The 53,980-nt window shown below is 47.8% G+C and overlaps 1 long non-coding RNA gene across 1 annotated transcript; it reads left to right on the top strand.

Moving 5' to 3' along the window:
* The first annotated feature begins 1,128 nt into the window (after nucleotides 1–1,128).
* LOC146789722 (uncharacterized) lies at nucleotides 1,129–39,203 on the top strand. Its single transcript, XR_014969853.1, has 3 exons — nucleotides 1,129–1,175; nucleotides 30,705–30,900; nucleotides 39,067–39,203. It is a non-coding gene; the product is annotated as an uncharacterized LOC146789722 (long non-coding RNA).
* The last annotated feature ends 14,777 nt before the right edge of the window (nucleotides 39,204–53,980 follow it).

The raw sequence follows: 53,980 nt of genomic DNA on the forward strand, positions 1-53,980 counted from the left end.
GGTTAAAACTACAAGCTCTTAATATGTCACTACATTAACACTAAGCATAAATTCGGAAAATGCCAGAAAAACTCAATAGCAGGAGCATAAACCATGGCTTTACGCATTCTGACAGTTCTTCCTTCTACATAAAAAATATATCAAAAGCAGTTGGAAATGTACTCCTTTACAATTAGGTCTACGTATAACATACACTTCCAGGTTTTTTTTTTTTATTCACAAAGGATTCTAGGGGAGACCTTAGTGGTGACTTATATGTAAACATAAGGTAGTTTGATACTTTGGAAGTACCTGTAAATCCAAAATCGAATTTGCATATAAATTTAAGATAAAGGCTTTAAGATGACAGCAGGCACCACAGTAAAGCACACTTAAGTGCATTAAGTCTACTGGAACTCTAAACCTACATGCCCTATTATATACTAGGGACTTACAGCTAGGCTGTCGGCACCAATTATTATTACACCTAATTAGCATATCCTTTTAATCACAGCAATGGCCTTGGGACTGGTAAGCAAGGCCCAGGGCGCAGTCAGTCCGTTACCACGGGTAGCAAGCAAAAACATAGGGGCGATCGGGGCAAAAAGGATGACTTTCTCACACACTGCATTCCATGCAAATAAGTAACACTTGGCATTGTGGAGATGCATGATGTGTGCCCTCTCCATCCATATTACAGATGCGGCCATACAAGTTTATGCTGTAATTTAAAAGTACCCAGAGTGTACAATAGGCAGGCGCAAATGACTTTTGTGCCCCTAGGGCACATCCATAATCAGGCAGTTGGTGTCAGTGGGCTACAACGGGTTCAAGTCAGGACAGGCTTTAGTTTGATGAAAATACATTGTAATTGAAAAATCATGTGTTGAAGTTCAAATTCCAAAACAAACGTGCCCCTTCCTATTTCCCCACAGTATTTCTGTATTCATATTTCTGTAGACTCCTTCGTTCCCTTCAAATTATTTTCTCTTTTTTTCTTTTTATTTCTTGCTACTCTTTGATTTCTTCCACAGGTTCAAGGGTGAACCCAACGAGGCACTAAAATTTTTCAACAAGGCACGAAAAGACAGTGACTGGGGGGAACGTGCCATTTACAATATGGTTCAGATCTGCCTCAACCCAGACAATGAAATTGTGGGCGGTGAAGTGTTTGAAGAACTCGATGAAAACAAAAGGTACATTTTGCTCTCACCATTAAGAATTATGGTTTTGATATACTTTAAAAATTGAATTTTTGTTTATTCTTGCTGTAATGTATTCACATAATCATGGGCAAAGAACGATGAACTTTCTAATAGTACATTCTCTATTAATTTTTTAAAGCACTATTACTATGCAATTAAAGTTCTGTTTCCAAGTTAGTTAATACATTTTCTAATTTTGGACAGCTCATTGCTCTGGGCCATATGGAATCAAATTATTGATTCTAGTGACAATTCCATAGTCTTAAATAAAGTTGCCTTGCCAGTTATGCCTTTCTGCTTGCTTCCACTTGAGAGAACTTGGACAAAAACTCCAGTTGCCATCCCAACCACCTTTCTCCCCTCTTAGGTCTGCCTCACCCTCACACACTACCCACGCTGAATTCTGCCTTCCATCCAACATCAACAGGGATTTTCTCAATAGATAACTTTACAGTGATTCACAGCAAAATTGTATTTGTCCATTCATGGCTTCTGTAACTTGTTAACATTTACCATCACTGGACCCGAGTGAAACAAGCATTTGCAATGCAATCGGTCTCGCCTTTGGGACCTTATATGTATTTAGCATGCAGCACATTAGCCTGGGTGCTGAAACATCTACTGTTCTTTAACATGGAGGGAAAGTAAGCACCAAACTGTGCGACACACTAGGTTTGGGAACACATGGAGAGAAATATTGCCTTTCAGCGGTAAAAATTGTATATTCCAAAGCTCTGTTTATGATTTAAAATCAGGGCCTTCGTGGTCATATCACTGAAAATACAAGATTTGAAAAAATATTGTCTACGGGTGCTCGTGGAAGACAATTTCTGTGGACTGGAATCTTGGGAATGCTAAAGTTATTCTGGTACTTTACTGAACTCTGCTCGTCGTTTTCTATCAAAGTTAAATAGAGGTAGTTGCCATAAAAATAAAAACAAGCATTGGCATAGCCAATAGGTCTCGCCTTTGGGATCTTATAAGTGTTTTGTTATCTAGCACAATATCCTTGGTGCAACAACATCAACTGTTGCATGGCTAAACACTTATAAGGTCCCAAAGGGAGACCTATTGGCTGTGCCAATGCTTGTTTAAAGTGTGGCGCTATGACTCAACAAGAGACAAAATAAGCCATTAGATTTAGCAGAGTAGTTCGGCATAACTTCAGAAGTGTACGCTAATGACTACTTGAAAAATGCTTTCTTGAAGGAGTACTTTTTAATTGCCTTTGCCCACAAATGAGAGAAGGCCACTACCAAATAAAATAGCTACTCTTTCACAGTACTGAAATTTGTTCCACTGCCTCTTGTTCTGCTGAATATTTTATCAGCTATTACAAACAAAATAAGCATGCCATGCTGGGAGAGGAGTGTGCAAATGCACGTGCAGATAAAAGGTTTAACAGGTGGAATTGTTTTCTCCACCTCCTCGAGTAAGCGGTTTGAAGTTTCTGCACACAATCAATCAATCGTGCACACAGTCAAATAACAAAATGAGAACACAGACTTTCTCGGATTGTTTTATCTTCACCACCGTGGTTAACACAAAAGATTACATTTTTACGAGAGTCAGATATTACACCCTGCTGGAAACATAGGGTCTAGTTGTAGGTCAAGAAAAACAGAAAATCTTGCTGAATGGAGAAAAGTTGGAAGCCAGTTTCATATCTACAGCTTGTGTAAACATTGAGACGTCATATCAACATATAAGGAGGTCTTTGCAGTAAAAACAATCAAAGGCAGCACCTTGATACGAAGTAAAGGTTTCTCATTACCCACATTTTTAAAGGTGTACACACTGTTTCTCAAACGTTGCAATCCATCACACTAAACCAGGATCGTCACCGAAACCAGAAGAACAGTCACCCAGGCCTTCGTCACCAGCCGACTGGACTACGGGAACGCCCTCTACGCTGGAACAACAACCAAACTCCAAAACCGTCTCCAGCGCATACAAAACGCCTCTGCGCGACTCATCCTCAACATCCCTCGCCGCAGCCACATCTCAACGCACCTAAGAAATCTCCACTGGCTCCCCGTCAACAAGAGGATCACGTTCAGACTGCTCACCCACGCACACAAAGCACTCCACAACATGGGACCGAAATACCTCAACAGCAGTCTCACGTTCTACACCCCCATCCGCCAGCTCCGCTCCACCAGCCACGCCCTCGCCATCGTCCCACGGATCCGCAGAGCCACCTCCGGAGGAAGATCCTTCTCCTACCTGGCAGCAAAGACCTGGAACTCCCTCTCCTCCCACCTTCGACTGACACAGGACCATCTCAGCTTCAGGAAGCACCTCAAGACCTGGCTCTTCGAGCAGTAGCGGCACCCCCAACCCCCCCCCCCCCCCGCCCCTTGAGACCCTAACGGGTGAGTAGCGCGCTCTATAAATATCTTGATTGATTGACTAAGGTCCGAGGTTCACTCGGAGACCTCAAAACAACCCTAAAGTTGGTAGTGGCATTAGCAACAACTTGGTGCCGGTGGACTTCTGGTATCAATGCTCCATCTACCTGCTAAGAAGCCATATTGGTAGGGATGGGGTACACTTTGCGTGGTAGCCTTCGCAGTGATCTACCTAGAACTCTTATGCATGCCAGAGCACACCGCTTTTCCAAGTATTCTTTCATTTTCTGAAAAGAACGTAAAAGATCTCGTCTTTAGAATAATTGACAGTTCACAGCCAGTAGGTTAGACTTCCGTAGTCAAGCTCAGTAGGGCAAGTTGGTAAAATAAACTGAAAACATTAAGAAAGTAATTCTATTTTATCACATACGTCCCCTTCTGAAAATTAATTCCTTGAGTGAAGGCACACCCACTGTTTGTGGTCCAAAGGAAAAAAAAAATCTTTGACACCACTTTAACCCCTTCGGTGCTCATGACGGAACGGTTCCGTCATGAGCCACGGTTGAGCTGTGCTCATGACGGAACCGTTCCGTCATGACCACGCCCGCGCAAGATTCCGTCAGCACAGCGGCGGAATTTGCGCAGCATGGAAGGGGTTAACAAAGTGGGTTTTTTATCCGTATTGATGCATCCCTAACGACAGCAATGCCACCAGTCGCACAAGCATTGCATAAAAAGATTGCTTATGTTTTAAGCCATACATTAGTTCTGCATAATCTTGTATTGAGGTTAGAAGCAGCCCTATATTATCCAAATGCAGGGCTTTAAGTGGGATAAAAAAAAAAACTCGAGGGTCTTTCAAAGGGGTGTGGCCGATGTAATTAAGAGCGTGGGTTAAATGCAGGTAAGCTGAAAATCTATGCTTCGCTTAGTGTGCCACCCCACTGGTATTTTGTTACTTCTGTCGTTTAATCCAGATATATAATTCAGCAAACATTACACTTACAACAAGCCAGTACTATTTGCTTTGTCATTGGCTGTTAGTTGCATAAGATAAATAAGCAACAACCATTCCTTCGTAGAATATCATACTGAAAATGCTTCAGTTCTGAAATGGTGGCACTGTGAAAGAACTATAACAAGTCTCTTTGAAGTTACATTAAAAGGCAGTGAAGGGTGGCACGGCTGATTTAAGATCTATTTTTTTCATGGTGAGGGCAAAAAGGGAGAGCCCGATAGGGACCCGTCTCGGCACCTGCTTTTAAGAACTGCCGGTGTTGAGCACCGGCAAGACCAGGCCCACTCAAAGCCCTGTCCAAGTGCAATATCCCACAGTTAAAGCATGTGAGGCTGTGACGTCAGACGCTGCCACTAGCCTCTCTGGAGAGAAATTGAATGAAATAAAATGTTTTTTCGGTGCGCAATGGAGTTTTCTTCCTGTAACAGCGTCTAGTTCATTCCTACGGTTTCAGAGTTTAGTATACTAATGCAAACAGGACTGGCTGGATGGCTGACCGTGTATCTCAACAAATGGCCTCCTCGGCGCCACAGAACAGGAAATGCATCTTAAAAAGGCAGGTACAGCTGGAGAAAGAAAGCCGCTGGCTCAGCCATGTAGAAATACGCCTGCTGTCACTTCTAGCCCCTGAAAGGGGTCAATGCAGTGGATACCCCTCGACATAAAACTCCTGCGCTTTCACATTTTACTTACACATCCGCCTATTTATTGTTAGACACGCAAAGTCACAGTTGACTGTGCACATCCGCACCACTGGTCCTTTTGGAAAGGAGGTTATCAATCCTGAACAGCCGAACTGCAAGCTTCTTAAGAATCTTTGTAATGCAAGACTGGGGTCCGTTCTACAGACATGTTCACATGATGAACCTTTAGGAAAACTCACACGCTTTGCCTTGTAGCCAAAACTCTTGATTACGTTGTCTGTACTGACTGGTGATCAAAGGATGATTACTCTAAAATGTGCTTCGGGTGATAGTGTAAAAAAAAAACAAGCGTGCGCGCCTCGCGCTGAAAGTAAAAAAAAAAAGAGGAGGAGGCAGCAGGGGGAGGGGAGAGAGGAGGGGTCCTGTGCCTGTTTCCCTTGCGAGAGCGAGCAGGAACCATCTGTTAATTACAAACAGATGGTTTCAAAGCTCGCTCCCGCAAGGGAATCGCCAAACGTGCACGCGTTGCAATTGAAAGCAATGCAAAGCGTGCACGTTTTTGGCAGAAAAAGGGAATCGATTTCTAAATGTCTCTTCCTAAGCAGCGTATGTGTGCTGCGTTGGCGAGACCTAAAAAGGTCCTTCAGCAGAAATCAATTCTGGTATTTTACTGACCTCTACTGGTCATTTTCTATCAAGACAGTTAAATAGATGCAGTTGAACAGAAAAAAGTCCATAAGAGGAAGCAGACAAGTCCTAGGGCTGATCTCCAGAGCCCACAAAATGTATATACGTATATATTAAAGTATATACAGGAGGTCTCGAATGCTAGACCTAAAAGGGCAAGATGGAAAAGTCAGGAGTTTATCCTTGCAACTTTTAATCCTAAGGGAGAACAACTTTTGTGTTTTACAAAACTACGATAGTAGAAGTTTTCAAAGTACTTGCATCTGTAACGTTTATGCATGCAGAACTTCAACCCGGTCTAAAATTCTGCATGCATTAATGTGAAACAAATGTGCGTTAGAACTTCTAAATGTATTCTTGTTTCTCTATGTGCAACGACATTTTCGTGATGAAGTAACTTCTTGCCCTCGACCCCCATTAAGTTAATTATTTTGGAGAGGTTTCCTTCCTGCTCCTACTATTAATCCTGCCCTACACAGAAGTAAATTTGCAGACTTTTCGAGACTGGGATTCTATTTGCAAAGAGTATGTGAATACTCAAACTTACAAGTTTTTTAGTGTTCAGGTAGACCTTCTAGATCGCTAACAAATCTATATTTGTGAATGCAGATAATTCAATTTAGGGCAGAATTTCCGGATTTGCAAATTCATCTTGTGAGGCCAAAATTCTACCAATCTTGAATTATAAATCAGATTAGGATATTGTCTTTGTAAATACATTCGGAATTGCACCTAATTTTATAGTAGGTGCGCATTTAACTTTTGAATTTGGTCCATCCTGTTCAGTGCGAACTTCGCCATCGACCTGTACAGGAAACGATGTTTATTTCAAGTCTCTCTTCAGATGAAAAAATGTGGTTGAACATAGCTGTTCAAATAGGTATTCTTGGCTATCAACTTAAAACATGTGCAGAAACACTCGTGCTTGGAGTGACAGCAAGGTTTTGGTGTGAGTTTCTCAAAAAATATATTAGGTTGGAAAATGGGGACATGTTGTAATTTTCAGATGCCTTTCTTTGTCACTCAATAGTCATTCCTCCTTCCAGGTTTGTGAATCAAATGCCCAGGGGGTAGCTGTTCAATTTGTAATATTTAAGGGATGTTCAACTCAATTATAGTTATTTGTGCAGTTTATGAAAACATTACAAATTCAGCATATAAACAATTATAAAATATGCAACAGTCTTAAAATTGTCTGTCATTTGAATTTTTTGTATTTTTAGTTGAGGCTACTGCTCTAAATATAAGGTTTTGCCTGTGATTTGAAAGTGTTGAATCCAAATATCTAAAGTGTGTGGAGTTTTCAATTGAAAAAAGGCACCTTCCATTTAAATAGTTTTGGGTGCCTTTTCTCGGGTAAAGTATAGTTCACAGAATGAGGAGGATGTTTCACGTTGGTTTATTTATTTTGCATGAGTATGTGCTGCATGTCGGAACAACCATTGGCAAAGGCAAAAGGCCTGGGCTTAATGTGATAATTTAGAGACATGTAGAAATGAATATGTGAAAGAAACACATTAGTTATAGATGCCTTACCTTAGAATTACCCCCAGGTGTCAGACTGGATGCGTAAAGTTTTTTCGTCAGCTGTACCTCTGCGTGTCAGAAGGTGGCATTGGTCAGCTCCACGTTCGTCGTTGGCGTCGTGGTCACTGGGATGACGTCGCGGTAGCTACTTAAACGCTGCCCTCGTGCGCTGATGTTTTTCCACGCCAGCCAGCGCAGATCCAGAGAGAGAGGTACCTCCAGTCACTTTTTGACTGACTTTTATACGACTATTGTCGACGTCTTTTTTTAATTTTTTATTTTTTTTATTTGAGTCTACGACTCCTGGTGCACGAGGGATGCCTGCTTTCAAGGCCTGCGGATCTTGTCCTCGACTGATGTCGGTTACGGATCCGCACTGCGTGTGCCTCTTTTGCCTGGAGCGCGACCACGACCCCAAGTCGTGCTCCAACTGCCGGTTGATGGCGCCAAAGACTTTGCAGGAGCAGTCACGAAAGCTGCTTGAGCGCCGGCGGTCGGCTCTGCAGTGTTTGAGGTCCCAGTCGCGGGAGAGGTCGAGTGACTGGTCACGGTCCATCACCACTCATCCAAGTCTTTGAAGTCTTCGCACTCGGATCGGGTTAGTCGAAGCACAAAAAGAAGTCGAAGAAGCATAGTCGCTCTTTGACTTCTCCCTATCGGTCGGCTGATGAAACGAGGGATGCGGGCTTCCCTCCCTTTCCAGGACCCGGTGCGACTCCCGCCCAACTTCGTACGTTCTACAAAGCAATGCATGCCATCTTTGTGCGACCCAAACCCGCCGGTGCGCCTTCGGTCCCTGCGGACTTGGTTGGGTGGGGGCCTGGGCCTTCTCTGCTGTCTGCTCCGGCCACAGCACCGCAAGCCCCCCTTGGATCCATGCCGGTTGACCTCATTACACCTCCGTCGGCGCCGCTTCCTCCGGCACCGCAACTGATGCCGGTCATGTCCCCGGCCGGCGTCGACCCCGGCCTCCATCCCGAAGTGGGCCCGGAGCCGGACCGGCGTCATCCAACGCCGGATCTGGCGCCGAGAGGCGTTTTTGTGCCCCTGTTCACTCCTGGGGTCCCTTTTTGGCCAGATTGGCAACCTGAGGAGGACTGGGAGGGGCCAGGTGACCCTCTAACTGATCGGATGGGATCTGAGCAGGACTGGGGAGAGGAACTGGGGGATGTCAGTGGTCTTGACACATCTCCTGACCTTGGCATGTTGTCTCCTCCTACCGTGGCTACGGAGGAGGGAGCGTTGTACGCAGTGGTGTTGCTGAGAGCGGCCGAGGACCTCGAGCTTCCTATGGTGGCGGTCAGGACTAACCTCCTGAGGTGCCTCAGCCAGTAGCGAGCTCTTTGGAGCCCCTGCTGCTGTTTAATGAGGCTCTTCCCAAAGTCCTTTTGGGCACGTGGTCCAGGGCCAACACTGGGGCTCCCATGGATAGGATGATTGCGCAACGCCACCGCCCTGCTCCGGGCGACCCCACTTTCCTCTCCCAACACCTCACCCCGGAGAGCTTGGTGGTCCAAGCCTCCACTTCCAAGAGCGCATTCCCTACAGCTCCACCAGAAAGGGAATCAAAGAAGCTGGACCATCTTGGGAAGAACATATTCTTTTCCGCCAGCTTGGTACTGCGGTCGGTAAACACAGCATGTCTATTGGGCTGTTATTCCCAGTCTGTGTGGGATACGGTTGCATCCCGCACAGAGCCACAGGCCACAGCAAGTTTTCCAACCTTCGCGCAGCCGGGGACGTGGGAACCAACGCTGTGGTTCAGGGGGCCAGCGGGTGGGCCAGTTCACCAACCCCCCCTCTGCAGTAGCCTCCAAACCCTCCTAGTCCGACCTTTCAGGCCCATCAAACGCCAGTGGGCGGCAGGATTTGCCATCACCCCCACCACTGGCGCACCATCACGTCGGACAGGTAGGTTTTGCAAATAGTCCGAAGGGGCTACTCCCTTCCATTCGAGGCTACCCCTGCAGCTATGCCCCCTCAATACCACCGCTTGTTGGAGGATCACCTGACACTACTCCAGCAGGAAGTTTTTGCTCTCTTGGCCAAGGGAGCCATCGAGCGCGTTCTTGCCGAAGAAGTAGGTCATGGTTGCTATTCCCACTACTTTCTGGTACCTAAGAAGGACAAGGGCCTGTGTCCAATCTTGGATCTCGGAAGGAGAAGTTCAAGATGTTGATGCTCGCTCAGGTCTTGTCTGCCCTCAGCCCTGGAGACTGGATGGTAGTGTTGGACTTGCAGGACGCTTATTTTCACATCCCCGTCCTGCCGGCCCACTGGTGTTACCTGCGGTTCACGGTAGGCCACGAGCATTTTGAGTTTACCGTGTTCCCCTTTGGCCTTACCAACGCCCCTTGGGTTTTCACGAAAGTGATGGCGGTGGTCGCAGCTAATATGCGCGGATCAGGGATTCCAGTCTTCCCCCTATCTCGACGACTGGCTGTTGAAGTCGGGCTCGCCCCAGGCAGTAGTCTCCCACCTCCAGACTACGGCCGACCTCCATCTGCTGGGGTTCTCCATCAATGTGCCAAAGTCACATCTGATGCCCTCTCAGAAGCTTCTCTTCATCGGAGCGGTTCTGGACAGGACGCAGTTTCGGGTTTATCCTCCTGAGCAGCGAGTCTGGGATACTCGGGCTGTGATTCCGATCTTTCAGCCTCTATCCTGGGTTTCGGTCTGAATGACCCTTAGGCTGCTGGGCCTCATGGCCTCCTGCATCCTGCTGGTCGATCATGCCAGGTGGCATATGCTGGCTCTGCAGTGGGACCTGAAGCTTCAGTGGGTGCAGCATCAGGGGAATCTGTCCGATTGCATCCAGATCTTGGAGGGCACTGCTCGACAGTTGCAGTGGTGGCTCATGAACCAGGATTGGGTCAACGGCAGATCCCTCTCCCTTCCCCAACCAGACCACACGGTGGTGACAGACGTGTCCCTTCTGGGATGCGGCGGCCACATGGGAGAGGCGGAGAGCAGAGGCCTCTGGTCTCCGGCGGAGTCCAGGCTCCACATCAACCTTCTGGAGCTTCGGGAGATTCATCTTGCACTCAAGGCATTCCTTCCCTCTGTCCGGGGAAGAGTAGTGCAGGTGTTCACGGACAACACCACCACCATGTGGTACTGCATCAAACTGGGTTGGTGGGGTCGTGGACCCTGTGCAGGAGGCCCTCTGCCTCTGGACATGGCTGGAACATCAGTGCATATCCCTGGTGGTTCAACACCTGGCAGGTTCCCTGTACGCCAGGGCGGACAAAATCAGCCACAGGTGCATTATGGATCGCAAATGGCGTCTTCACTCGGAGGTGGTGCAAGGTCTCTCTCAACAGTGGGGAGAGCCTTGGTTAGATCTTTTCGCCACCGAAGAGAATGCGCAATATCAACAATTCTGTGCGTTGGAATTTCCAAGGAGGCGCACTCTAGGCGATGCTTTTCGTCGCGAGTGGAGTTGTGGTCTGTTGTACGCCTTTCCGCCAATACCACTTCTGCCCAGAGGTCTGAAGCAGATCAGGCGCGATCGGGCCCAAATCATTCTTGTGGCTCCGGATTGGGCACGAAGAGTCTTGTATCCCGAGCTGCTCAACATGGCCATCGATCCTCTGATCCGACTGCCTCTTCAGGAGGATCTTCTGTCGCAGCAGCAGGGGATGGTCCTCCACACAAACCTGTCCAGCCTCCATCTCCATGCATGGAGATTGAGCAGTGGCAGTTGACGTCTTTTGACCTGCCTCCCGAAGTTTGCAATGTAATCTTGCCAGGCAGGCGTCCCTCCACTAAGACGGTATATGCCTGCTGGTGGAACAAGTTTGTGGCATGGTGCACAGCAAAGGCTGTGGATCCCCTTTCTGCCCCTCTTTCTGAAGTTCTCTAGTTACTTATTTCTTTAGCCCAGCAGGGCTCCGCTCTGGGCACTATCAAAGGCTATCTTTTGGCCATCTCTGCCTTCCTTCGGCTTTCCGATCAGCCTTCTCTTTTCAAGTCCCCGGTTGTTAATTGATTCTTTAAAGGCATAACTCATCTCTTTCCTCCTATTCCCTTCATTATGCCTCAGTGGGACTTGAATCTTGTTTTAACCTATTTAATGTGCGCTCACTTTGAGCTCCTTTTAGACTCTTAACTCTTAAGACTGCATTCTTGGTGGCCATCACTTCTGCCAGAAGGGTGAGTGAGCGAGCGAGCTCCAGGCTCTTTCCTCCAAACCCCCTTTCATGTCTGTCCATCCGGACAAGGTGGTTCACAGGACCCGTCCATCCTTCCTTCCTAAGGTTGTCACTGCCTTTCACATCGGGCAGATCACCACTTTGCTCACATTCTTTCAGCCTCCGCATCCTTCGAAAGAGGAAAAGAAGCTCCACCGTCTGGACCCAAAACGTATGGTTTCTTTCTATCTGGATCGCACAAAACCGTTCCGGGTGGATAACCAACTCTTTGTTAGTTACGTGGGTGCCAAGGAAGGTCGGGCCGTACACGAGCACCATTTCTAGATGGGTTGATTTGTGTATTAAAGCATGCTATTCTCTGGCTAAAAAGGAGCCTCCAGTGGGGCTACACGCCCATTCAACCAGGGCGACGGCATCCACTACTGCCTTGGGAAGGGGAGTTCTTCTACATGACATCTGTCAGGCAGCTACGTGGGCATCACTGCACACGTTTACAAAACACTACTGTCTGGACAGCCAAGTCCGGAGAGACTGCTTCTTTGGCCGTACTGTTCTCCAGACCCTCCACCGGGGTTGGTATTGCTGGGGTATCTATTCTAAGGTAAGGTATCTATAACTAACGTGTTTCTTTCAGATGAACAAGTTACTTGCCTTCGGTAACGATATATCTGTAAGAAACATTAGTTAGTTATAGATTCCTTCCCGCCCATCCTCCCCATTCTGCGAACTGATTTCTAGCGTTAAGGATACCCTTTCAGGGCCCTAGTTTTGTGCACCAGTGATCAGTGTCTTGCATGGCTCTGCTTTTCTGGCTCAGAAAGTAGTGTACAGAACTGAAGATAGCGCGTGAGGGCGGCATCTAAGTACCTACTGCAAAGTCATTTTGGCGACCACGACGTCAACGACTAACGTGGAGCCGACCGACGCCACCTTCCGACGCTCAGAGGTACTGCTGACAAAAACTTTCCGGATCCAGTTAGACGCCTGAGGGTAATTCTAAGGTAAGGAATCTATAACTAACTAATGTTTCTTACAGATCTATTGTTACCAAAGTTAAGTAACTTGTTCTTTCATGCAATAGCACATTAATGCTTGGTAGTGCTTCTGGTGGTGTGGTATTGATGGTGGTTTATGTGGTTGTATTGGTAACCATATTGTTATTGTAGAACTTGGTAATTGATGTGGTGATGGTATTGGTGGTGGTATTGGTGATCATATTAGTATTGGTTGTTGAGATGGTGGTGGTGGTAGTATTGGTCGTTGTATTGCTGGTTGTGGTGCCTTGTGGTGAATGTATTGGTGATGGAAAGATATACTAAACTGGCAGTAGAAAGAGATGAGAGAGAAATACTCACATTACCTGATGTACAATGTGATTGACAATGTCTTACCGCTGACGCATCTGACTGACAGGGCCGACCTAAAGCCGGCTCTACATATTTGGTAAGCAGTAGGTCTTGCAGGCAGCCTCACTGTCAGTCTTTTTACTCTGTCTCTAAGTTCGCCTATTCAGAATGGTTGTAACAAATTAAGATTTAACCTTTGATTTCATATGGTTACAGGACATTCAGCAATAAAATAGTGTAAGCAAATTCATACAACCAGGTGTATGCCGAACACCTTGTTAAATGGATTGAAATGATTTCCAATATTTGGCTCAACAGACAATTTCTAGCTCTCAAATCCAGAGAACGAAAACATTTTCAAAGCTCATAATGAAGAAGGAATAATAGGTGCCTGGCGATCTTAAATATATAAACGTTAAATAATTGTAAGAAACTTTATAGAGATTGCTAACAACCTTACAGATCCTTTCAAGCAGGATGAAAACCGATATCGGCCTCTGTAAATTGGCCTTTCTCTTCCTTCCGCTTCAAGTTAGTTCTGTTGCTGGTTTCTTTGGTCATCTGTAGGAACATGGATGCCAGAATTGCTGCTTAAATAGCAGTCATCTTTAATTAGTGAATTTATCTGCTGCTGCGATTGCTGTAGCCAGGGGTATGTAGCAGTCTAAGCAGCAAAGTACTGCTGAAAGGGAACCGTACTGGTGAATGGGAACCTAGTACCACGGCAAAGTATCGTTTACGACTGGCAACGAGCCCCCGCCTCTCTGGATTTTGGAGTCACAGTTCCGCTTCCGGTCAAACCTCCGGCGCCAGAGAGCAAACTGGCAAGCAGCGGTTTAAGAGGAGCAATCTCCTGAACGGGGCTGAGCCGCCAGAGCTTGTTGATGCGGCGGGAGCCGTAGGAGACTCATAGGAGATCTTCAGGACATGGGACGCGGCTGGGCTAACGCGGCGGGAGCTGTGCTGCGCCGTGAATATTTGTGGACGCGGCAGGGACCGCGAGAGATCTCCTGAACGCGGCCGCGTCGCGAGATTCCGGGTGTGGCAGTAGCCGCAAGCACTACCCTCAAGACACGGTAGGAGCCGCCAGTGATCTTCCTTTCTATTGTGGTGGGTGCCTGGAGCCGGCAGTTCCAGCCAGTGGCTCCGGGTCTCTTCTTGTCGTGCTGTGTCTTCCGCCTGTGTAATTGCCCAAGGAAGACGGGAGACAAGACAGACTGACTAGGGTGCCGCTCGAAGGCCTGGACTTGGTCACTGAACACTTGGGCATTTCTTTTTCATCAACCCTCACGCTGTGAAGGACGCTACGTTGTATTCTGTGCCGTGACAAAGGGGAAAGATCGTCATTTGAAAACCGGATAATCACGTACTTGGGACTGCGAGGACCAGGGTGCTGTGCGCGTTGCACATCAGCTGCACCTGGCCCTCTTCCCGACTCCTCCCCTACTTCTGCCTCCTTCTTCCATATTAATAAAGCCCCGCCCACACGCGTTAGCGGGACGCGTGTGGGCCACAGACCGGGCAAAGGGCGGGCCGTCTACGGCCGTCCAAGGCCGATAGAGGCTGGGCTGGGCCACCCCTCTTGCTTGTCGTGTTGTCGTTACTGGCTGCGTTAGTGAAAGGTGATTGATATTTACCCTGTTTCATTTATGTATACGAGGGCCGGATATATCTTAGTAACTTTTGACACATCTTTTTTCATTGCATACTAGCAGTTGTCAACAATCACTTTGTTTGTGTACATTTTGCTTCCGTCGTCTGTCATATTACAAAGCACTATGGCCACACGTCCCACTAAACCTAGGCAGTCCCTGGTGGGGGGCTCGGTTAGGGGGACACTCGACCATTTCATTACTAGGGCCGCCACCGTCTTAGAAAAAGAGATGCCATTACAGAACGCCGTTTATCATTGGACCTTATCCACCAGAAGCGTTCGTCCTTGGGCCATATACAACAGGTTCCCTCACCCCCGATTACGAACATAGGCCCCGATCCCATGGACGTTATGGACAGTTCATTGCAGCCACTTGACATAATGGACATATCGGCCACTTCAAAGGTTATTAATACACGCTCCCTTAATCCCCAATCACCAACGGATAATTCTTCTGGGGACCTAACCCCAATTCAATCCGTTAAGATAGTTAAGAGTAATGCTGCAAAAAATAGACCCTCTCCTCCTAAGCCCGTAGCAAAAACAACTGTCGCGCCAAAAAAAAAAAGGAGGAAAGACCATCACCCTGAGTCCTCTAATTCTACGTTACAACTAACACCTAATTTTATTTGTGCAAGGTCTTCAAAAGTTCAGACCCAGCTTCCTATATCACCTTCTTCTAATGTACTCGCCGACATAGAGCACTTGATAAAATCCTTACTTTCCCCTCTAGTAGAGAGAGTTAAAAACATAGCACAACAGTTAACATCCCTCGAAACATCACATGCCTCACTCACCGCAATAAATAGTGAACTGAATACTTACTTATCTAAAAATCTCACTTTGGCTACCATGCTTCCTCCATCCATTCAAACAGCTAATCAGCCTAATCCATTGAATCGCACGGAGAACATACCTGTTCCTACGCCTATAGTAGAGAAAAAATCTAGCGCTAAAAGGGCCCTAAGAGGAGATCAATTCTCCTATCCTGCAGAGCCCCTGGGTAACAACGCTAAGCAGCAGCCCCTCCCGAACTATAGACCGGAAAAGACTTCCCATATCTACTTGCCCCCCGAAGCAGCTCCCTATGTAGTGACACTTACTGGTGTCCCAGAGCTTGCACCGGGTAAAATGGAGAGATACCAGGAACTTAAAAATAAAGTAGTACACTGGTTAAGCCAAAATAGACCACTTCCCTCCGAAATCAATGGTGAAATACTGCATGTGAGAAGACTGAAATGGATGGGTCCTAGACCCAAGGATATTCAGGGATCGCAGAGTCTTACCCCACATAGTGGACTGGTACACCCTGGGTAGGGGCGCGGGTATATCAACGTGCGATCTAAGTTACTTCTACCCCCGCTCCCTCTTGTCAAATCCCCAAAAACCTTATTCACTATCAAGGACAAACACTGAGGCCCACCACTTCACTCTCCCCACTTCTAACAGATTTGCCACATTCTCTGGCTTGGATGATCAAGATTGACCTCACTCTGTAATCACGGTGGATTATTCCCCAAATGTGAACATCCCGCTAATTATCCCAGATTCTGACAATCTTAATTCCAAGCACATTAGAACACTGCATGTTTTGCCCGAGGCTTTTAATTTTCCTCCAACCCATGTAGAACGAAACTCTTCTACAATAGAAACTATGGGAGACACACACGTAGAACAACTTAGTCGGTTATTAGAACCTATAACCACAGAAGTCGTCACTGGAATAGAGTCTGGTGATGCTTGTAATGCGAGTTTAGTCTCCTGGAATATAGCAGGTTTGGCTGATAAAATATGTGACTCTGCCTGGTTGGCATTTGTTAAGAAATACGCAGTTATATGCCTCCAAGAGACATGGATGGAAGATAATAATGCCTTCATTGAGGGCTACCAAAGCTTTCTTAGGCCAGCAGCCCCCTCAATTAGTGGAAGAGCAAAGGGGGGCCTGGCTATTTTTATTAATCTGGCACTTTCCTGCCAAATAAGTAACCGGTATCATGTTAATCGGAATATCCAAGTGCTCGATTTGAAGAGAGGCAAACATGCTCGGACTTTAATTAATTTTTACAATGCTATAAACAGCCAAGGGGAATGTAATATACTGCTTCTGAAAGAGATGCTGAGAGAGGGAGCAGGTACACTGTCACGTAAATTACTGATTGCAGGTGATTTTAATGTACACCCATGTGGTAACCCAGGAGTTACTCCCATGGGATCTTTGGGGTGTAATAGTGTGAATGGTTTTCATTTTGACCACTCCAGGCGTGGAACTTGTCTCAACGACCTGTTGAATGAAAATAACCTATCTGTAGCTATGTCCATGGTGCCTGAGTCCAAGGTCTTTGATGCCCCAACATTTAAAGGCTCAGGTCAGGGGTCTTTTATAGATCATATATTATTATCTGCTGACCTTGCCAATCAGGCCTCCAGATTCACCATTCAAACGATCATTTATAGTGACCATAATCCCTTAACCATCAGATTGGGTGGGGGAGTATTTGAACAGCGAATGAACTGTGAAGGCCGGGGAATTTTAAAATGTATAAATGGTAAACGTCGATTGAAATGGTATTTGGTAAATCATGAAAACCTGTATACTGAAATCAATGTCATGTGGTGAGGAACTTGCGGCTTGTGTGTCACCATCTACGTCCCCAGAGCAAACTTTAGCCATTTTTGAGGTTGTGGTGTTATCAGTAGGATCTATGTTAATAGTTCCAGTGAAGGGACAAGTTAGAAACAATCCTAAATGGTTTGATCACACATGCTCAAAGGCAAGCAGAGACCTGAGAAAGGCGCTAAAAACCAAACCCAGAGATTCAGACCAAATTAAAAACCTGCGACTGATTTACAAGAAATCACTTGCTAAACGGAAAAAAGAAATTAAGGCCTGTACCTGGGAGTCTCTGCTTGATCCATCAGTCCTGGGCAATAGCGGCAAATTCTGGGAAATTATTAATAAACCCCTGTTTGACAATCCCAGTGACATTGCACTTGGTACTAACATCCCAGAGGAGGACTGGGTCACTCACTTTAGTGCAATCTTTAAAAGCAATGAGCAACAGGCAGAAAATGACTTAACTCCTACGGAGAATCTTTTGTGCTTTTCAGTTAATGAAGTAGAAAAGGGCATTCAAGGGCTAACTAGTAACAAGGCTCCAGGCCCGGATGGCTTGCCTCCGGACCTTTTTAAATCTTGTATCTCATTATGGGCCCCCGTCCTTACTGCTGTAGTAAATGCAGCTGCGGCCTTTGGATGTCCAAAGTCGTGGGGGCTATCGACTATAGTGCCCGTGTTTAAAAAGGGCGATCGTAGTAGCCCGTTATGCTACAGGCCAATATCTTTAATTAATTCTGTAGCCAAAGTGGTAGGGGGTGTAATCTTGAACAGGTTAACTGCATGGGCAAATGAGAACAATGTTATATCCCCAATACAATACGGCTTCAGACCTGGCCACTCGACAGTAACTCAGTGTCTGAACCTATATCTGATTATAGGTAAATACACCTTGGCCCGGCAGGGAACCATCCACATGGCTTTTATGGACTTATCGTCCGCATTTGATTGTGTGGACAGAGGCAAACTATGGGACACCATGTTAAAGATGGGCGTTGAGCAGAATTTGATTAACTTTCTGGCTGACCTGCACTCCGATACAAGAGCTAACGTTCGATACACCCAAGACCTGAAAGTGACGGGGGATATCAGAATTAACCGGGGTGTTCGACAGGGGTGTATCCTGGCTCCATTCCTCTTCAACTTGTATATTAACGAGTTGGAGGAATACTTGCTAAGAACTGGAGCGGATTTCCCCTATGTAGGCCGAAAAGGCGTGCCAGTTCTACTCTACGCGGACGACGCTGTCCTTATTTCAAGGACAGCAATCGGCCTTCAGACACTTTTAAACTCCTTCTTTGATTTCATGGAGTCTCGAAGCCTAAGTATTAACAACTCTAAGTCCTATGTTATGAAGACAGGCCTAGGGTCTCGAAAATCTAATCTTTTTAACATAAATGGGGAAAAAATTCCAACCACCAAAACCTTTTATCTCGGGGTCCTTCTTGATCATCAATTATCTTGGGGCCCCGCTGTTCTTAGGAAGATGGGTGAGGTAATCCGCGTTAACGCAGCCATACTTGGCTTCGCGAGAAAAATGGGCAATAGTCCGGTGGCTGCCTTGCTTAAATTATACCAGGCCAAGAGCGTCGCCGTTGCCTGCTACGGAAGCGAGCTCTGGGGCTACAGCCAGACGCGGGACCTGGAGGTTGCAGAAAATAACTTCCTGAAGAAGATACTGAGGCTGCCAAGGGGAACCGGAAACTTCTCGGTACACGAGGAGCTAGGTGTGCCCTACCTTAGTGATAGAATAGCAGCAAATCCCCTATTGTGTTAGATGAACTGTTGGCTAAATAATGACATACCTCTCACCCATGATATACTAAAAGAAGCTTTAACATGGGATGGTAGGTTCAAGGTCCCGTGGCTGAAGTATATTAACGATCGTCTCATTGAAATAGGATGGCCTGATCTGTTTTTAACCCCAAATTTTATTACTAAATCAGATGTCACTTTTGTGAAAAATACATTCATGACAACTAGGTATTTTGCCCGGGAGGAGGTTGAGCTCCAGAAAGACAGTGTTAAGAAACATGTTCTACTTAAAACCTGTCTACAAATGGAACCATATCTATCATGGCCTACGACTGGCTACGAACGTTACCTATTAACAAGGTTCCGTTTTGATCTGTTTCATCTCTTACTGGCGGTACCGAGTGGGGCCCATCGAGGTCAAGTGTTGCCAGCTTGCGGCTGCGACGGGAAGTCTCCGCAAGATCTGGCACACTTTTTATTTATTTGTCCTTATTACATAGTACCTCGGAGGCTATATCTAATACCATGCCTGAAAGAACTGAAATTTTCACAGATCAAACCAGCACTTTACTACCTTCAAGTCCTGGAATGTGACTGCACCTTATTTGTATGCAGTTTTCTGAAATTAGCAATTACTTTCAGGAAAAGTATGGAGGGATAATTATGCTGCTATTGCCGTCAGGTATTTTTAACTTTTTTACCTTGTTATAATTATTTATATTCTTAACATGTTTACTCTGCCTGTTACTCTTGTTTTACATTGTTTATGTAAATTTTTGTATTACAAATGAAATGGATGGTTTGATTTTAACTGTATGTTTATGAATTGCGCTTTTATGATTGTAAGGTTTACAATCGAATAAAGTCATTTGTACTGTACTGCATCCTCCTTTCATTCCCTAATTTTAACAAAACGTATTATTGCATCTGGTAAATATTCATATTCTGTAGCATTTCTTTTTTTATAAGTACTGTTCACCAAACTTTACAGATGTCAGACAGTAGACCACTCATCAGAGTAAGGGTGCACGCTGTGAGCTTAGTATTATTTACACACTACGAGGGTGGTGAAGTGGTGAAAATTATGAGTTGTGTGGAGTTTGTCGGACCTGGTAATTACCCTGTAATTTTTCACAGTTTCATATTGGTAAGTCAAAATGGGGGAAAACACTCAGTTATACAAATTTCAGTGCACTAAGCACTGAAGGCTGCATGTCATTCCCCATTGCGAAGGACTTAATTGGTAATATGAGATGTTTCTTGCACCCGATAAATACCTAACAGCAGTATTATATCACTGCTGTTGCAGCAGGTCCTTCCACCCTTGTGAGTTAAACTAGTATTCTTCAGCACCCGAAATACCATCAAACCTGTGTTGCAACAGTTTTTTTCCTGTGAGAAAAGCCCTATGACTACTGTATGTTTTGCATTTGTGTACCTAAATAATCATCAATGCAAATATTAGGAACAAATATTTTGGTTATGGTTTAACTAAACACCTGTGAATTTGCCAGCGATGGTAATGGTTACTACTTGTCCTGCACCCAAATGCCATGCTGCTTTGTGTTAGTTTTACTTTCAGTTCTGTTTATATCCATAACCAAAACTGGACAAACCCAGAGGGTTTTTAGACGATGACCATGAAGCTGTTTTTTTTGTGTTGAAATGTTTTTGTTTCAAAATAGCATGGTTAGCTTAAAAACATTGGAGCATGGTCACAACCGTGAGTTTGACCATTCAGAAACTGCTCTCTGAACTTTCCCCACCGTGGAAATGGTCAGAGATGTACTCCAGTCATAGATAGCAGATACCAGAGTGGGCAAGGGAACAGACAGACCCAGACTTTGTGGGGAATTGGGGAAAGGGTTTCTCCCGGGGAAAAATATTTTTCCAGTGGAGGAAAGTAAAATATTAGAAATGAAAAATAATGCCTTTTCAGGAGGGTGCTGTATTTCCGCAATACAGAGATGTACTAGGCTTACAATTGTGGCTTTTTTTGCGTGGAGAAGGTGGGGTTGATGGGTGGCGAGGTGTGCGCAAGAGGTGCTAAAGCAAAGATCAAGCACCGCTCGCTGCATTGATGTTTCCCTTTTTCTTATTCTCTCCTTTTGTCTCCCATAAGAATGTATGTCTTCTCTACTTTATCCTATATTCCTAAACAAGGATATCGCACCTTTCCCTCTCCTGCACAATAATGCTTAGGTGAGTCATTAAAGCATCCGGCTTGTACATGGTGCCTAGCTGTAAACATCTATGTTATGAATATTTTCACTTTTTACAGAAACGTGTGTGTAAGATTAGGTTATTACCAAGTATGGAGAACTTTCCAAGTCATAGACTTAGTGCTAAAATAGGAACATTGGCATCTCAAGAAAAGGGCAAACACAAGGAGATGATGGACGGAGCGCTGAAACTTTTCAGACAGTCACAGATCTGGGTTGAATCCATCGTTCTTTAGCTCACTTCGCCACCCCAGTTCAGAACCAGCCATATGCAAATCAGTCTTGACCCTGTGCTTCATGGGAACAGTCCAGCACGAACTGCCAAGCCAGGTCTTCCCTGGACTGGAAACAAGCATTCTGTGACTGGTTTCGGGGTAATACCCCATATCAGCCAGGCTATCTTGAATCCAGTGGCAAAGTGAGCCAGGGACCCATGTCTGGGCATACTCTGCCAACTTAGGGCAAACAAAGAAAACACAAGGAGATGATAGACGGAGCGCCGAAACTTTTCAGACACTTAACCCCAGTCACAGATCTGGGTTGAATCCATCATCGATCTTAAGCTCACTTCGCCATCCCTGCAAGACATGCTGTATTCAGGTATGGCATTGAAGCTCCGCCCATATTTTTCATTGACTTGCATCATTTTCCTTTGTAAATGTTGGCTTCGGATTTGTTAATAAGCGTATTAGTCCCTCCTAAGTACCTCCCAGTCTTCTGCTGTTACCTACCATGAGGACCTGCCCTTTTACATGTGTCCTAACTTGGGAGCTTTCATTAGCAGGTCGGAGAAATATTTACTTAATTAATGTACACAGGACTCCTGGGACTTCAGCAATGGCCGCTGCTTCCTGTTAAACAGACTTGGCATTTGCTTGTTTACTTTGAATTGGTCTGCACCATTTGTTCCAGATTCCCCAGTTTCAATTTATTTTCGTAGGAGTTTAATTTTATTTATTTAGAATGGGATTTTTTTTGTAGTGCTGACAGACTCAAACCTGTTCCCCAGGCACAAGGTTGGCAGCTCTGTAAATAAGCTGCGCCACATCGGTAGCTTCCAAATCAAATGTGGCTGCTTCTTTGTATTAGCAGCGCACCGTGCCGCTTTCACTTTGACAAAGGATTCCGCCCCACGCAGCACTCACGCGACGCCGGAACTTGTTTTGAGATGGTGGCGATTGTGGTGTTCTTGTTGTGGCAACGCCTGATTTGCGGCCTGGTGGTACGAAGACACAAATCACAGACACTCACACTGGTAGCCTAGTATGGGCCGGAAGTCCCGTGCGACCTCCGTCCGTTTATTTATGCTCTCTGGCCACGCCTGGCCAGAGAGTGTTGCAAAGTAAGGGTGCTCTTCCAGGCAATGGGGCAGTGGAGTGGGATAACAACTAGACTGCTACATCTCATCCCAAATCAGTGTTCACAACGGTTTTAACAATGAATCAAAATGCAAAGTCTGCCAGTCTCTGGTTCGGCCTAGGGTTGGGCCTTAGGCTGTACCGGCATTGTGTACTTCGCTGACTTCTCACCGGGCTGGCTGCCAGTGGTGTTCCTATGGTATTGTGGTGTTCGTCATCCTCTGCTGGAGTGACAGTTCCGGGAACTGGGCATTGGGTGCTGTCAGGTCGTGGGGACGTGCCGCCCCTACCGTGCCTTAATCCTCTAGTTCACCGGGGTATTCCAGATCAGCATCGTCCGGCTGTACTCCTTTAAACCAAGAAATGTTCCGGGTGATGGTATCTCCTCCTTTCTTGGCAGTAATGGCTGTCCCGTTGATCTTTAGTATTGTCCACAGCCCAGGCTCATATGCTGTGTGGAATTTCTCCCCGCTGCGGCGGTGACGCACTAGGACGGTGCATTCAGGTGCTAGAACTCTTGGTCGTGCTCTTCTCCGGCTGCTAACTTTGTCGTTGTTGGCTCTCCGTCGAATTTGTGTCTCGACAGGGTTATATGGCTCAGGTGCCCAGTTATCAGCCACTGGGATGGTTTATCTCCGAGGACCGGCTAACATTAGGGCCCACGGTGACCTTTGTGTAGTGCAGTGTGGGGTACTGCAATATTCCCTAAAAAATCTGTGAAGCACCATTTTAGGGTCAGATTGCTCAGCTATTGATAATACGAAGAATTTTATTTAGTGTCAGCATAAACCGTTCTGCTTCGCCATTGGCCTGAGGCCATTGTGGGGTGATGCGGTGATGTTTGATTCCCAGGTGTGTTAGCAGTTCTCTAAACTCCCCCCCCCCCCCCCCCCCCCTTTGGAACAGAGTTCCATTATCAGTCTTCACAACCTGAGGTAGGCCGAAAAGAGCGAACGCTTTTTCGAGGACGGTTAGATGGTTGAAAGATGTGGACGGTATGACCTCTACAATAGGATACTTCGTGTAGCTGTCGACTAGAACAGCGGTGACCCTTCCGTCTGGAAAGCTCCCGAAATCTAGGCTCACCCATGACCACGGGGCTGGCGCTTCCGTTATCACCGGGGCTGGTACTTCTAGGTTGCTGGTAAGCTGGCAGGCCCGGCAATTTCTCACAACGGTGTCTACCGCTGCTTCTCAGCCTCAGAACCACACTTTTTCTCGCATTCGTGACTTCATTCTCATGGTACCTTGATGGCCCTCGTGTGCTAGGACTGTTGCTTGTTCCTGGAGACCTACAGGGATGACGATCCGGGACCCCCGTAACGCAACGCCGCTGTCAGCTGTGCTTAGTTCGTCGTGGACTCACCACATCTTCCCCAGCTGGATACGGTCTGGTTCGTTCCATCCAGCGATACCCTGGAGGAAACCCTCCCAGGATCCACTGCGTATGGCTGAGAGTACCTTTTGAAGGACTGCGTCGTTGTCTGTTTTCCGTCTTTATTTCCTCTACCGTGAGAGCTCGTGGACAGGCCCATTGAGACAGCATGCAAACATATTCTTCGGTACGTTGGTCTTGTCGGGTATCCCCCGGGAACCGGTCTAACGGGTGCCGAGACAGGAAGTCCGCAGGGTTCTTGGCTCCAGGTCTGTACTCTATGTCCATTTGGTAGTGTTGTAGTTGTATTGCCCATCTTTCGATCCTGGGCAGTGGATGTGGAACTGTGCCTCTGAATAGCGGAAGTAGTGGTTGGTGGTCTGTTACAACTTTGAAAGAATGTCCGCAGATGTATAGATGAAAATGGTTACAGGCCCCCTTGAAGGCTAGTGCCTCTTGTTCAATTTGGGAGTAACGAGCTTCGGTTGGTGTTAGCGCTTTGCTTGCGAAGGCCAAAGGAACAAAATTCCCTGGCTCCACTTCTTGAGCAAGGAGGGCCCCTAGCCCCACAGGGCTGGCGTCCACTACTACTTCCGTGCGTCGTGCCGTGTTAAAGTAGGCCATGGTGATTTTGCTCAACAGGGTCGACTTGACTTTTTAGAATGCTTCTTCCTCTTCTCTCCCCCATTCCCACCCTGCGTCCTTCTTGGTGAGGGCTCTCAACGGTTCAGCTACTGTGGCTAGGTTTGGTATGAACCGTCCACAGTATGTGGCCATGGCCAGAAAGCTCCAAACTTCTGATGCTGTGTTAGGTGCTGGTGCTTGCTGAATGGTTTGCGACTTCCTGGTGTCTACCTGTACTCCATCTCTGCTGAACACGTGGCCAAAGAATTCAATGGACCTTTGGAAGAATTGGCATTTGTCCCGGTGGAGTGTTTCACCATGGTCCACTAAACGTTGCAGAGTGGCTCTAAGCTGACGATGGTGTTCTTCGAGTGTTGCTAGGTGAATAAGTATATCGTCACTGACGTTGACTCCCAGAAGCCCTGATGGCATCTCCTGGGCGGCATTTTGAAAGATTTCTGCTGCCGAAGATATGCCGAAATGTAATCTTTTATAGCGGCGTAGCCCAGGTGAGTCAAGAAGGTTGTAATGTACCTACTTTCCTCCGCCAGTTTCAGCTGGTGGTATCTTGCATTGAGTTCGAGTTTAGAAAACCAGCGGGATCTGTTTAAATCCGCCAGTATGTCGTCAACCGTTGGGGTAAGGTGTCTCTCCCGCTTTATTGCTTGATTTGGCATGCGCATGTCCATGCAGAGACGTATCTTCCCAGGCTGTTTCGGTTTCTCGGCTATGACCATGGGCGACACCCATGGCGTCTGCCCCGTGACCTTTTCGATCACTTCCTGCTGCTCTAGATTTCGCAGTTCTTGCTCGACAAGTGGCCTGAGATGAAAAGGTATAAGACGGTGTTGCAGGGCAATTGGCTTTACTGCTTTGTCAATGCGCGTCTTCACGGGGTCTCGTTTCATACATCCGAGGCCTTTGAAGAGCTGTGGGAATAGCTCGAGTATATCGTCCACCTGTAGGGTCTTGACCGCGTTGGCAAATGTCACTAGCCCCAGATCTTCTGCTGTGTGACTGCTCACTAAGATGTCTGCTTCTTGGTCTATGACGTGGAATGTCGTGGTGACCTCGTGAGTGTCCGACTTGACTTGCACCATCATCTTCCCTTTGAGGGGTAGTGGCTTCTGACTTCCATACGTCAGGATTTTTACGTTCGATGGGATTAATGTCGGTCTCGGCTTTAGCTGTTTATACTTCTGGCAACCCATCACATTTACAGGCGGCCCTGTGTCAATTAGAGCCGTTACTGGTGTTCCTGTAATTTCGATGGCGCACGTCGGTTGGGGCCTCCATCTTCTCTTCAGGTCACTTGCAAAGGATATCATGTAAGCTTCTGCTTCGTCTTCTGTGGACGAGTCCTCTAGGTATTGCCTCCGACTAGCTGGGATTCTCGCCCCTTTAGGCTTGTCCGCTTCCTCGAGTGACAGTTGTCGTACTGACTTGGACGGTGGACGTCTTCCTCGAGCTCCTCTGCTTCGGGCTCCTCCTCTACAGACGCTTGCATAGTGATTGGGGATACCGCATTTAGAGCACGTCCAACCTTGAGCAGGGCATTCTTCGGGTGGATGTTCTCCGTTACCGCAGTAGCCACAACGTGACCCACGTGGGTTTCTGTTCACCCATTGTCCTCGGGTGCCTCTGACTGGGGTTCGTATTGCATCTGCTCGTTCAGTCTTTGTTACTGGCTTTTCTGCTTGCTGGGCAAGCGCGGCGTCCATCACGGTAGCTCTGGCATCAGACAGTTCGTGCGACCTTGCTAGGATAAGGATGTCTTCCAGGGTGATTCCTGGTTGTCGCAGTATAAGGGTCCGCAATGTTTGTTGTGGCACCCTTGGATCGCTTGGGCTCATACTTCCTTGTTCTGGTCGTTGTCTGGGCATGTACTGGCCAATTCTCGCAGCCAAGCGTGAAAAGCATCCATGGTCTCGCCCTCTCTCTGATGTGCTTCACGGAATTTGAAACGCTCGTAATCCGGGTTAAGTTGTTGGTCAAAATGGGCATTTAACGCCCGGACAGCTATATCGTAGTCAGTGGGAGCGTCGGTATCTGGAAGGTGTGCAAACAGTTTGTATATTTCCTCCCCACCAAAATGAAGCAGCAGCGACCTTTTCACTGAGCCAACAGTCTCACGAGTGGCGGTAAAGTAGTTGTTGAGCCTTCCAATCCAAATTTTCCACCTCTGAGATGCTGTCGCTGAATCAATGAGATCGCTGAACAGAGGCAGCGCTGTGATTTGCGCGTGTTGCGACATCGGCTGCGCGATTGGCTGTGCAGGAGGTGCATTTTGTTTGGCCGCGGGCACGGCTGCCGCCGCGGGACCTGACATGGTGATGCCTCAGTAGTGTGGGCGCAACAGGACCTTCCACTGGGGTTGACCGCTGCTCCTGTAACGCTAGGTGAGGCGTGTGGGGTTGAGCAGACTTCCTCTGGGCCCCTCCTTCACATAAACTGGGATCGCGCTGGAAAACTGCAGCAGATCAGGATGGTGACCCCCCTCACAGGCCTGGCAGTATGATCAAATGAATGCCCGCCTCTGTGGTTGCCCAGGATGCAGTCTCTTCCATGCAGGCTGGTAAAGTTTATTTTTTTTGTTTTGTTTTTTTCCAGGGATGATTGGGCAAAGAGTTCTAGGTCAAATGCTGCAGGCTACATTTGCCCAGTCACTGTAGCATTGAATAATGAGCTGCACACAGTACCTTTATCAGCCAGCAGGTGGCAAGCGCTTCTCAATGCCGATCATGAGACTCAGGCTGTCGGGCAAGCCGGTGCGCGCACACACGCAATGTTGAGGCAGAGCGGTAGGCGATCCGGGGACACCAGCGGGCTGCTCTTGATCTGGGCTGCACTTGATCTGCAGCTGGTGACACTCAGGGCAGCGCCGCAGAGGTCAGACATGGCTGGCCTTCACCGCAAGCATGCGGCTGCGCTACGGGATGTAGCGGGACTCCAGCAGCCCTCCGCTTGGACGACAGCGCCCAGATGACGGAGTCGGTCGGCGGCACACGACGATAGGCAGCACACGATGGCCACAGTGCCCATCCTCGTCGACAGTGTGACGTGCTTGTTGTGGCAACGCCTGATTTGCGGCCTGGTGCTACGAAGACACAAATCACAGACACTCACACTGGTAGCCTAGTATGGGCCGGAAGTCCCGTGCGACCTCCGCCCATTTATTTATGCTCTCTGGCCACGCCTGGCTAGAGAGTGTTACAAAGTAAGGGTGTTCCTCCGGGCAGTGGAGTGGGATAACAACTAGACTACTACAGCGATTACAGCTCATCGCTGACAATTTCAGATTTCCATGGATCGTCCTGTTACGAGCAAGGAGGACAGATTCAATTTCTTTCAATTTAGTTTTGTGTCCTTGATTTTAGGAGATAGTTTTTTGTTCTTTATGGAATTTTATACACAAGCATTTATATACCGAGGAGTGCCTGTGATTAAATACGCTGGGAGAGGACCCGGACGGCGAGGCTCCATCTCACTCCGGACTGGGTAACTTGAGAGCGGTGCTCCCAACTTGTCATCTGACGAGAAACACAAGGGCGTCCCTTAAACCCACACGCCGCTACTGGAGCCCTTCAAAACTTGATCAGTTGGAGGCAATAAAGACACATTATAGCTCGCAAAAGGACCCTCAATTAAACAGGTCTGTTGCTTTCCAAAAGGCAGGGGGCAATAAGGTGATTAGTAGAAGAGCAGCCACGCTGGGTACCAACCTAGTGCGCCCCTGTCTAACTAAATATTCAGGTCTGGTATGCTGGTGGTTTTGACATAATCTTGCAGCAGAACAATAGGCGAAAAGAATAAAATGGTCTTTGTAAGACGGCCGCATTTTAAAACAAACATTGCTACATTCGTGTTTTTGCATACAAATAAAAAATATCCTGGTTTTATCTTACCATGGTTCATGGAGGACCTTCAAATGACTTGCAGTCACTGTACACCACTTTACTGCAGGAGTAACAAGATTTATAACCAGATAAAAACTGGTTCCCAGGGTTCATCATTTTCCAACTAGCATGTTAGTTCTGCTTAGAAAACATGACATGAGTACTGGTGATGTCTGGAACTGAATTAACATTGAATCCACCGTCTTGGAGGAGGATGACTCGCCAAACCTATTAGAGGTTAAAACAAGGTCTGAAAAGTATGAAGAACATCATGACCATCGTGTCACTGCCATTCCTGGCGAAGCTGCATGTTAAAGCTGCAGGCGCTTTCAAACTGCAAATCAAATGCTTGCACAAAAGGGGTCTCTTGTGGATGTTAGCGTCCGCACCTTGGGTAGAAAGCTACCGCCGAGGACTCTGTATCTAACATGCATAACCTGCCACACAATGTAGTTCCTCATAAGAAAGCTCATGTCAGGCCAGGCCTCTGACTAAATATCAAAGACTGGATACGATCATTACGACAATGTTTTCCTCCAGTTTTATCATGTCACGTACCCGTCATGCTCCAAAGCAGGGCCGGTTCTAGGAGTTGTGGGGCCCTGGGCCAAAAGGGAATGTGCGTAGCCCCTATAATTGAGATAAGTGACACAGCTCAGGAAGCTGCTTTGTGCAGACTCCTCCTGGGCCGCAGCTTCTCCTACCAGCCTCCTACAAGCACCACTTTTACAGCTCATATCGGGCTGAAGGTGTGAATTGCTTGAGAGCTGAAAGTTAAAACTTTGGGGGAGCTAAAATGCTGGACAATGGGCGTCCCGCAGTGTGTCTGAATGGTCTCCTTGCAATTGGGACAAGAGGAAGTGTCTCCGTCTCCTAGGCCTCCCGACATCTGTGAGAGGCGCGCGTGGTGGGGGTATTCGGGGGGGGGGGGGGTGTTGGGGGGAGAGGGACCCACCCATGAACCCTAATTGCAAGGAGACACCTTTCTTTCAGTTGGATTGGCCGGGAAACAAGAGGACACCACTGATGCAGGGCCCCATGCGGATGGGCTGAGTGTGAGGCCCTGGGCAGTTGTCCACACTGCCCATGCCCAGCGCCGGCCTTGCTCCAAAGGATGCCCTGTCTCGTACATCATTTTTCACAAAGCTTGAAAGCCCCCAGGTGAGGCCTTTCTGATCCCTGCCAGCACTTGCAGTCCGAGTACCTTAAGCCAGGGGGACAGGAGCAGCTCCCTGCTACACAGGAGTTCATTTGTATACTAGTTAGGCTTCCCAGTCCTGCCACTAACCATCTGACAGTCTGTAGTTAACTTTGTTGGCGGCTTCCATAAAATATCCTTGTTGCAATAGGAACAACATTGCCCACCAACTGCAGTAGGAAGGAACACTGCAACCAAAAATCTACAGTTTCTTTAAAGGTCAGCGGAACTAACGGAAGCCACTATCAAGCTGTTGCTGCCGGCATGGCTCGCGGGTGGGGGGTGGGAAGCGTTGCACGAGAGGAGAGGGTAATTTAAAAAAAAGAATATTAAAGTTACCTTTACCTCCAGTCCTGCGTCACGTCTCCTCTCTCTGCTCCTTACAGAAAGCAGACAGCCTCCCTCTCCTCCCCAAAGCCAATCATAACGCTGCAATAGCAGCATTGTCATTGGCTAGGGCGCCTACCCCACAGACGTCTATGGCAAGGCCATTTTTTCTATGTAGGCTGCATGAGCGAAAATGCAGTGTGTGTATGACTGGTTTGGTCGACCCTGGGGCCGACCAAACAGCCAGCGCCCACAGCAGTGGGCTAGCCACTCCTCCCCTGCCTGGAGCAGAAACGCCCAACCAAACCCTGCCTTCTGCTTTCTCACAGTGCGAGAAGCAGAACCATAAAATGGTATTTAAAATACCATCTTATGTTTCTGCTTCTAGCACTATGAGAAAGCACTGGGGCGACGCTCCTCTGCCCACGTGGAGAAGCCAACCCGGGTATCAATCAATCAATCAATCAAACAGGATTTATAGAGCACGGCTAATCACCTGTGAGAGTATCCAGGTGCTGACACTTCATTTACAAAACGTTCTTTACTTCAACACTTACTCCATCTCATTCGCTTTGATCATTACTCCCTCTTTCCCCCTTTCTGCTTCGACCCTTCCACAGGTTAACACTTCCCCCCCTCCCAGGCCCCCCCCCCCCAACCTCAATTTCCCTTTCTATTTTCATGTGCTTGAATAACTGATGTGGCAGGAAGGCACTGTACAAGAGAGTAAAATAAGTGATTAACTGAATACAATAAAATTGTTTTAACAGGGACTCGCCTGAACGGAGGGATTCTCAGAAACTGGGCCTGCGCACAGCCGAGAAGTTACTGAAAGAGTTTCACCCCCGCACAACACAAGGACAGGAACAACTTAAAGTGCTCCATACCTACTGCATGATGGCCACCAAGGACAAAGCTCTTGTGGAGTCTGCCCTGAACTCTTTTACAGAGATAGCCACAGCTGAGGTAGGGGTCAGTCACTGCCAGCGGTGGCTGGTGGACTTGGAAAGTGGTAAGGCCGAATACTTGTCTCGAATTCCAGTGAGCGCAGATTTTGTGGGGGTTTTCCCCCTAACTGGGTAAAATTTGAAAACATAGCATCTAATAGTGCCTTTTAAACCACCATTTTTACTTTAACTTGCTACAGAGTCAGAGGGCGTTTATGAAAAATTCCCATGCTTTCATGGTGTGCCAATTAAGCCCAATGCTTAAAACAAGTTGACCCCAGTTTTTCAAAATGGTCCCCCCCCTTATGTTAAGAATTACCTTCAGTACGCCATTGTCCGCATCTTGACATTCATCCCATGCATATTGCATGGGTCACCCATTATGCCAAGAATTATGTGCAATATGCCAGTGTCAAAATGTAGCTATGGATGACCCAAGGATCAAAAATTACCTCCAGTATGACACAGGCAGCATTTTCTTATGGTTTGCCCTCCCTTCCATATGCAATAGTTAACAGCAAGAGTTACCCCAATATGCCATTGTTTTGCCATAGGTGACCTAAATACCAAGAATTGCCTCCTGTACGCCAGGACTTATTATGCGATGTGTAGCCACAAATGCAAAGACTAGTGTCATGAAGTGAAGTCCATGACACAATATTTGTCAGAGTTCATTAGAACAAGACATGCACCATCACATTTCCAGTCAGAGGAGCAGCTGTCAGAGTCTGCAGTAGAATTTTGAGGATGACAGTTGGGAACAGGGAACATTCCAAAGGGAGGAGAAGGGAAGGCGGTGGTGGTGGTGGTGGGGGGGAGAGGGTTCGAAAGGGTAATACCATCCGATGATTACAACACATTACCTCCAGTATGCCAGAGCCTGAATTTTGTCACTGGTGCACTCCCTTCCTCAAGAATGACCTCTGTATGCCAGTGCCACTGCTGTCTTAATTTATTCAGTACCTCACACCCACATGACACTGAACCATCATCCAAGGTTTCTACATCAGTAAAAACCTGTTTGAAGGACGGAGAGTACAATGCAGCTGGAGAGCTAAGCACAGCTTGTCAGTGAAAAGGCAGCTAAGGAAGCCCTAATTTATATGTAGGGAGTTAATGGCTCTCCCAAGTTTCAGTCATTGAAGTGACTCAATAAAGATGGTGTTACATATCTGTCAAATAGCCCCATGTTATGAGGGTGAATTTCAACCAATCAAGATATTTCAGCCAACAAAGCTAAATATGCCGGGGTATTAGGTTTCACGGTTCCTCTACTATGTCCCTACAAGTTTGAGCAATGAAAATGGGACTGGTTAAAAGTCCCCTTTGTAATGTGAACAGTTGACCTCTGTGAAGTTTTCATTGGTAAGGCACACTGGGCTGTAGCGGTGCTTAATGTGTAAAAAACTTGATTACCTGGGTCCTTGCCAGGAGGCCACCGTAGCTCCCACTACCCCTTGTCTTTGCGAGCATTGCCAATGACCACAACTACTAACCATCACACTGCTACATGTGTGACTATTCAGTTTTTTCGAGGTCCCCAAAGCTATAAGAATGGCTTGGGTGGTCGGTATTAATTGTTTTTCATGTATATGGAGTTCATAAACCACTGTTTTTTGCTCATCTATAAATTACAGAAACAGCACCACCATGTGGCAGGTGTCATAAATGCCGGTGTTGGCAATTAAGTGCCTGTGCCGAGCACCGGAAACCACCGGCTCGAATTGAGCACTGGACTGTAGCATCTCTACCTCGCTTTGCATCTTCGATTTAGGTATATTGACATGTACATTAGATATAGCCAGTGCTAGGTTTCAATGACCTAAATAGCATTTTTCTAATTTCTTTATGGCAAAGGACTTGAACTAATCAGGTTTTCAGGTTTAATGTCTTTATTTCGATAATAAAATCATAAAAGACAGCAAAATTAACGCATACAGTTTGAACCATGCATTTCAATCACCATATACTGTCCAGTTTACAAATATTTTTTGCACACAATAAAAGCTATACATTTAAAAAAAACCCTTGTTAAACATCCCATTTGTATTTAGACAATCCATCTATATAAATTTTTAAAAGCATAAAATCAGTCGATAAAAACCATCTTAAAATACTATACAATGTCCATCTTTGGAATGAAAAGTTTTAAATACAATTCGGATGAGCAATCATTTCTATCTGTTTGTTAGCTCTAATAATCCAAACCCAGCCAAGGAATTTCGCTGTGCTCACCACAAACAACTCTGAGGTATACGTCTTCAATGCCCGAATGGCCTCCACAGAACTACTGCAAGTAAGGCGTTGGAACAGAGGTTTTATCCATTTTCTACGTGGGTCTTTGTACATGGGACAGGCAAATAAAAGGTGGCCCTCAGTCTCCTTATGGCCAGGACACCATTTGCAAAACTCGGTTGCTACAGTACACCAATTTTTAGTAAATGAATTCAAGGGCAGAGATCCCACCCGAAACTGATGGTAGAGTTTCTTGTCAAGGGGTCTGGTAATGATATCCCAGTAGTTCTCACGGGAGGGATCCAACTTATTAGCCAGGAACCTTCCTGTTAAACTTGTAGAACTAGAAGCGGACACTAGGGTTTGCCGAACTGAGGCCCAGTACAATGCTTTAAATTCTTGTTTGGTGGGAAACACATTGGTTCCTGGAGACACCCACAGCTGTTCCAATCCCATTTCCAACAGAATGGTTTTTACCATGCGTAGCCATGGAATTCTCCCGGAGCCCTCAATGGACCTAACTTCTACAAGTTCATTAGCAAATATGGCTAGGTCGGGAGAAGACCAAATCCGTCTCCAAAGGGCTACCAATCTAAACCTCGCTATCTCATTTATTGGATTACATCCTAAGTCCAAACAAAGGGGTATAGATGGAGTTGATTGCGGTAGCCCCACTAAACTCCGCAAGAACTTGCACTGTGCTTTGAACAGACTAGAAAGGTCCATATACGCCCAGAGATCTGCTCCATATAAAATAGCAGCGTTAATCCTTGCGTCATAAATTTTTAGCGCTGGGAGCACACGTTTAGTGATCGATCTCCTTTGTTCCCTAAGGAGACAGCCAGTTAGGCGGGCCAGTTTAAGCTGCTGTTCGACAACCTGCTCCTTCCATCGCAGGCGAAAGTCTAGGGTAACCCCTAGGTAGGTCATATGATCTACTTGTTCCAAGTTAGCCCCACCCATCCTTACCGAGCTCCGAACCGAAGTGTTCTTAGTGAAAACCATGAACTTAGTTTTGCCCACGTTTACCTTCAAATCATTGATGACACAGAACTCCTCAAAGCGGTTCAGAGCCCGCTGTAAACCGCTTCTAGTCTTAGAGAGGAGCAGAGTGTCATCAGCGAAGATAAGCACGGGGAACTTCTTCCCAGCCAGGGAGGGAGCATCAGTGGGGAAGGCCTTGAAAAAATTTACTACCTGGTCAATAAATAACAGGAAGAGTGTGGGTGCCAGGACACACCCCTGACGAACCCCACGTGTTACTGGGAAACTGTTCGTCACTTGTCCTTGACCTCCCCACCGGACCCTTGCAGAATTGGCCTCATGCAGTTTAACAATTAAATCCAATAGTTCCAAGGGCAAACCCAAGTCTCTCAAGACACGCCACAGTTTAGCCCTCGGGACCATGTCAAAAGTAAGGGTGGGCGTAGTTCGCGAAGTAGCACTTCGCGAAGCTACGCAAAGTGAAGTTCGCACTACGCGAGCTACGCGTAGCACTTCGCGAACTGCGAAGTAACATGTTCGCACTGTGCAAGATGTTGTTTTCAATGATTGCACAGTGCGGACAAGCAACCGGCACTGTGCAATCATTGAAAATGGCATCTTGCACAGTGCGAGCTGTAGTTTTCTGCTGCTCGAGTAGATTTTTACTCGAGCTGCAGCTTTCTCAACGCGAACTGGTAGTTTCTCATCGCGAGCGGTCGCGAGCATACGCGACCCCTCGCAATGAGAAACCTGACCTTCTCGCGTTGGGAATCTCGCCGGGAGGTTTATTTTCCATGCTCGCGATCGCGAACAAGGAAAAAGTCTCGCCAGGATGTCATTTTGCTTGCTCGCGGTCGCGAGCAAGCAAAAAATGACCGCAGCACTACGCAACACTACGCTACGCGTGTTCGCACTGTGCTACGTGCAGTTCGCGTAGTGCGAAGTAGCGCGAACTTCGCAAACTACGCGAGCGTAGCGTAGTGCTTCGCCCAGGCCTAGTCAAAAGCCGCCTTTAGATCAATAAAAGCGGCGAAAATTTTTCCCCCGCCCAACAGCACCACCTTCCAGTAAATCAGACAAAGTCTAAACACCTGGTCGATGGTGCTGATACCAGATCTGAAGCCTGCTTGCATGGGAGACAAAATGCCCTCAGAGACCATCCAGCCCTGTACTCTACCTAAGACCATTCGTGCAATGACCTTTTGAAGAGAATCAATAAGGCTGATCGGGCGATAGTTGCCCGGATTAGACCGATCTCCTTTTTGGTAGATTGGAAGGATCTCAGCCCCCTTCCAGCTCTTTGGGATTCTAGCTCCTTTAGCAATTGCGTTGGCTAACCTGGTAATGTACGGTACCCAAAGTTCTTGGTTGGCTTTAAACAAGTCAGCGGGGATTAGGTCCATCCCCGGTGCTTTCCCCCGCTGAGTCAAACCCAGGGCCAATTCAGTTTCTTGTTCTGAGAAGATCAGGACCCCACCGTGATCAAACAGTGTATACTCATTACTCAACATGGTGGAGGATTCCGAGATCTCAGACCTAAATTGGGCAGCATAAAAATCCACCCAAGTTCCGGGGGAGACATGATTTGTAGGCGTTTTCGAATCTGGGTCTCTGCCCCACTTTACAAGTTCCCAGAATTTAGTCTGGTTATTGGATGTAGATGCATCCAGGAGATCGGACCAGTGCCTATCTTCCCACTCTCTTTTAGCATCCCACTGGGTTTTTTTATACTGTACCCTAGCTAACTTGACATCACTCATAACCCGAGACTTAACCGCTTTAACTAATTGGCTATAGGCCTCCCTACATTTCCCGTTGTACCATTTCTGACGGGAACCAAGTTTTTTAGGCGGGCCTTCTAAGCATGGACAGGATAAAAGAGATTTAAGCTGCTCAAAACAGCATTCGTGAGTCTCGGACTTGAACTAATCAACGGGGCTCCTTCAGCTGCTAACGTAGCTTGGAGGCAATATTCCTCTATGTGCAGCAATAAATGTGCTTCATACTGTGCAGCTAAGGCTGTATGCACTGAAGACACGCAGCAACTGAATTAGCAAGCATGTGCAGTGTGCAAACTACCAAAATCAGTGGCATAGGAAGGGAGCCATGGGCCTTAATGCAAGCCAGCAATTAATGACCCCCCCACCTCTGGGTGGTATTGAAAGACAACCATTACTGTGGTGCAGGGGACACCTTGCACCCCTGGGCATGGGTGCCACTGCATCTTGTGCACTAATCATTCTACCTATAATTCCACTCTATTTGCTATCTTACCTTCATGCCACTCTTATCTCCTCCTTGCACCCTGTCCTCTTTAACTTGATCTCCGTGCTTTTTGTTCTCTCCTTCCTTGCTTTTTTTATTCTCTTCCTGCTCCGTTTTACGCTCTGCTCCGCTCCATCTCGCCCTCATTCTTTCTCCTCTCTTCAATCGAAGTTTTACTTTCTGGGGTTTCCAAGGCGGCTCTCGCTTGGAGACCCTTTTCGTCTTGAGTGGAGCTCAGGGTTCTTGTACGCCTTTCCGCTCATACTACTCATACCAAGTTATAAAGAAGATCAGGAACGACCAGGCTCAACTCATCCTTGTGGCTCCGGACTAGGTTTAGAGAGTTTGGTATCCCGAGTTGTAGAGCCTGGCAATCGGTCCTTCTGGAGGATCTTCTGTAACAGCAGCAGGGGAGGGTTCTCCACTTGAACCGGTCAACGATGTGCCTTCATGACTGGAAATTGAGCAGCAACAGCTGACAGCTATTGAACTTCCACCTGAGGTCTGCAATGTTATCTTAGCAGCCCGGCCTCCCTCCACCAAGACAGTGTATGCCGTCCATTGGAATCCATTTGTGGCATGGTGTGTTGGGAAACTGATTACCTGCTCTCCTTTCTTAAGTTCTTTTGTTTATCCTTACCCTAGCCCAGCAAGGATCTGTATTGGGCACTTTGAAGGGCTATTTATCTGCCATCTCCACTTTCAGGTCTGCCAGATCAGCCCTCTTTCTTCAAGTCCCCTACTGTAAATAGGTTTCTTAATGGTCTACAACATATGTTTCCCCTAGCTCCCTTTGTTGAGCGTCAATGGGACCTTAACTTGGTTCCTACTTTCTTAATATGCACTCTTTGAGCTGCTTCATTCTTGTCCACTTAGGCTCCTCACCATCAAGATGGCTTTTCTGGTGGCAATTACATCTGCCAGAGGGTCAGTGAGCTACAGGCACTGTCCTCTGAACCTCCCTACATCTCCTTTTTTCCAGTGAAACTGGTCCTTCAGATTTGAGTGTCCTCCTTGAAGGTAGTTTCCCAGTTCCACATAGACCAGTCTATCACTTTGCCTATCTTTTACGCTCTGCCTCCTCTCTTTAAGGAAGTGAAGAGACTCCACTGGCTGGGCCCAAAAATAGACTGTTGTCATTCTACCTTGATCACGTAAAACTGTTCTGGGTGTACCATCAACTCTTCATGGGGTATGTCGGGGCCAAGAAATGGGAGGCCGTGCAGAAACGACCATCTTCCAATGGATCGTGCTATGTATTAAAATCTGCTGTGCATGCCAAAAAACAACCCCCTGACTGTTTGCTTGCTCATTCAACTAGAGCCAACGCTGTGACCACTGCATTAGCATGCAGAGTTCCAGTCCTAGACATCTGCCAGGCAGTAACATGGACATCTCTCCATACCTTTCTCAACCACTACTGCCTAGACAGTCAGGTCCATAGGGATGATCACTTTGCCCATTCGGTCTTGCAGGACTTTTTAGTGTGAAATTGTTTTGCAGACCCACTTCCGGGGAAGTATTGCTTTGGTATCTATTCTAAGGTAAGAAATCTGTGGCTAGAAATCTCTAGCAGATGAACAAATTACTTACCTTCAGTAACGCCTTATCTGTAGAGACTCTATCTAGCCGCAGATTCCTTACCGACCCACCCATCTTCCCTGTTCTGTGAACAGATTTCTAGTGTGAAGGCTATTCCCCTTTCATGGCCCTAGTTTTTCACATCAGTGGTCAGTGTTCTTTGTGCCTTTCCCACTCCTGGTGTGGAAAGTCACAAACAGAAACAGACTTCAGCGTGCTGGGGTGGCGCCTACATAGGCTCTGTGCACGTCATTTCTGGCACAGATGATGATGCTACATGGAGGTGAATAATGCCACCTACTGTGAGCAAGTGTACTGCTCCCAAAACAAATTCTGGATCCAATCTAACACCCGGGGATTATTCTAAGGTAAGGAATCTGCGGCTAGATAAGTCTCTACCAGATAAGGCCTTTCCGAAGCTAAGTAACTTGTTCTTTGTGTTATAGCCACTTGAAGTACACTTTCTTGCAGATCTTCTCCATCCCCCCCACAGTGATCTACAGCTGTGTTGCATCCTAGCTAGGTTTTCACTATATAAATATCAATACATACATACTTATCAGCTAGTAGTGCGACTTCTTATTTGGTTGTGTGATTTCACATCCAAAGTTGAGTGGAACCACACAGTGACACCTTTCGGCACAGAGGAGCTATAGTAAGAGTTTCTAGGTCCAGTCTGGCACCTCAGGGCGATTTCCTAGTTTGAAAATCGGCATATAGATAGAGTACCTACCAGAAAGATCATTATTGAAAGTAAATAACAAATTCATTGATGTTGGTGTTCTCTTATTATGCTACTTGGGTACATATGGTCTTGTGATGTGTGTGCAAATGCATAGTTCCTGTGGTAGTTGTCATTCCTAATGTTTATGTTCTTGAATTCTTTGAACACCTAATGAGTAGTCAACAAGCACACAACTCTTGTCACACAAAGAGGTTCTGTATTGTTTGCATACTCAACAACTTTAACTTATTTCAGACCGTGATTAGCAATGTGCCTATATAATATAAGCATGATTATAAGCAGACCACCATCAATCAGCTGATGATCTGTGAACATTGCCACTACCTGTCCTCTCTATTTTTATTTGCCTTATTCTTATTTCAATATGCTTTCCAGAAAGAAAATGTTGATGCTGTTTTGGCAGTAGCGCAGTGTTGCATGCTCCTGAAACAGACTCCGCGGGCCAGAAATCAACTGAAGCGGCTTTCCAAAGTGAGTTGGTCCTTGTTAGATGCAGAGGTCCTGGAGAAGAGCTGGCTTTTGTTATCTGACATATACATCAAGTCGGCAAAATATGACATTGCCACTGAGCTACTAAAACATTGCTTACAGTACAATAAGGTTAGTGTTGATGAATACAGTACCCAATTAATCACTTGTCACTAGTAGCCTTCAGGCTGAAAGATTAAGTCAAGAATTGGTTGTGAAGTTTTCTTCAGAGCACACTGCCCCTAAAAAAAGTGAAATTGTCTTTATTATGTAGTAAATGTCAATATCATTCCTGCTACTCTTGTTAAAGTGGCTCCTTCGACATTCTTGACAGCGGGGTATGCGATATGAATCGGATCAGAACATGCCTGAGAGGAGCTTTTCTTACTTCTTGGGTCACTGTCACTTCTTGCTCTTGATTCAGTGCCAACACAATGCATGATGTGTATATCAGAGATTCATCTGAAATAACGATTTTCCAATCCTCCCTTAGCCTAACAGCTCAGAGGGATTGGAAAATCTCAGAAATCTTGGTAAAATCTGTTATTTCAGACAAAATGTTGCAATTTGGGTCCTTTCTTGTTGCGTGTGATAGTTCTACTCATGTAAGGGGTGTACCAATTCTATTAGTAAAAGTGTGGACATTCTGGGTGGCAGGGCTTTTGTCAATCCCTTCACTTCCTGAAACATTTCCTCTAAAAAATGTGCAGAAAATCATATATTTTATCCAAGGTTTGATGTTTGGAGAACAATATGCGTAAGAACATGTGGTGATATCCCCATAAGCCACAGAATCTTGAAGCCCCCAGATGTCTAGTTTCCAGAAGTGTCTGGGGCTGGTAGGTTCCTAGGAGTGCCAACTGGCTTTGGGACCAAATACTACAGCAACCGACGTCTCCCAAATGTTTGAAATTTCACAAAAACAATCTTAATGTACCTATGCTTCATTTTTGGGCTTTTCCTTCTATGGGTGATAGGCCCACCCACACAAGTGTGTTACCGTTCTTTTTGGGAAAAGTGTAGGAATGCTGGATAGCAGGACTTTTGTCAGTCCTCACAGATTCCAGAACTTTCCCCAAGATAGATGAGGAAAATCTATTATTTCAGCCAAAGCTCGAAATTTGCTGAGCGTTCTGGGTAAGAAAAAGTGTTGGGAATCATGTAAGACACATTACTCTGGACTCCCCTGAGTGTCTAGTTGTCAGAAATGTCTGGGATTGACAGGGTACGCTGGATGTTTACCACCCAGGCCAAATTACCGCCACAACCCTTATCCTCAAATGTTTTAATTCCAAGGATTAATCTTGATGTCTCCATGTTGCATATTGGGGCTTTTCCTTTTGCGCATGAAAGGCCTACTAACACAAGTGGGCTACCATATTTAGCAGGAAACACGTGGTAACACAGAATAGTAGAACATTTGTTATTATCAATTGGTTTTTTTCTCCATTTTTGGGTTCCAAATATATGTCAGAGTACAAGATAGAACAACAGTTTGCAAAATGCAAACTGAATGAAACATTTCCTAGTGATCGTAACAGAAAGTTTCAATTCTATTAATGACTCGGAGGCATGGATTAGGCTGTACTTCCTCCGCTTTATTTAACAGCAGCCATTCAAAGTAAACAACAAACAACTACAATTCCCATGAAGCCTTGGGAATGTGGAAAGAAAAAAGGCAGATAGTCCAATCAGAAGTCCACCCCAGTCTCCAGCCAATGAGAGAGAAGCCACAGTGTTTAGTCCATCTTCTCTATTCACCATGCCTCTTTCGACATGCGAAAGCCACTTCTTCTTTTTCATGAGTCTTGTTTATTTGCGTCGCCTCCTACGACGACAGGCCCACATTACACCCAGCACGTGGCTTAGGTTTATGCTGTGAACAAAACCTTGCAATGATCTCAATCTCAAACTGACAAAGACAGTGAACACCAGCATGCTCAACACAGCACTGAGAAAATAACTAATTAATTACTTACTAGTTACGGGGGGACTATTCCATTCCAGAATCACCGGGTGGGATAATCCTCGCCTTAATAAAGTCCTTAATAGAATTGAAACTTTCTGTAACAATAGCAAGGACTTTTTTTATTCTATGTCAGGATTGGAGCTCGGATTATGCTAGTTCAAAGCTTACTTACCACCAAACTAGCCATATTCAGGATGGGTTTAAAATAGAACCTCTGAAAGGTTGAGTTAGAGTACCAATCCGCTGCATTGAGGATATCCTCCAGTCAGGCTCCGAGGGCGAAGGTCTTGGAAGGCATTGCATTGCGGGTGTAATGGGCGCCCAATGTGCGCAGATTAAGGCCAGCCTCTTGCATCACCCATCTGACGTTCCCCCGGAGGTCCGAGCTCTGCGGACATCTACTCATACGCCTTGAGACAACCCATGACACACAACTTGGGGAAGTCTGGAAAAGCCGGGTGGGAAACTGACCTGGTACCACATTTCGTCCATCTACGGATCGTAAAGGTAATACCAGAAGGTGAGAAAGTGCGCCTGTAATATCCAGGGCGCGCATGTCTGAGACTCTCCGGCAGGAAATCAAACAGAGTAACATGGCCAGTTTGGCCGATAGCTCTTTTCTGGACAAAAAGCGATTGGGTTGCAAGGATAGGAAGAGGTAGGGGACCACGTTGACATCCCATAGCGCCGATTATCTTGGTTGTGACAGGAGCAACAGGCATACACCCCCCAACAGGCAACACACAAAGGGGTGTTCACCAATAGGACCGCCATCCACTGGGAGGTGTCCCACCGAAATCGCCGAGCAAAAGGAATTGATCGACCGGTAGGCCAAACCCTCCTCTACTAGGGAGGCCAGGAAATTGAGAATGTGGATCACATCTGCTGCCACCGGATCAAGACCCTGTTGTAAACACCAACGGGTCCATCAGTTCCAGGAGGGATTGGTAGCATTTGACTGTGCTGTCGGCCAAGGCTCTGGATAAGAGTCCCTCAGTTGCGTCCGAAAGGCCTGGGAGCGACCATCGTCCCCTGTAATCCTCCATGCCCTGAGCGTCATCCACCCCTCCCAGGATCAAGGGATGAGGCTGATGATTCGGGTTGAGCAAAACCTCTGGAAAGAGGGGGAGAAGGATTGGAAAATCCAAGAAAGTTTCAGAAGAACTGGAAACCAAACTTTAGATCTCTACAGCGGGGTGACCATCACCACCTCCACCCTCTGATGCCTGATCTGCACCAAGGCCCTTATAATCATTGCGAACAGGGGAAACGCATAGCCCCGTCTCTGGTGACCAGTCCTGAAGGAACGCATCCGTGGCAGCCGCCAGGGGATCCGGCTTCCAACTGAAGAACTTGGGCGTCTGATGTTCCAGTCTGGATGCAAAGAGGTCGGCAGTGAATGGACCTCACTTCTCCCAAAGGGAAGAAAACACCATCAGTGGAGTTTCCACAGACTCGAATCCCGGAAGTTGTGCGACTGGAAATCCGCCCCCTGATTGGCTTGGCCCGGCAAGTACTCTGCTGTGACTGAAATCTGATGGTCCAGGCAATATTGCCAGAAGCTAATTGCGAAATTGGAGAGGGCCTTGGGGCGAGTGCCCACCCAAGTAGTTTATGTATCGTACTGCAGATACATTGTCCATCTTGAGAAGGACGCATGCCTGCACCGAGCTCTTGGTCCAGCATCTCACCGTGAAGGACCCCACCAACAGTTTGAGGTTATTCGTATGTAACTGTTCGTGAGGAGACCACGATCCTCCGGTGTAGAATTCGCCACATCTGGCACCCCACCCTGACCTGCTGCCGTCTGACTTTATGGCGATGTCTGGAGCTGACCCGAAGATTGCCTGATCGTTCCAGTCCTCCATGTTGGTCACCCACCAGTCGATATCAGCACGTGCCCCTCCTGACAGGGTTACCATTTGAGAGTAAGACAGGCCCCTGCGCAAGTGCTCGGCTTTCAATCGTTGTATGGCTTGATAATGTAGAGGGCCAGAAAAAATGGCCTGAATCGAAGATGATAGAAGGCCCACGACCCGGGCTAGATGTCGCAGCGAGACCCACTGTCTGATCAAGGTTCTCCGCAACTCGTGTCGGATCTTTGCCACCTTCCGAGAAGGGAGGCTGAGAGTAGCATTGACAGTCTATCAAGAAACCTAGAAAAGTCACCTTTTGGGAAGGAACCTGGGGGGACTTGGTCTCGTTGACCATGCGTCCCAAGCTCTGAAGGAGATCAACTGCCATCTGTAACTGGAGCTCAAGCTTGTCTGGACATTGCGCCATGATGAGGATGTTGTCGAGATAAACTATTAACCGGAGTCCTTGCGTCCGCAGGCGTTACACGACCGGCCTGAGACCCTACGTGAAGCACCAAGGAGCGGAAGAGAGCCCGAAAGGCAGGGTGGTGAATTTGTAGGTTTAGTTGTTCCACAGGAACTGCAGGAACCGCTGGTGAGGAGGAAAAATGGGAACCGCGAGATACGCGTCCTTAAGGTCCAGATGCAACATCCAGTCCCGGGGCCAAAGCACATCTTGGTAGAGGTGGATTCCCTCCATTTTGAAGTGGTGGTAGACTAACCATTCGTTGAACTCGCAGAGGTTGCTAACCAGCCACTGGCCTCCATTGGCCTTGTTGACCAAAAAGATGTTGCAGATGAAGCTCTGCGGATGCGTGGTCGCTTGTGATATGGCCCCTTTGGCTAAGAAGGAACACACCTCCTCGTCCACCAACTTCTTCTCGGTTTCCGAAAAGTGAAGCAGTCGCGGGTGGCGGCCTGCCAGGGGGAATCGTAGAACTCCATTTGAAATCCCCGCACATTCTGCACCACCCAGACATTGTTTGTGATGGAAGTGCAAGCTGTGAAAAAATTTGCCAGCCGGCCCCCTACTTTTACAAGGGAAGAACGGAGAACACTCACCGGAGCCGTTGGTTGCATCTGCGCCTGTGCCACCTCTTCCTCTGCTATTATAGGGTAGGGTAGAAATTGGCGAGTCTGGTCCTGAAACTGGCCGTGGCGGGAGCCTTGTCTCCTTGGGAGGAAATTGGTTATTTGGACGGCCGGACAAGCGCCCCCTAACTCAGCAAGCCCAATGGAAAACCCGGTTCAGGAAAACTTTCTTCATGGAAGTTTTTGCTTTGTCTAGGGAGGTAAATGTATTTACGAACTTCCCTAAATCCTTTATAAAGGGTTCCCTGAACAGTACCCCTTGCGCAATATGCCCCACCTCGGAGTCTGCTAAATTACCCAGTTTGGGGTCGACCTTAATCATCAGGGAGCGGCGACGCTCCATTAATAGCGCACAGTTTTCTCTTGCCCAAAAAGATGCTCCAAGACCGTTACGTTCCTCCTTCCCCAAATGTTTCCGAATGCGCCCGCCACATGGATTGCCACCTTCTCTGCCAGGGCCCATTCGGAAGACCTCGGGTGAAAGATGTCCTCGGGTCTAACATATCTGCGCTCAACCCCTGGTCCCCTGGGGCAGGAATGGGAGGGTTGGAAGAAGGTAACCAGGGTCGGTAGGGGCCCTAGTCATCTGTGTCCCTGTGGTCTTCCTCAGTCGTAATTACAGGGGCAGATGGGGGCCGGGGTTTTGCTGGCCAGGAAGGCCTGTTTGAGCCTGGCAAAGTCATCAAGATCCACACCAGCCTCGCCAGGGCGTTTCGCTGGAACCCCATCTTGGTCAAGTGGGGCCGAGGGGGTACCCTCACTGGGCGTTTGGGGGACCCCCCCATCCCGGGGCAAGGACTGTCATTTTTGCACAGACCTGTGCGATTTGCTGAGAGGCGTTCCTCTAAGGTTGTCATTGCCTCTGACACTGCCCTATATATTGAAGCATCCGCCGCTTCATAAACCTATCATCCCAAGGGAAGTCAGCCAAGGGGTCTTTCTCTCCTTGGTCCTCATCATAGGGCTCCATTATCAAGGTATCAACTTAAATGGGCTAGCTGGACCCCTCCCACAGCCCTGGGTAGGTGACAAACCACGTGGGTACCAAGCGCTTTGTGTGGGGCACTGATTATCGTTTAGCACAGCACTGGGGCTGGCAAATTAAAAGGGGGGCTGGGTAGCAGCCTAATATTTTGTGGGGCAAGCCTCATGGTCATTGGTCACGCCCGGGGACACCTACAAACACCCCGGTGCAGAATCAAAAGGGGGGGGCCCTCCTTGGAGTGTGTTGCTGCAGGTCTCTGGCCTGCAATATGTGATACGTACTCCTCCCACTGGGGGGTATTAAACAAATCACAGTACTGAACCTGAATAGGGCGTTCGCCAGAAATAACTAGGCAAATCACGGTCTCATGGCCGGTTCAGACCCCTGTGGGGGCGTCTCTCCGCAGGGGCCAAAGGCTCAGGTCGGCGGCGCGCAGCTCCAACTCCTCAGGACTTACAGGAATTCGGTTTGCGCGTTGCAACCGAATGATGCGCTCAGGTGCCACCTAGGCGCGGGAGGACTGCACTGCAGAGCCACACCACAAAAGCGAAACGGCCGCAAAGGTGCAAGAACATTCCCGCAGCCGTGCAGGATACTTAAGACACTCACAAAGCGAGAAAAATATAATCGATTTTACAAGTATATAATCAAGACCAGCACAATTAAACATGCTAAATGCCGTTAAACAGTCATGTGACAAGAGAGAGAGAAAGCCACTTATCTAGGCTGCGAGCAGCGAAGAAAGAGGCATGGTGAATAGAGAAGATAGATTATGAACACTGTGGCTTCCCGTTTATTGGCTGGAGACTGGGATGGACTATCTGCCTTTTTTTCCCCCACATTCCCAAGGCTTTATGGGCATTGTAGTTGTTTCTTGTATACTTTGAATGGCTGCTGTTGAATAAAGCGGAGAAAGTATAGTATAATCCGAGCCTCCGGTCCTGACATAGAATCGCATGAAATTAGTTAATCCAAGATTCAGAGTCCTACAAGTAGCCACTATTCGAAAAGTCTGATATTTGGGCAAATTGTAATAACATGTATAGCATTCCTTAATACCCATTTTTCATACATAAGATTTTACCTTATGAATTGATGCGTGGGTGGTGCACAGAAATAACTGATGTAATCTGCAGCTTGGGTGAGGGATCTGGGTGTTGCTTGTTTTTGGACAAACAACAAACACTCTACTTTCTTGCCACCAGACGAACCTGATGAACATAATAGATTACTTTAGTCGACTGGCCATCGTGCAAGAAATTACAGATGGAAACATTGTCACATATGTTTTTTCCTACTTACTTTCATTAGTTTTTGGTAAAACCATGAGCCGTCTAAACAAATGCCTCCTTCCTGAAGTGAGAGTTGTTTACGTTTCAGAAATGTACAGCTTCATGGGTTTTTTTCTATTTATTTATTGAAACATTGACATAAGTTATAAAGCAAACAATAGAGTTCCCACAGTGCATACTTCTTTACACATCTTTGAGCAATACGAGTGTGTGCGACCCTATGAATGAGAAGTAAAAGTTAACGTTATACAGCAGTGTTGGGTTCCATTTGCCTTGTGATTGTGCCTAGGTCTATAGCATTTTGTCACTGCTTGATGGTTCCCACAGTGTCAGCTGTTGCATGTTTCCTGCTCAGCTTGTAAAAATAAATAGGCTCTAAGGGGGCTCCAGATGTCTTTTGAGCCAAATTTAATTGGCATAAGTGCTCACTTCTTTTCCAGTTTCTCCTAGCAATAAGACATAGCCTTCAACCAGCAGCATATACATGGGCAGGCCCTTCACTTCCAATGCAGTGCCATTCTCTCTCGTCCAGAAACCACATCATAGCTGTGAGTTTGAGTGCCATCTGGATTGTCCCTGACATAGCCCAGCAGGGCGACTGGAGGTGTTTTGGGTATCGTATCACAGATCGCTTTATCTATACAATCAAAAACAAAAGTGTAGAACTCTGCTACACCCCCAAGTGCATAAAATAAGCATCAGCTGTGCAGCAGTGCATAGAGCATGCATCGGTCAATAGTCCCATCCTGTACAATCCAATAGGTGTACAATATAATCGATGTAGGAATTTAATATAAGTGAGTCGCATTCAGTAGTTAGGAGAGAGCATGGCTGTCTGGGATAGCGATAATGCAATAGCACCACCTCTCCTCAGTCAAAACCTCTCCCAGGCCTGACTTATTTTTATAGCATTCTGGCATTAATCCCAGCGGCCTTGTCCTACATATTTGATTATAATCCGACACTGCGCAAGAGACAGTATAGGAATATGCCGAGCACAGTCTGTATTGGACTGAATGTCTTGCAAACTAACAAACATGTCAGCCCAGCTGCTACAGAACCCACCCATCTCCCGTGGGAGGCACCATTGGATTGTTAACCAGCCTCAGGCTAGCCGAATAAAGACAGTCCAAACAGGCACTACTACTAAGCCAGTCCATGCCTACACTGTACATTTAACAGTGTCAATCGTGTCCCTGGGGAGTATTGGCATTGCACATACTGCCATAGCCAAGAAACATGAAGGCAGCGTTATCCACCTCTACCGCAGCTTGGGGCAGATACAGTATGGGATGAACCCAGTAGTGCACAAATTCGGCCTGCAGGCAGTAATAACATCATTCTATAGCAGACACACACAGTCCTCCCTGTTTGAATGGTACGGTTAGCACATCCCAAGATAATCACAGATGCTACCAGCCCCCTCCAGGAGAGTCAAGATAGATCTGACTTGTTTAGAAAAGACCTCCAAGAGTGGAATCTGATTTTCCATTAAAATATAAAGATTTTTGGGCAACACTACTATCTTTTTGATGGCTATTCTCCCTGCAAGGGACAAGGGCAAAATGGACCAGACAGGAATGCACTCTTCTGGCACCCAACAACTGCACCATAGTTTTCTTGCCAAGTTTGTCCCAAGTCACCACTTATCCAGATACCTAAGTATTGTACAGTCGTGTTAGCCCACTTCATTGGGAACGCCATTGGGGATCGTGGTCTCAGTCAGATGGAAGATAAACGACTTGGACCCATTAATAGTGATTTCAGAAAGAACACCAAATGTAGGGAATTCACATAGCATAGGCACAAGATTTAATACAGGGTCATTCACATAAATGGTCTCATCATCTGTGTGCATAGATACCATAAGGCTTTGAGCCGTATAATTTAGGCCACGTACGGCTGATGTTGCCACTAGTGGCTTCATGGCAAAGGCATGTAGAATCAGGTAATCTGGGCATCCCTGTCAAGTGCCTGTACTAATTGTGAAGAGGGGGAAAACCACACTATTGACACGGAACCTGGCTGTAGGTAATTCATACAACATCCTGATCCACTGAAGGAATTAATGGCAAAAGTGTATGTGTTGGAGCGATGCAAAAGATAGGGACACTCTAGTAAGTCGACTGCATTCGTAGCATCAAGAAACACCACTGTCGCTGATACTTGCAGATTTAATGTGTGGGGCAATGCTAAAAGGGTATGAAGGTTGTGGTCAGTGGAACGTCCTACAACGAAGCCCAACTGATCTGGGCTAATGACATCTGGGAAGAGAGGAAGGGTCTTGGGAGCAAGAAGTTTGCTCAGTATTTTATCTATGTGGATAGAGTTCTGTACAATGCATACAGATTGGGCTTTAGGGTATTTACTATTAAGGCTGCCTGAACGGAGGGAGGCGGGTGGCAGCGTTCCTGGCTTCCTCATACATTATGTGCAGATGCAGAGCTAGTTCCTCAGCGTACTTCTGGCCATAGCTTGAATTTTATCTTCATCTGGAAAAAAACAGTTATAGATTCCTTACCTTAGAATTACCCCCAGATGTCATGGATACGGAACGTTTTTCGTCAGCACTACCCTTGTTAGTTGGAAGGTGACATCGGTAGACTCTGTGTCAGTCTTCGTGGTCGCCGGAATGACGTCACGGTGGCTACATAGACGCTGCCCTCGCGTGCTGAAGTCAGTTCTTTCTTTTTCTGCGCCAGAAAGTGCAGATCTGGAGAGAGCGGTATCCCCCAGTCATTTTTTGACTGACTTTTTTGCGACTGTCAACTTTGTTTTTGAGTCTCAACTGACTTCTGGTGCACGAGGGATGCCCGACTTCAAGGCATGCAGTTCCTGTAACCGACTGATGTCGGTGACTGATCCGCACTGCGTGTGCCTCTGCTGCCTGGAGTGCTACCATGACCCTAAGTCGTGCTCCGACTACCGAACCATGGCCCTGAAGTCTTTGCAGGAGCAGTCCTGAAAGCTCCTCGAGGCCCGGCAGTCAGCTTCTCTTCTAAATCTTCACACTCGGGGTACGGTAAGTCGAAGCAAAAGAAGAAGTCGAAGAAGCATCATCGCTCTTTGATTTCCCCTTATCCGTCAGCCGACACGACGAAGGGTGCGGGTGGTGCCCCTCCCGCGGCTCCGTGTGCGGAGCCTTCAGGGTCGACTCCGGCCTTCACACCCTTCCGGGGACTGGGAGCGATCCCTGCCCAGCTTCGTCAATTTAACAAAGCAATGCACGCCATCTTTGGGCAGCCCAACTCCGCCGGCGCGCCTTTGGCCCCGCGGACTCGCCTGGGGGCCCTAGGCCTTCGAGACCGGTGGCTTTGGCCTCTGCACCGCAGGGCCCCCTTGGATCCAGGCATGGATCTGGATGGGCGCCGGTCGATCTCGTTACACCTCCACCGGCGCCGATTCCACCGTTACGATCTCTGCAGCCGACGCCGGCTGGGGGTCCGCCCCAATGTGCACACAGAGCCGGACCGGCGTGGACCGACGCCGGATCCGGCGCCAATGGGTACTTTTGTCCCGGTGTTCCACCCTGGCCATTTTCAGCCAGATTGGCAGGCAGAGGAGGGTGAGGAAGACTGGAGGGTTCTGTAGACCCGTTGACAGACCAGTTGGAGTATGATCCGGACTGAAGAGAGGAACTGGGGGATGCCAGGGGTCTGGATACCTCCCAGACCTAGGCATGTTGTCTCCTCCTACCTTGGCTACATAGGAGGGAGCGTCATATGCAGTGGTGTTGCGTAGGGCGGGCGAGGCTCTCCACCTCGAGCTACCTACGGTGGTAGGCAGGACTAACCTCCTGACAGAGGTCCTTCAACCGGCAGCGAGCTCTTCGGTGCCCCTGCTGCCACTGAATAAAGCCCTCACGGACATCCTTTTGGGCACGTAGTCCAGGCCCAACACAGGGGCTCCTATGGACAGGATGATCGCCCGGCACCGGGCGACCTCACTTTCCTCTCCCAACACCCCACCCCTGAGAGCTTTGTGGTTCAAGCCTCCACTTCTAAGGGTGCCTTCCCTACCGCACCACCGTATGGGGAATCCATACAGCTAGACCCCCTTGGAAAGAAAATGTTTTATTCTGCCAACTTGGGACTGCAGTCAGTAAACACCGCATGTCTGTTAGGTCGTTACACCCACTCTGTGTGGGATATGGTGGTGCATGTGCTACCTTAGTGCCCTGAGGAGGCCCGGGCCGTACTCTCCCGTGCAGTTGCCGAGGGGAGAGACGCGGCGAAGTTTACCATCCGCTGTGGGCTGGATACCGCTGACGCCCTTGGCAAGACGATTTCCACGTCAGTAGCCCTTCGACGCTATGCCTGGTTGTGTTCGACTGTTTTTTCTGGGGATGTCCAATCCACCCTTATGGACATGCCCTTTGATGGCCGTTGCCCTTTCGGTGACAAGGCAGACAACAAGCTAGAGTGCTTTAAGGACTCTCGGGCTACAGCCAGGTCCTTGGGCCTCTCCACCACCCGCCCTGCTCAGTCTGCCTTTGTCCCTTTCGTGGCTACGGAAGTGGTGCCCTGTTACGCCCCGCCCAGAGCCACAGGCTGTTCAGCAGCCACAGGCCGGCGCAGGCTGTTCAGCCCCAACGCAGCTGGGGATGTGGGAACAACCGTCGTGGTTCCAGGGGCCAGCGGGCGGGCCAGTCCACCAACCCCTCCTCTGCAGCAGCCTCCAAACCTTCCTAGTCTGACATTTCAGGCCCATCAAACGCGAATGGGTGGCAGGATTTGCCATCACCTCCCCCTCTGGCGCACCATCATGTCGGACAGGTGGGGTTTGCAGATAGTCCGAAGGGGCTACTCCCTCCCCTTCAAGGCTACCCCTCCAGCCATGCCACCGCAATACCACCGCATGTCGGAGGATCATATGGCCCTTCTCCAGCAGTAAGTTATGCCTCTCTTTGCCAAGGGAGCCATCGAGCGTGTTCCTGTCCCAGAAGTAGGTCGTGGTGGTTATTCCCACTACTTTATTGTTCCCAAGGAGGACAAGGGCCTGCGTCCTATCTTGGATCTCAGGGACGTCAACCACTTCCTCCGGAAGGAGAAGTTCAAGATGTTGACACTTGCTCAGGTCTGGTCTGCCCTCGACCTGGAAGACTGGATGGTAGCGTTGGACTTGCAGGAAGCTTATTTTCACATCGCTGTCCTGCCGGCCCACAGGTGTTACCTACGGTTCACGGTAGGCCACGAACATTTTCAGTTTACCGTGCTCCCCTTTGGCCTTACCAGCACCCCTCGTGTGTTCACGAAAGTGATGGCGGTGGCCGCAGCTCATCTGCGCAGGTTAGGGGTTTCAGTCTTCCCCTATCTCGATGACTGGCTGTTGAAGGCGGGCTCGCCCAAGGCAGTCATCTCCCACCTCCAGACTGCAGCCGACCTCCTGCATTTGCTGGGGTTTTCCATCAATGTGCCGAAGTCACACCTGATTCTCTCTCAGAAGCTCCTCCTTCATTGGAGCGGTTCTGGACACAACGCGGTTTCGGGTCTATCTTCCCGAACAGTGAGTCCGGGATATTCAGGCTATGATTCCGATATGTCAGCCTCTATCCCAGTTTTCGGTCAGGATGACCCTGAGGCTGCTGGGCCTCATGGCCTCCTGCATCCTGCTGGTCGATCATGCCAGGTGGCATATGTGGACTCTGCAGTGGGACCTGAAGTTCCAGTGGGCGCAGCATCAGGGGAATCTGTCGTATAGCGTCCAGATCTCGGAGGGCACTGCACTTCAATTGCAGTGGTGGCTCACAAAACAGAATTGGGTCAACGGCAGATCCCCTCCCCAACCAGACCACACAGTGGTGACAGATGCATCCCTTCTGGGATGGAGTGGCCACATGGGAGAGGCAGAGAGCAGAGGCCTCTGGTCTCCAGCGGAGTCCGGGCTGCACATCAATCTTCTGGAGCTTCGGGCGATTCGTCTTGCACTAAAAGCATTCCTTCCCTATTTCCGGGGAAGAGAAGCACAGGTGTTCACAGACAACACCACCGTCATGTGGTACTGCAACAAACTGGGTGGGGTGGGTTCGTGGACCCTATGTCAGGAGGCCCTCCACCTCTGGACATGGCTGGAGCATCAAGGCCTGTCCCTGGTGGTTCAACACCTGGCAGGTTCTCTGAACGCCAGGGCGGACTAACTCAGCCGCAGGTGCATGATGGATAATGAATGGCATCTTCACTCGGAGGTGGTGCAAGTCTCTTCCGACAGTGGGGAGAGCCTTTGTTAGATCTTTTCGCCACCGAAAAGAACGTGCAATGTCAGCAATTCTGCACGTTGGAATTTCCAAGGCGGCACTCGCTAGCCGACGCTTTTTATCGTGAGTGGAGTTGTGGTGTGCTGTACGCATTTCTGGCAGTACCACTTCTGCCCACAGTGCTGAAGAAGATCAGGCGTGACCGGGCCCAAGTCATCCTTGTGGCTCCTGATTGGGCAAAAAGTCTGGTAGCCCGAGCTGCTCAGCATGGCCATCGATCTTCCGACCCGTCTGCCTCTTCGGGGGGATCTTCTGTCGCAGCAGCAGGGGACGGTCCTCCACCCGAACCTGTCCTGCCTCCAACTCCTTGCGTGGAGATTGAGCAGCGGCAGTTGACGTCTTTTGACCTGCCTCCCATAGTCTGTGATGTTATCTTGGCAGCCAGGCATCCCTCCACTAAGACGGTATACACCTGTCGGTGAAACAAATTTGTGCCATGGTGCACAGCAAAGGCTGTGGATCCCCTCTGCCTCTTTTTCTGAGGTTCTCTTGTTCCTCATTTCTTTGGCCCAGCAGGGCTCTGCTCTGGGCACTATCAAAGGCTATCTCTCGGCCATTTCTGCCTTCCTTCGGCTTCCAGTTCAGCCTTCTCTTTTCAAGTCCCTGGTTTTCAATCGTTTCTTAAAAGGCATAACTCATCTCTTTATTCCTATTCCTTTCATTATGCCTCAGTGGGACTTGAATCTGGTTTTAGCTTATTTAATGTGCGCTCACTTTGAGCCGCTTCATAACTGTCCTTTGAGAATGTTAACGCTTAAGACTGCATTCCTGGTTGCCATCACTTCTGCCAGAAGAGTGAGCGAGCTCCAGGCTCTTTCTTCTCAGCCTCCTTTCCTGTCTGTCCATATGGACAAGGTAGTTCTCAGGACGTGTCCATCCTTCCTGCCCAAGGTTGTCACTGCCTTTCACATCGGGCAGACCATCACTTTGCTCACCTTCTTTCTGCCTCCGCCTCCTTCGAAAGAGGAGGAGAGGCTCCACCGTCTGGACCCAAAAGTTTGCTTTCCTTTTATTTGGATCGCACCAAACGTTCTGGGTGGATGACCAGCTCTTTGTTTGGTACGTGGGCGCCAAGAAAGGTCGGGCCGTACACAAGCGGACTATCTCCCGGTGGGTCATTTTGTGTATCCAAGCCTGCTATTCTCGGGCAAAGAAGGAGCCTCCAGCGGGGCTGCGTGCCCATTCCACCAGGGCGACGGCAGCAACTACTGTATTGGGGGCGAGGAGTGCCTCTCAATGACATCTGTCAGGCAGCTACATGGGCTTCGTTGCACACATTTACCAAACACTACTGCCTTGACAGTCAAGTCCGGAGAGACGGCTTCTTTGGCCGTTCTGTTCCCCAGGACCTTCTGGTGTGGTCTTGGTTCGCAG

Source organism: Triturus cristatus, chromosome 10 (assembly GCF_964204655.1).
Source record: "Triturus cristatus chromosome 10, aTriCri1.1, whole genome shotgun sequence".
NCBI classification, from domain to species: domain Eukaryota; kingdom Metazoa; phylum Chordata; class Amphibia; order Caudata; family Salamandridae; genus Triturus; species Triturus cristatus.